This window comes from Phodopus roborovskii, unplaced genomic scaffold (genome assembly GCF_943737965.1).
Source record: "Phodopus roborovskii unplaced genomic scaffold, PHOROB, whole genome shotgun sequence".
NCBI lineage: Eukaryota > Metazoa > Chordata > Mammalia > Rodentia > Cricetidae > Phodopus > Phodopus roborovskii.
In genome coordinates, this window is record NW_026126475.1 from 297,986 (window position 1) to 370,074 (window position 72,089).

Sequence of the window (72,089 nt, forward strand, 5' to 3'; positions counted from 1 at the left end):
TTCCAGGTTCTTGCTATTACAAATAGTGCTGCTATGAACATAGTTGAACAGATGTCTTTGTTGCATTGATGTGAATCCTTTGGGTATTTGCCTAAGAGGGGGATTGCCGGGTACTGTGGTAAACTAATTCCCATTTTCCTGAGGAACCGCCATACTGATCTCCAAAATGTCTGTATGAGTTTGCACTCCCACCAGCAGTGGAGGAGTGTTCCACTTTCTCCACATCCTCTCCAACATAAGTCATCACTGGTGTTTCTAATTTTAGCCATTCTGGCAGGGGTAAGATGGTATCTCAAAGTTGTTTTGATTTGCATTTCCCTGATAGCTAAGGATGTGGAGCATTTTCTTAAGTGTCTTTCAGCCTTTTTGATTTCCTCCATTGAGAATTCTTTCTTCAGTTCTGTACCCCATTTTTTAATAGGGTTATTTGGTGTTTTGTTGACTAGTTTCTTGAGTTCTTTGTATATTTTGGAGATCAGCCCTTTGTCGGATATAGGATTAGTGAAAATCTTTTCCCAGTCAGTGGGCTGCCGTTTGGTCATGTCAACTGTGTCCTTTGCCTTACAGAAGCTTCTAAGTTTGAAGAGGTCCCATTTATTAATTGTTTCCTTCAGTGTCTGTGCCCCTGGAGTTATGTTCAAGAAGCGGTCTCCTATACCAATTTGTTCAAGGGTACCTCGTACTTTCTCTTCTAAGAGGTTCAATGTGGCTGGATTGATGTTGAGGTCTTTGATCCATTTGGACTTGAGTTTTGTGCATGGCGACAGACAAGGGTCTATCTGCAGTCTTCTACACACCCTCATCCAATTGTGCCAGCACCATTTGTTGAAGATGCTGTCTTTGCCCCATTGTATAATTTTAGCTGTTTTGTCGAAAATCAGTTGTTCATAGGTGCGTGGATTAATATCAGGATTTTCAATACGATTCCATTGGTCTACCTGTCTATTTTTATGCCAATACCAGGCTGTTTTCAGAACTATAGCTCTGTAGTAGAGCTTGAAGTCAGGAATGGTGATGCCTCCTGAAGTTCTTTTATTGTATAGGGTTGTTTTGGCTATCCTGGGTCTTTTGTTTTTCCATATAAAGTTGATTATTATCCTTTCAAGGTCGGTGAAGAATTGTGGTGGGATTTTAATGGGGATTGCATTGAATCTGTAGATTGCTTTTGGTAAGATTGCCATTTTTACTATGTTTATCCTACCTAACCAAGAGCATGGGAGGTCTTTCCATTTTCTGGTATCTTCTTTAATTTCTTTCTTTAGAGTCACAAAGTTCTTATTATTTAGATCTTTTACTTGTTTGGTAAGTGTTACACCAAGATACTTTATGTTGCTTGTGGCTATTATAAAGGGTGATGTTTCTCTGATTTCTTTCTCTGCCTCTTTGTCATCTGAAAAAAATAGGGGTATTGATTTTTTTGAGTTTATCTTGTATCCTGCTAGTTTGCTGAAGGTGTTTATCAGCTGTAGGAGTTCCCTGGTAGAGTTTATTGGGTCACTTATGTAAACTATCATATCATCTGCAAATAGAGACAGTTTGACTTCTTCCTTTCCAATTTGGATGCCCTTGATCTCTTTTTGTTGTCTTATAGCATTAGCTAGAACTTCTAGTACGATATTGAAGAGATATGGAGAGAGAGGACAGCCTTGTCTTGTTCCTGATTTTAGAGGAATTGGCTTAAGTTTCTCTCCATTCAGTTTGATGTTGGCAGTTGGTTTGCTGTATATTGCTCTTATTATGTTTAGGTATGTTCCTGTTATCACTGTCCTCTCTAATACCTTTATCATGAAAGGGTGTTGAATTTTATCGAAGGCTTTTTCCGCATCTAGGGAGATAATCAAATGGTTTTTCTTTTTCAGTTTGTTTATATGGTGGATCACATTCATAGATTTTCGTATGTTAAACCATCCCTGCAATCCAGGTATGAAGCCTACTTGATCATGGTGGATGATTTCTCTGATGTATTTTTGAATTCGGTTTGCCATTATTTTATTGAGTATTTTTGCATCGATGTTCATCAGGGATATTGGTCTGTAGTTTTCTTTCTTAGTTGTGTCTTTGTAAGGTTTGGGTACCAAAGTTATTGTGGCCTCATAAAAAGAGTTTGGCAATAAACCTTCTGTTTCTATCTTCTGGAACAGTTTGAGGAGTAGTGCTATTAGTTCTTCCTTGAATGTCTGGTAGAATTCTGCACTGAATCCATCTGGCCCTGGACTTTTTTTCGTTGGAAGGCTTTCGATGATTGCTTCTATTTCATTTCGGGTTATAGGTCTATTTAATTGTTTGTCTGTTTTTGATTTAATTTTGGTAAGTGATAGTTATCCAGAAACTTGTCCATTTCCTTTGAATTTTCAATTTTTGTGGAATACAGATTTTCGAAGTATGACCTGAAAATTGACTGGATTTCCTCTGTGTCTGTTTTTATGTTCCCCATTTCATTTCTGATTTTGTTAATTTGCATGTTCTGTCTCTGCTTTTTCGTTAATTTGGATAAAGGTTTATCTATCTTGTTGATTTTCTCAAAAAACCAACTCTTTGTTGGATTGATTTTTTGTATTGTTTTCCTGGTTTCTATTTTGTTGATTTCAGCCCTCAAGTTGATTATTTCCTGGTGTCTGCTCCTGTGGGTGAATTCGATTCTCTCTGTTCTAAGGTTTTCAGTTGGGCTGTTAATTCTCTTATGTTACTATCCTCTGTTTTCTTCATATGGGCACTTACTGCAAAGGAACTTCCCTCGTTGCACTGCTTTCAAGGTGTCCCATAAGTTCGGGTATGTTGTATGCTCATTCTCGTTGAATATTAGAAATTCCTTAATTTCTTTCTTTATTTCTTCTTTGACCCAGGTGTGGTGCAATTGCACATTGTTCAGTTTCCATGATTTTGCAGGTTTTCTGCTATTTGTGTTGATGTTGAATTCCAATTTTAAATCATGGTGGTCCAATAATATACAGGGGACGATTCCTATTCTCTTGTATCTGTTGAGGATTGTTATGTCACCTAGTATGTGGTCGATTTTAGAGAAGGTTCCATGTGGAGCAGGGAAGAAGATATATTCTTTTGTCTTTGGATGGAATGTTCTATAGATGTCTGTTAACCCCAGTTGAGACATAACTTCTGTTAATTCTTTTGTTTCTTTGTTGAGTTTCTGATTTGTGGTCCTGTATAGTGTTGAGAGTGGTGTATTGAAGTCTCCCACTATAAGTGTGTGAGGTTTTATATGAGCTTTGAGTTTTAGTAGTGTTTCTTTTACGAATGTGGGTGACTTTGTATTAGGGGCACAGATGTTCAGAACTGAGACTTTGTGTTGATGGATTTCTCCTGAGATGAACATGAAATGACCATCTTCATCTCTTTTGACTAATTTTGGTTTGAAGTTTAACTTGTTGGATATTAGAATAGCTATGCCTGCTTGCTTCTTATTTCCATTTGATTGGAAAATCTTTTCCCAACCCTTTACCCTGAGGTAATGTCTATCTTTGGAGCTAAGATGTGTTTCTTGTATACAGCAGAAGGATGGATTCTGTCTTCGTATCCATTCTGTTAGCCTGTGTCTTTTTATAGGTGAGTTAAGACCATTAATGTTGAGGGTGAGTAAGGTCCATTGATTGTTGATGCTTGTTTGGTTTAGGTTTGTTGTTGGCAGTGGTATTGTGAATATATTTGTTCTGCTTCACCCTAGGTTCCTGGTGTAGTTGGATTATCTGTTGCCTACATTTTTGTGGGCGTAGTTACCTTCCTTGGGTTGGAATTTTCCTTCCAATACTTTCTGTAGGGCTGGATTTGTAGATACATATTGGGAAAATCTGGTTTTGTCATTGAATATCTTGTTCTCTCCATCTATATTGACTGAGAGTTTTGCTGGATATAGTAGCCTAGGCTGGCATCCGTGTTCTCTTAATACTTTTAGAACATCTATCCAGGACCTTCTGGCCTTGAAAGTTTCCATGGAGAAGTCAGGTGTAATTTTGATAGGTCTGCCTTTATATGTTACCTGTCCTTTTTCCTTCGCTGCTCTTAATATTCTTTCTTTATTCTGTATGCTAGGTGTTTTGATTATTATATGTCGAGGGGTCTTTTTTCTTTGGTCCAGCCTATTTGGGGTTCGGTATGCTTCTTGTACTTTCATGGGCATGTCCTTCTTCAGATTTGGAAAGTTTTCCTCGATGATTTTGTTGAATATGTTTTCAGCACCTTTGAGCTGGGCTTCCTCACCTTCCTCTATGCCTATTATTCTTAGGTTTGGCCTTTTCATGGTGTCCCACATTTCCTGGATGTTGTGTGTTAAGGATTTGTTTGATTTATGGTTTTCTTTTGTCGATGAATCTATTTCTTCTAGTTTAACTTCTGCGCCTGAGATTCTCTCTTCCATCTCTTGAATTCTATTGGTTATGCTTGTGCCTGTGGTTTCCGATTTTTTGCCCAGCTTTTCAATATCCAGCTTTCCTTCCATTTGTGTTGCCTTTATTTTCTCAATTTTGGTTTTCAAATATTGAACCGTTTCCTTCACCTGGTTAATTGTTTTTTCTTGGCTTTCTGTATTTTCTTTAAGGAATTTGTTCATTTCTTCCACTTTTTTGTTTGTTTTTTCCTCCATTTCTTTAAGGGATTTTCTTATATCTTCTTTGAGGGCCTCTATCATTTTTATGATGGTGATTTTTAAGTCGTACCCTTCTGCTTCCTCTGCTTTGTTGTTGTGTTCCATTCTAGTTGGTGTAGATTCCCTAGATTCTGTTGGTGAAATGTTTGTCATTCTGTTGTTAGGTGTTCTCTTGTATTGCCTTCTTCCCACAGTTTCTTCCAGTAGGTGTTGGTGGTGTCTCTTCCCTCTCTCTATGGTCCTTCCCCGATGGGCTTATGTTGATCAAAGATTCAATGTCTGTAGCTCTGTGTGGTCCAAGCTCTCTAGGAGGTTTCTCTCTGGCCAATAGCCGGCAGGAGAGGACGAGGGCTGGGCTGGAACTTGAGAAGGTTTTGCAGGGTAGTGGGATCTCACTGGAAACTGGCGCTCTCCCGCTGAGACCTTGTTCTTTGGCAGGGGCCCGGATTTGGGGGTCAAGGATCTTGCCCCCAGGAACTCCGAGTCGTAATCATAGATTTTTAACAATAGAATGATTACACGATTTAAAATAACTGTGCTGGTTCGCATCATCCGTTTCTGAGAGCTTGCTACAGAACTGACCCATGAAGGACACAGTCACCACCGATTTTAGAAATGGAATAATTGAATAATCTCCTGATCAGGGAATCTCATCTAATGAATCTCTGTCTGGCTGATAACATGACACACCATCAACAATAAATAACTCTAAATAACCATATTAGAAAGCACAGTACAGGACTTAATAGAGAACTATCAATTGAGGAATCCAAAATGACTGAAATAAACATAATACAGGGCTCCAAATCCTTAGTCATCAGCCAAATGCAAATGCAAACAACTCTGGGAAAAGATGGGATCAAGCTCCTCTAAAGGTAAGAGACTGAAGAGGAGTTTATTTTATTTTCAATAAAGAGAAAAGTATCATGTTAGATGTGATTAATTTTATTGTTTCCATCTAGAAATGAGAAAATTGAAGCATAGAAAACAGGTCTAAAATACTCATAAATGTACTTGAATGGCATAATGATGCTTTTGTTTTCATGCTTTTGTCACTATAGGCATGTGGTAGCTTGAGAGACTGGTAAATATGTAGAACTCAAAAGAAAGAGCCCTGCTTTGTTTTTGTGAGAAAATCAGTGAGGCTGTAAGGTTAGTTCATCGGTGGGTAGACTACTTTTAGCATGTCGGAGGGGCACTAGAATGTGACAAAATGTTGGTTCATAAATGTTGCCTGACAACCCTGCTTGCATTCTGTATCCTGATATCATGGGCCAAGGGCCAGAGAGCATCATCAAGAAAGTGTTATCATGGGACATTACAGTGACCCAAGATAAAGATCTCCTAAAACTATTTATGACAGCATTTGATTTGCCTAAACAAGTCATAGCCAAATCTCTGGAAGTTTGCCTACAGCTTTTACTGGTTACCAAATTCAAGATTACCTAATTATCAGAGAACATAGTCTGTGGATAAACAGTTCTAAGGCTTCTGTTTATGGATGATCGCTCTCCTAAGAAGTAAAACTATGGAACAAAAGATAATAAGACTCACAATTATACATCAAAAGGTGAGTTTTCCATTGTTTACTTCCTTCAGAAAGGTGATAATCCATTTGTTAGATTAGATTTAGTGATTATTGGATTTCAGTCGATCTCTTTTGAGGCAGCCGTGCAACATTAAATATGTGCTATCTTCTAAAAACCCTGCATACAAAATGACATTTCAGCATTTAAACATTTTATTACTCAACTCTGAGATTAAATAAGGGATGAACCTGGGAGTTTCTCATAATCATATGGGATTCAAGTGAGAGCCAATTTTGTCGAGTATGGCAGACCATTTCATCCTCTAATTATGTTGTTATTTGATTATTAAAATAGGACTTTAGATAATCCATGATCAGTGCATTGTGATTCCACGATATGGCAGGCAATTATTATAGACCATCGAAATATGAATTACGTAGCTAAAATATTTAAATTAATCACAACAGCATCGTTCTCGAGTCTGGTTTGGAGCCACCTTAGGGAACTGGATGATGCTACATGAACTCATTATTTGATTATTTAAATATATAAAACAATGTTTACATCATCCATGACACCTGGAATTTGGAGCCAGAGATCATCTAATTACAAAATTAAAGTATATAAATTGACAATTCATGTTAATACCCCAGATAATGTAAATATCCCTATAGTTATGTAAACAAAAAATCCTCCATTAACTTCACAAAAGCTCCCTCTTGTGGAGTTAATGTGCAATATCATCACATTTTAGGATTCATTGTTACACTTGATGATGTTGGCATTCTTCATGACTACAGCCTGGCCATGCTTCCCTTCCAGTTAAGTGCTACATCACCACTTTATTAAGACAGTTAGCTATTACTGACACCACCCACTTGTTTAATGTTTATTCATTTAATTATGAACATCTGTCATTATGTATTCAGTGATCCCTGGAGTTTGGGCCTCCTTACACTTCCTTAGCTGTTAAACTAGGAAATTGAATGATAATTCATCATTTAATTAACGAATTTAAAATACAGGTGATGTTATGGACCATAAGTCCCTTTTGGAGTGAGATTTTGGGAGTTGATGTAACATCATCTCATTACTTCATCATTTAGCTATATGAATAGATCTTTACATCAGCGATAGGTTTAGGACTTTGGTGCCACTTTGTCAGCGTTAATATAAAATGCCCACTAAGTAACTATCAATTTAATTTTTTAAACACATCTTTATTCCAGGAAGAGATCAATCTGACTACTCCATGTGGGATTTACGTATGCCCCACCATGTCATTATTCAATCATTTTTCATTGTTACATTAATTATTTAAATCGATGAAGAAGTTGTTATTCTTGACTGGGGTCTGGCCATTCTTCCACGGAGTTAATCGTGTAGCATTATTTAATTATCTAAGTACTACTTCCTTGACAATCACTGGAGTTTGTTTCCATCTTATGAACATTAAGTAAGCAGGGCTATCAATTTATTAACGAATTTGTTTGTGTAAGTAATGATGGTGTCATCCGTCATTTGGCTGCTGTGGGACTGACACAGCAGGAGATCGGCACCAGAAGCAGTGCCCAGAGAATGGGGGACACTTCCTTATACAGTGACAACTGATTATGCAATAGTAGATTTTTAACAATCGAATGATTACACGATTTTTAAAAAAACTGTACTGTTTCGCATCATCAGTTTCTGAAAGGTTGCAACAGAACTGACCCATGAAGGACACAATGACCACCGATTTTAAAAATGCAATAACAGAATAATCTCCTGATCAGGGAATCTCATCTAATGAACTCTGTCGGGCTTACATGACATACCACCAACAATAAATAACTCTAAATAACCATAATAAAAAGCAGTGTACAGGACTTAATAGAGAACTGTCAATTGAGGAATCAAAATGACTGAAAGAAACAGAAGACACTGCTTAAAATCCTTAGTTATCATCCCAATGGAAATCTAAACAACGCTGAAAAACCATAGCATCAAGTTCCTCTAAAGGTCAGAGAATGAAGAGGAGCTTATTTTATTTACAATAAAGAGAATAGGTTTATGGTAGAAGCGAATAGATGTATTGTTTCCATTCTAGAAATTAGAAAATTGAAGCATAGAAAACAGGTTTAAAATACTCATCATTGTACTTGAATGTCATAAGATGCTTTCGTTGTCATGCTTATGTCACAATAGGCATGTTGTAGCTTGAGAGACCGGTAAACATGTGTAAGTCAAAAGAAAGAGCCCTGCTTTGTTTTTGTGAGAAACTGGCTGTGTCCCGTTAATGCTTTCCTGGCCCTTGGCCTCCAGTCAGGACCTCTGCAGCCACTTTTTCTAAGGCTTCTCTTTTCCCTCCTGTGTTTGGTTGTGAACTTATTTTGATTGAGGATTTACTTGTCACCCCATGTTGACATGTCACGTTATTGCATTAAGGAAAACCTAGGAGAAAGCAAACAAGCAAGTGTATTCCGATAGGTCACAGATGTCCTACTCAGATTTCAAAGAAAAGCAGGGGAGCAGACTTAGTGTGGAGAATGGGGAACAGATATGTTCATGGGGGAGGGAGGGGGTTTCTTGGCATTTGGGCCTCAGTGAGATGCTAGATGTGGGTATTTCGCTCAGGTAAGGGTAGTTCCTGAGACTTGTGGGGAGATTCTTGTCCCACTGCTGTCTCCAGGAAATCCTGTGGACTTTTGCTAACACTCTGATTCTCTGATTATAAGTGACTGTAACAACAAAGAGAATAACTCTGCTCTGAGAACTGTTGCCACAGTGTCTCTAGGGGACAGGTTTGCTTTGGTCTGTAAATTCCCCAAAGGCAAGCTGAGACTATGTAAATTAAAGAAGTTGAGCCAGTGACAAGCAACTCTGTAGTTTTATTTGACTTTCCAAAACACATGTCCATCAACATGTCCCGGGCAGCACATGATTAAAGTGAAGCAACAGTCACTGTGTGCTATGTTTTAATTGCTGTAGCGTGTGCTGGGGTGAGGAATTGGAGCTACTGGCTGTACTTTTTTTTTTTTTTAACCTTCAGCTATTTTCTTTGATTCATCAGAGTTTTATTTTAAGCCAGAATCACACAGTGTAGCAAAGTCTAGCCTCAAACTCACTATCCTCCTGTCTCAGCCTTCTAGAATGACAGGCTTGTACTATCATACACAGCTTTGCCGGAATTTCTAAGAACACAAAATAGGAGCCAATAGGCATTCTGAGCTGAGCTGAGCTTTCCCCCTTGGAAAAGTCATTTTCTTTGGCTCCCACTTTACTCAGCTATAAAATGAGGAACTTAAGCTAGGAAGTCTTCCACTTCTGAGTTTGACCATTCCAAGGGCTTGGGGTTTTTGTTTGTTTGTTTGATTGGTTGGTTTTTGGTTTTGGGGTTTTTTGTTTGTTTGGTTGGTTGTTTGGTTGGTTTTGTTTTTCCTGTCTTAGAATCAGTTTTGAAGATTTTTATATTTTATTTTCATTTTATGTGTATAGGTGTTTTGCCTGTGTACATATTTGTGTACCACATGCATGTCTGGTGCCTGAGGAGGCCAGGAGAAGGTGTCAGATCCCTGAGGAACTGGAATAGCTGCCATTTGGGTGCTGGGAATTTGGGTGCTTTGGAAGAGCAGTCAAGGCTCTTAACTGATGGGCCATCCCTCCAGTCCCTTGAATGCATTTTTTTTATCAAATTTTGAGCAAAGATATATTCCACGTGCTCCTCTGGTTATCATTTTGCACATGGTGTTAGGTTGTCTTGATGCTATGCTACCATGTAGAATTCTAGAATGACTTCAGCTGGTCAGAGTACTCAATATCCAGTCAGCTTTTGTTGTTAGTTTTCTTAAGTAGTGATACTGTTAGGAGAATGTAAATGCTCTTCTAAAATTTATTTCATCAAATAGATATTAACAGATATTGATGAAGAAAGAATAATTGCAACTTTTATGCACTGCTGCTAAAAATGTAAAATGTTCAACTAATACAGGAGATAAGAAGGCTACAACAAAGCACGTGACCTAGCAACACTACCACTCTTTGTTCCTAGGAAAGGTTCTCTCCATGTAGAACTTTTATGCAAGTGTTCAGAGCAGCATTGTTGGTAATGTCTAAAACATGGAAGCACTCTACACATCAACCCATGAATAATCTGTGGCAAATATATCCAGTTTAGCAGGTAAAGTAACAAAGTCCCCAAGCACACAACCTGACAGATGGATTCTGATACCAGTGGACTGCAGAAGGCACCAGGCACAAGCTGCCATCATCTCGTGTCTATAATGTGTCTAGAAATGAAGTATATGGTGGTTTCTGGTGCTAGGCTGAACAAAACTGGACACTTAAAACCACTGACGTGTATATGATCTTAAAATGAGAATCATATGGCATAGGAATTTACATTGCATTAGAGCTGTTAAAACTAAAACCTATGAACCCATTTAAGACCCTGTGCTATACCTAGAAGAGTCACCCTGTAGATCATCCCTTCTTCAGATCCCACACTGGGCTCTGTCCCTCCCTGAGTGTGTGTGTGTGTGTGTGTGTGTGTGTGTGTGTGTGTGTGTGTGTTGTTGTTGTTTTTTACTGTACAGTCTAGGTTGACATACTCATTAGCCTCCTGCCTCGGCCTCCTCAGTGTTGACGTTACATAACTTTCATGTTTTAATGTTGGAAAGTCACCTCCTTAGGTGACTGTTCTCAGTGAAGGGACATGCCCATCCCCTGCACAGCCAGATCATTCTGCCCATTTCAACTCAACACACTCAACTCTATCTGAAAGGCCTTTTACCTCACTTACTTATCCTGTGTCTCCCAACTGAGGTAACTGTCTTATCAATTCTTACATGCCCTGGGCCCTCCTCAGTTCTGGGTATGTGAGCATCCTTTTCCTATGCATTGGGAGGATGAGTGAGCTATGTTTATTAGCTTGGGATGGATGTCTACTTCTGTTCCAAGAGTTCCAGTATTGGGAATGGCTAACAGCTTTTGCCTGAGAGCATTCATTTCCTGTCTCTCATGTTTCTAGTGATACAGAAGAAACTGAAATGTGTTGACCTTAATCCTAAAGGAGGCCCAGATGAATGAGGGGAAAGTAACTTTGAAAATGTAATCTAATTATAAATTTGCAAAATATGCTACACTTTGATTTACTCATATCTGTTATGTCTCTGACATAATTTTTTAATTTATAGTTTTAAAGTTACATACTCTAGTTTTGTTGTCTTTGATTTTTCCTTTGTTCTGTAGCATCATTGGCAGCCCTGTGTGTGAATTTGTTCTCATAAGCATACAACAGACACACACCTGTCAGTTCTCAATTCAAGTCCCATAGCCTCTAAGGTGTCAAATTGGGTTTCAGAAGCCCCTTCCTGGAAGTTTGATGCTTCTATGCCAGCCTCAATAGAGAAAACCCTTCTTCTTACAACTCTCAGGAATTCTGGGAAGCATACTAGATGCCAGCTTCCTAGCACCCTCCCTCCCACCTGAGAAGTGGGGAGCCCTAAGAACAAGCAGCGCAGGCTCTACTGACCTCCCCACCTTAGCAGGGTGTCTCTTTTGACTCTGGTGTGCAAAGGCACCGGCACTGTAGTCCCACACGAAACCATGGGGGGAAGGAGGGAAACTCTGGAACAGAGCTTTTCCTTTTGCTGGGATCCATACCTCTGCTTTTCAGGAGGGATTGCTTTTTGGATTTGAGGGAAAAACAAAACCAACAGCAAAAGATGTTACCCTTTCGTGGGCTCAGAACCAGCTGCTCTGAGGTGCTACAACTTAGCACACATTGGTACCAGAGATGAAACAACAGTGAAAAAGAAGGTGTTTCTGTGATCCCTGGGTCAGCTCATGAATTCCTAGGTGGGGATTCTGGGAAGGAGAGAGATTTTAACTGACATCAGTTACTGTGCTGAAGCAATTTATGTTACTTGTCATCCAATGTCACTCAAATTATGGGCAACAATCTTGCTGTTAAAAAAAAATAATCTTGTCATATAATACTCTTTTCCTCTTTTAAAACATAGGGAGATGTGGCCTTCAGGGTGCCACGTTTAATGTTTGTACATTAAGGAGGCTACACTGGAGTAGAAATGATAGTTGCTGGCTGTTCTCATTCATGATGGGATAAAATATGATCATATATAACTCATACATTTGTATACATCACATTTTTTTCCAGAAATTTTCCCTACAAAGTTTTTGCTAAAACATACCAACACTGATTTTACTTTTAGTTTTGAATAATACACTGCTGTTCATTATAGCTTTTTAAAATAAGCTTGCAAAAATATTTGCTTATCTTTACTTAGAATGCTATAATGTTAGGGGGAAACATTACTAAAAGATGAAAAGTAGGCTGGGCACAGTGACAAATGGCTGTGATCCCAGAACATAGGAGGTAAAAACAGGAGGGTCATGTGTTAAAGGCCAGCCAGGCCTATGTAGTAAGACCCTGTCTTACAAAGTCCAGGGCTGATGATGTAGCTCATTGGTGGAGTGCCTACCTCACATGTGCAAAGCCCTTGTGCCCAGCCTTCCCCCTCCAAATGTAGCATGCAATGCACCAGACTGGTCCATGCTGGGTTATTCTATGAACCTAACTATCTTGCACATCAGGCTTGGTATTTGTTCATCCTAACCCTGAGCTAAGCTGTCATGGAAGTGGAACATGACCATGGAGTGAGTATGATCAACATCAGGCAACACACACCACTTAATATGTTGATAGCCATTCAAGGAGAGGACTAATTTCAAAGTGGGACACTTCACAGATGCACATGACAGCCATTTTTGTTGTGCTACTGGCCATCAACTCCAGTGTGATAGAGCATTCCTAGACTATATACACACTGTATATAACTTCATATTATTAACTGTATTAACATAATAATATCCATGAAATATATCTATGTCCCAAATACCATGCTAATACACACATGATCCTATGGTTTGCTTTAACCCTCATGAGGAGATGTTATTGCTGCATTTACCGATGAGGAAACATAAAGAGAATAGAAGTGAAACCCTGTTCCAGGCTTACCCAGCCAGCTCTCTTGCATGCAGTAGTGATATGTAGTGTTTGTTAATCAACTGAATACTGGCATTAAAGATACAGAAAGGATCAAATACAACATTTCAGATGTGAAGGCACCCAGACTGGGGAGGTGTGGCAATTGTTTGCTTAGGACTATAGGCAAACATTAATATATATATATAAATGAACAAGAATGTACTTATGAGAGTTGTCCCAGAGAAGAACTTTTAAAGGATGAGTCTAGCATTCTCTGCGAGTACTCATTAATTATTAGGGTCTTTGATGACATAGACACCATCATTTCTCAGAAATTTCTTCTCAGGGAAGTTTATAAACATCAAATAATTTTCCTAATGGATCATCCTCAAATGTGTTTGTATGAGCTTCTCTGGGACACATAATGAAGAAATAGCTGAAAGGGATTTCAAAGGGATTTTTTAGGACAGAATTTCAATTACAGAGAAGTAATTTCCATTTCTAGCTCACTAAGCTTTATTTCAGACTAATGCAGTTCCAAGATCCATATCCTTTCTCCCCTTATTTCAACAGATATTTTGAATATGAAAATCTTATGTCAAAACTTAGCTGAAGCCTTCATTGGGCTTTTTAAAGGCTAAGTAAGAATTCTGTTTCTAGGAATAAAAAGATTTGGATCAGAAAGAGGCTTTGCTGGGGAGAGTCCCTTCTCAGGATGGTAGTGCAGCCAGTCTTTAATCATATTTTTATTGATTATTTATTAGTTTCCCCATAAAATCAAAGACTCAGTAACGTAAAATGTGTTTTCCCTAAGATATTTTACAAATCAGAATTCACAACAAGGAAATAATGGAAATAATATAAATTTGGTGTGGACTAATTGGGAAATCAAATGTCTTTCTCTAGTCAGTGGCCTACAGGGAAATGGCTAAGTGACCCAACTGGCCCCATTGTACCAGCCACACTCTGTCTAGACAGAAATCAAATGCCACTAGCAGATAAAGCGAGTGCTTTGTCAGTAAATCCAGACTAATTGAAGTGAAAGGGTGGGCTCCTTGCAAGCTGTTCTATGAACCCACCCTGAACCACAGTGGGGACTGATGAAACCCAATCCGTGTGTATTCCAGTCACCAGCCTTGAGCTTGTGTAATGCAAGCCATCACGGTTGCCACTGTGAGTAATGTTAAGGCAGCTTGCTGTCCTCAGCTGCGGGTCTCCCTGGCCAAGGAAGCTTTGGTCAATATTGGGTTTGCTGTCAGGAAGCAAGACTTCAGCTCACTTCCTAGTGACCAGGAGGCTTGCCAAATGTATTGACTTACAGAGATGCTCCCAACCAAATAAATGAAAAAGGTACTGAGGAATCTGCTTGGTAACATACAGAGGAAAGAGGATCAGTCACATTCCTTGAGGCCACTGTGGTCTTAAGTGACTGGAGCCTTGCACATAACTCCCATTGTCTTGGATATGGCCTTAGCAAAGACCATGGTTGGGAAGAGTTCTGATGTGAGTTAGCTATTGCTTCTCTACTCAAGTTGCAAGGTACTTGAAGTTTGGCCCTGAATAGAACTCTAACAAATATGAGACCTCAGCTCATTTTGTAATCTTAGTCTAGACTTGCTGCAGGGAGTGTTTGAGAGCTCCATTCGTTTCGTGAGACATGCGCGGTGTGATGCTGTTAAGAAGTAGTGCAGACATGTCCTATTCAGCTGTCCTTCACTCTAAGGAGTCTGCTTTTTCTATCACTGATATCTTGACTCTTTATCACTGTACAGGGCTCATAGACTTGAGCTCTGATGTTTTCCAGTTGTTTTCCTGTTATTTCTTGGACTTCTGTGGTTTGTTTCTTTGATAGTATGACTTTCCTTTATCATTTGAAAAGATGTTCAGTTGTCCTATGAGCTAGTCCAGTGTCATTTGGAAATTCACACAACCCTCCAGCAAAGTTTGTCAGAGGCCATAAGGAAACACTGGAGTGTAGAAAACTACAGTTCATGAGCACTATCTAAAAACGGTTTCCCAAAAAATTTTGACCAAAGAAAACCCTCATCTTTCACCATCACTTAATATGCTCTGATGCCCAAAGTTACCAGTACCACTTGACCTGTTTGAAGAAAGTGCTACATTGCCAGCTTTTTGTTCCTGCTAGGAGTTGTCATTTCTTTCTCATCCCACTATGCAGTTATTTCCAAAGGCTTGGATTTTATTTTTCAAATATCTATCATCCAGAGTGTGATAACGACAAAACCACTGGAGCTTGCCAACCAGTTTGGAGGCCCTGTGAGAAAAAGGCTACCATCCTAGACCCTGCACAGCACTGAGCCCTGGGCCCTTATACTATGGGTAGGAGTCTGTGCCTGGCTTCTTCTATTACTGTTGTGATTATGGTGGTTTAACCAAGTGGAGATGGACCCCAGCAAAAACATTCTGCAGGACATGTCAACGGGAGATGAATTTGACTGGAAGCAGTATAAATGTTTGGGAAAATTTCCGACTTTTCTGTACTTAAAATGATTTTGAAAAAAAAAAAGCTTTTTTTTTTTGTTTTCAGTTCATCAAATTGTACTCTTAGGTTGTATAAATATATCTCAATTAAATAAGTATGTATAAATTATAACTATGTATTATATATTTGCAATATATTTAATAAGTAAGCTAAGAGATAGGTTAAAAGGATTTGAGTGTAGTAGGAAAGGCAACATATGAACAACAAGATGAACAGATTGAGGCTTGCAAAAGGTAGATGCACTATTTCTAAGATGATGTATCCTAAGAGTCTAGTTCCCAGCCTGAGTTTACCCAGGTCTCTCCCTGAACTTGTGACAACAGGATCTGCCAGCACAAGATGCTGGCTCCTCATCACAATCCTTTCTCAGCTGCCTTCAAAATATGCTTCTGGCATTATGCTCTGCCTTGGCCTCATCATCTCCTCAGCTTTCATGTTGCTTTTGTCTTAACACAGCCCACTGTCTTAGGAAAAAAACTGAGCTAGGGTCATAGTTGAAGGTTTAGCTATAAAAGGATGTTTCCCACATGCCAGTGGGGACATAAGCCTGATTTTTACTGTCCTGGTAAACACTGCCCCCTTCCCCAAGTTAGAGATCCTTGAATTCCTATAACCAACCCATTTAGCCTCTACTGTCTTTTTAGTTGGGGCAGAGTGCTGATTCTTTGGCATTAATACAGGTCCTTGCCCTTCACCCTATATGTTTGTAAATCATCAGTGAAACACACTGGGAAGCAACACAGCAAGCTCCAACTCAGTTGCAGTAGTAAGAAGACAAACCTGGCTTTTGAGGTCAGTCTGTTGACAACAGCATTTTTACAGCCAATTCCTCTTCACTATTCTCTGCCTCCTGATTTTTATGAAGGCAAGTGACTCAAGACAATGCAAATCACAGAATTTTAAATAGCTGAATTCCTAGGTGATTTTGGAATGGAAACAAAGATAACCTTGTTCGACAGTGAATTTGTGCCCCTGGGTGAGTGTCCAGGTGTTCTTTCAACTGGACTGTGAGACTAATTTCTTCCTGACCCCTGGAAGGCAGCTGAAGCAGTGGGCAGCTGGTACATCTTCAATCTTGCATACCGACATCTTTCTCTGATTCACAGATTTCCTTTATCCCCAGCACTTCCTCTGGTATGTGCATCTCCGACAGTAAGTGATATGTCTTCTTGGATTTGGGCATGTTGAAACTGCAGGTCCTGGGCAAGGAGGGGAAGGGAACAGGAGATGGCTGCTTACCGGACTGTTTCCAAAGAGACCCCCCCACGCACTTCCATCTCACCCGCCTCTGCTTCCTGAGCATCCACTAAGGGAGTGACATTGGAGTAATTGAGGGTGGCATTATGAGCATAAATTCTTTGAATATTTAAATGATGCACAATGAATCCAAGAGAAAACAAAATTAATTTATGTCCAGTTGTAATTTCCATGACTGGACACATAAAGTAAAATGCTGTGGAAACTCTTAATGAGAGGAGAAATTTCTCTGGGAAAGTTCCTGATGACTGTCACTTGCAAAGCGGCACTATTTCTTACGAAAAGGGTGGTATGGGGCTTTGGGGGGCCACCAAGTACACCTGGATATGAGCCATCAGAAGCCTATCCCTGACAGCCTGGTGATCTCAGTGCCAGGTCATGCCCATAATTTATTTTCCTAAATTGCAGCACCAGGAAAGATTTCATATGTGCCAAAAGGGTATTTGAAGGTTATATGTACGTGTGAGAGAACCTGTGGTGACTTAGAATCTATCCACTTTGGTCACCTTGTGCCTGTTGGTTCTTCTGGTGTGACCAGCAATCTCTCTAGCACTTCAGTATTTCATGGAAAAGACATTTGTCTTTGCTGGTCACATATGTGCTCTGGCTTACAAAAATCCCTGAGGCCTTCCATGAAGTGTACTGTCCTAGAGGCAAAGAACTATACTCTAAGGCAAACTGGGGACCCTCCCCCCTTTAGCCTTGTGCATGTGGAAATTTCATTTGAACAGGTTTCTGTATGGAACAGAAGCCTGGCTTTGGCTGGCAGCTACATCTCTTGAGCAGTTCCTAGGTTATTGCTATTGCATCTGAATTTATGCTTTTGTGTAATTCTCAAAACAACCCTGGAGGTAGGAGGCAGTTATAGTTCCCACTTCCTGTATGTGGAAACAGGCTTGGATGTAATGATGTTAGTAGAGTTACTCACGCAGTCTAGGGAGTTGTAAAAATTGAATGTTCTACATGAAAATAGACTTCTGGCTTAGTAAGCACAAAGAGCAGGTGAGGTTGCCTTCTACCCAGCCACAATTGCTTGGCAAGAAGGGTGGCTTCCCATTTTAAAGGATGTCTCTTGCTCCATGGCCTCTACCCTCACACAGACTTGCCTTACCCTCTGGTTGACTGACTTTGGGGCATTGTGCTCCGCAGTGACTGTCCAGAGACACTCTCTAGTTCTGCCCCTGTGGCAAGCTGTGTGCCTTCACGCTTTTTGCTAGCACAATGCTTCAGTGTCTCCAAACAGGCTTACTCGGAGCCACAGCACCAGACTTTACCCTCCTACCTGTCTCTCTCTTCCTAAACAAGGACATTCTGAAGAATGTCCCAACCAAGAGGGACATCTAAGATGTGTAGACCTTTATCTCTCCTCCCAGCTGATGGCACTCAGAGTGCTAGGTTGACAGCAACTAGGATCATGACTGCATCTTCAGGCTTTGGCACAGCTTTACTTGGCCATCGTTGACAGACTCTCAGCCTCTGTGCATGGCAGAATGAAATACAACTCTCATATCCCAGAATGGAAAGGAGGCTACAGGCAGGCACATGTCTCCTTCCTAAACTGAAGATCTGTAGATGGTAATGGGCTGGCTTTTCTAGGAACTCCATCTTGAGTATTTGTTCTATGTTGGACCAAAGCCTTGCATTATGGGGAAGATAATGAATGTCGTTCACCAGGGGTACTCCTGTCAGGGGTGTGCCCATGCAGTAACTCATGAATGCAAAGCTTGAGTACTTTATGCCATTAAAGTCTCAAGATAGAATTAGACATGTAATCACACTTGCCCATGTTTTGTCATTTATGATAATTATGGTGGTAATAATCTGTGTATTGTTGGGATGGAGCAGTCAGAAGCATCCATCAATTTTTTTTATCAACACCAAATCAAGTTGATACTTCATCTTTGCTGCAAAAATATAGATTGCACCAATTAGTCTAAAGAAATTGGGCAGTCATTAGCAATGGAGCAATCAGTTAGTCTGTATAACATTTTGGGTCCCGCTGATGCCAACTATCCCTCTTAATTATATGGGATACAGGTGCTTCTTTAGGGCTCAACAGTGACGTCATTGGCTTAGATTACACACTACCTTTGCCCCAGACTTCATTTTAAAGACCACATTAATTCCTCCCAACCCTCACCCCACACCCTCCACTGCTCCCAGGCAAATTTATTTATTCCAAAGCATAACATTTGAATCAAGGCATTTGACATTTTCTTTCTTGATTAGGAATAGGGATCTTCCCCATGGAGTTCTTTCAGGGATGGGATGTTACTTTGCCATGCTGTGTGTCCTAACTGCTTTTGATTTGCACCTTCCCCAAACCATGCAATAAAATCACTGGGCACACAGGGCAGGGGTGGGCTGGAGAAAGGTGCAAATACATACCAAAATCATCATCATCATCAAAATGCCAGGCTTTAAAAGAAGAATCCAACTCATTGTGAAGAAAGCCTAATGCTAATGAGTTTTCTACATCTACCTCAAGTCTTTTCCTCAGACTAGCCCAGTCCTGCTGTCCACACATTTCCAATCATCCTTGCCCACAAGTTGTTCCAAGTTGGTGAATAATGCAACAAGGCATGTTTCATATGTAAGGGGGTTTTCTATTTATGAAATTGGAAGGAAAATAAAACAGTAGGATGTCCTCTAGTCTCCTAACATCAGCACCACTCTAAAAACTTTATAAGTTATCTCTTCACACTCTTAAATATACATCCTGTCTATTGCTGTTGTTACTACAGAATTCCATTTTTCACTTCTGTAACAGTTTTAATCAATGCATAGTGTTCTATCAGGTATATATTGTTGGGCTTAATAATATTAATTTTAATAAAATTAAAAAGTTGCCACACAGCAGAGGGAACAACTAGCCAAGTAAGAAGACAGCCTGCAAAGTATTCTGCTAACTGTACATCTGACAGAGAAGTCACATAGAGAATATATAAAGATCTAAATATATATATATATATATATATATATATATATATATATATATAATTGTCAGTAAAACAAACCATCCAGTCAGAAAATGAGCAAATACTTCTCAGAGATGAAATACATGTGGCCAGTATACATGAGAATAAGTTTAATATCCTTAGCCATCAGGGAAATGCAAATTAGAACAATATTGAGATTCCATCTGTCATTAGGAAGTGGCGGTGTCTAGGGATGTAGTTCGGTAGGTAGAATGTTTGCTTAGCCCACACAAAACTGTGAGTGCAGTTCCCAGCACCACATAAAACAACCACAGTGGTACACACCTATAACCCCAACACTCAAGAGATGAAGGCAGAGTATTGGAAGTTCAGGGTCATCTTTGACTACATAGGGCGTTCTGGCCAGTCTCAGATATGTAAGACCTACCTCAAAAAATACAGCCCAAAGGGAAAGAAAATAACATATGCTGACAAAGATGTTGGTGTTGGCCTCATACACTACTAGTAGTGGCAGTTAAATTGGTATGGACTTCAATGTAGGGGTTACTTAAGAAAACTAACTGGGGCTAGGCAGTGGTGGTACACACTGTTAGTGCCAGCACTCAGGAAGCAGAGGCAGGCAGATTTCTAAGTTCCAGGACAATTAGGGCTACATAGAGAAACCTTATCTCAAAAGGGAAGGAGAAGGAGGAGAGAAGGAAGAAGAGGAGGGGAGTGAGAAGGAAGGAAGGAAGAAAGGAAGGGAGGGAGGGAGGAAGAAAGGAAGGGATGAAGGAAGAGAAAGGAAGAATGCTAACTAGGATCAAGCTTTACCCATCCAGGACTATACACAAAGGATCTAAGTCAGCATACCCTATAGAGGGATACCTACAGAGCCATAGTTAGAACTGCAGCACTGTTCACAACAGACATGTTACAGAATCATCCTAGGTGCCCACCAACAGATTAATGGATTAACAAACACTCCACTGTGATAGGTATACACAGTGGAGTCCTACTCTGCCATAAAGAAGAACAAGTTTGCAGTAAAATGGATGGAAATGGAGGCAACTGCATAAATGGAATACCAGACTCAGAATGGCATTACCATGTTTTCTTTCATATGTAGATCCTAGATTTCAGTGTGTGTGTGTGTGTGTGTGTGTGTGTGTGTGTGTGTGTGTGTGATGAAAGTACAAACGAAAGTGGGACATGAAAGGGGACTGGGGGAGGGAAAGAAAAAGTAGGGCATGGGTTGAATATGAATAAAAAAAAGTATATAAACCCATCACCTTGTGTAGTGAATATCTGTCTATAGAGCTATCTATACCTATGTATTTACAATGGCTTGGATGATTCCTTGGGATTGAATGTCTAACCTGAAATAGCTGGTCAAAATTCATATCTTTTTTTGTAACTCTTAATACTTATTGACAAACTGCTTATCAAAAGGATTATACCCATTTAAAGCCTTCATTCACCATTCCAATTCAGACTCTAACTTTATTTTAGTGAATGAGATTTAAATTCAGTTGTGTTGACATTCTCATAATTGCTGACCACTACTCCTCCACTGAGTACAAATAGGCATGGTACCAAACTGTGCCCTGACTCAACTAGGCATAAACATGGGCAGTCATTATCTTGCATTACAGAAAATTCACAAGTGGGACAGCAGTTGGCCCAGTGATGTCACAGCAGACCTGTGCTCTTCAAGTTTGGCCATTATGGACTTAACCCTGGTGGTGACTTCCTTTGTGTTTCCAAAGGCTGTCCTAGCTTCAGGCATCATATCAAAAGCAGACACCACAAGATTAGGAGACCACCCCCTCCTAGTGTGTCTCCTCAGAAGTGAAGAAGTTATTCCTCAAAGTTACAGTTGGCACTTCCTCTGCTCTCACCATGAAGTCTGAGTCTTATGTCAGCTCTTACACTAAACACTGTCACAGGAAATGGTAGTGCCATTAACCAAGAAGTTTATCTGGATTATTATTAACCAAGAAGTTCATCTGGATTCAACAATGAAGTCAACATACTCTTGAGTATTCAGAGAGAGTGGGGGGGGTACCTGTGACAGGTACCATGAGTATTTCCTTCCATTTTTGCCACAACTTTAAAATCCCTAAGTAACCATTATGAATTCAAGGAGTCTTTGCAAAAGCAGCTGGCTCTCAGCAGAATTGGGCCTTGCCCTGCATAGAAGGTTCTTGTGGCCGGGCACATGCTTTAATTTAAAGACATTGCTTTAATGTCTTCCCAAAACCTCCCTTGGTGTTTCAGCACACAGATCTCATATGAGAAATAGATTGGATCTCTACCTTTCCCTTTGGAGGATTCTAACTGCTGGTACCATAAAGCTGTCCAGCTTCCACTGGATAGTAGTTTGCAGCCTCATGAACAGGTCTTACTCTGCAGTTTGGATCACACAGGCTCCAGGCATCTTACTCCATTTGCACAGCCTAAGCTTTGGTCCTGGTATCACTCATTATCACCTCCAGTGAAAGGCCAGGAAAGCAGGAAAAGGAGCGGTTGAAGAACTCAGAACAGTAAGTCCTTGCTTCATCTAATTGAAGAAATGGCTGAAATTGCCATCTCAAAGATATTAGGAAACTATCGGATATAACTTCATACACATTTGCCACCAATGTGTACAAGTTAGTATTACATTTTAGAGTAAATTGCATAGACAACAACAAAGGGAGGAGGAGGAAGGGCCTATTCCTGGCCTGGATAAAACTATCAGAGATGTTGTATGTCTTAGTTTGCATTCTGCATTCATGACTTGTAGAGAAACTGTGTCTTCCTGACTTACAATATGATTTGGCACTAGAATTCCTAAGGAGTTTTAGACCAGAGTGATCCACTCCTTTACCTTGTAAAACTCAGCCCCAAATGTTCCCATTTCCTCTCACACTAAAGAAAGTCATTGCTTTTTGTAGGTAGAGATTGGGGGGGGGTGGGAGGCAGGGAGGCTACCTACTGTACAGACAAACCTTCTGTTTTACAGTTCCACAAAAACTTTTACAACATGATTGCATGTTCTAATTATGAGATTACATATATTTCCACCACTTAGATAATCAGGTGCAATTAGACAACCAGAATAGACAGTGGTAAATGTTACTTGAAGCAAAAATTACACTATGAAGCATTATTTCAGAAAGGCTTTTGGAATCAATGCACCACAGACCCCCACAAGGAGGTGATTATAATATTGTTCAAGTAGCTAGCCATAACCTGCCAGCTTGCCAAAGCAAGGATGCCTTTTTTATTGTGCAAGATCCGTTTTTGAAAGCTACTATCTAATTCCAGGCACATGCTTCCTGGTACATGCATATCACAGATCCTTGTGCAGATACTCCTTGAGACCTAACCTTCCCACTGTCTGTCTGTCTTTCCCATCTTACCTTTTTTTTTCATTTCAGAAAGTAGGTAATGGGAAGAAAAAGAGTTGATGCATTGCCCACTGAAGGATCTGTGGATCCAAATGTCAGGGGCTGCTGGTTTAAGAGTCCATGCACTCCTTAAAATTGCCCGACTCCTCAGAGAGTGGCCTAGAACATTGTCAAGGTCCAATAGGTCTTTGGGCCTTTAATAAAAACTATAAGGTGTTAAAATAGATATGTTAGAGAAAAAAGAGGGTGTAAATAAACACAGAACATGGTGTATGAAAAAGGAGGAGCCTTTCAAATGGGGAATGCATTTATAGACAGTCCTCAAAAACAACATGGTAGTTTATTGCAGCTGGGTTCCCATCCCCAGAATCAAAATAATCCTGAAAAGTCAGCCTCCCCTTGGATGCTTTAAGCGGACTCTAGTTATTTCCTTGTGCTATCCATAGGAGCTCACCAGATCCTTCCCGTTGCTTCATCTTCTGTGTTATCATTATTTAAAAAAGGAGAGAGAGAGAGAGAAGACACCATAAGAACCCATTGGCTTCCTGATCACCTGTCCCAGAGTGTGTGGGGGGGTTAGTTGGCCTTCCCCTGAGTCCGGCGACTCTTTAGAGCTACTTATAGTCCATATGGAGCAAATTAAGAGAAAGCAAGAAGGACAGCCACTGGTTCTGATTGGGTACAGTAGTATTAAAAAAAAAAAGTCAACGACATCCTTGCCCTGCCTTTGAGAAGATGGATAAAATACTCTTTGAACATACTAGTCTGTTTTTTTTTTTTTTTTTTTTTTTTTTTTTTTTTTTTAATGTCAGTACAGAAGGGTTGTGTTTCTATTTGGCTTTCCAAACCCGTCTCTTGACCTTCTAATTACTTTATTTGAAACAGCACTGAGGGTATAATAAACCTGGAGGGTGCCTCTCCTTTGCTTTATCATAAATTAAAGCTGCTGCTTGTTGAGGTGAAAGTGGAGGCAGAGTGTTCATTACTGCTCAAGTGACGGCTTGTCAATAGTGGTGCTTTTTAGTTTGTTCTAGTCAGCACTTGCTGTGCATTTTGTTGGGCCACTGGGAAATAAATACAACAAGATTATACATTTGGAGTACCACAAGAGTTCAGGGGAAAAAAAAAACCACAAATGATAAATCATGCGCTTGGTAGAAAGTGACATGCTATCTTGTGCTATTAACAACCAAAGATAATTGCAAGGAATTGTAATTGCAGTTTGCAACTCGCAGTACAGCGTATCCAACATCAATCTTAATAGTGAACAAAGCAGTTTATATTAAAACTTAATTCACCTGGTAACTTTCTGCTGTATACACAGGAGCTAACAGATGTAGCTTTTCAGAAAGTTCAAAGGCATTTGAAATGCGGCAAGCAATGCTAATACCGGAAGCCTTAGAGAAATGCTGCATTAGGACTTGTGATGAAAACAAATGCATGTCATTATCTCCGAGTTTGTGTTTATTTAATAAAATATGCAGTTTGCACATTGGTGAATTCCGTGTTTCTGAATGGGTATGGAATGATGGTTTATTTGGAATCAAAGGCCAAACAGGCTGGCAATTATGCATCTTCAATGAGCCATCTGCATCCTGAGTATATACATTGGAACAGTGTGTACCCCAGTGCTTCAGGGGGTTTGCATGAGGCGGAACAGCAAGCCGGGGTAACTTTATTCATGACTTTCCTTAGATTGGATGTCTTTGAAGCAAGAAGGGGAGAGCTCCTGGAATTACTTAGAAGAACAAGTGTATTTGTTTTGTGAGTTTGACTGATAGCCAGCAGAGTGATTAGGGCTTTCGTTCATATAATCTTCTACCTTTTTCATTAATTTATTCCATAATGCTATTTTGCTGTTCTTCTACCAGGGATAATAATCTCACACTCTCTGACCTTCGTGAGTGGATGACCTGGAGCCCATAACTAATCTTATTTACTCTCCTGACTGGCCGAACTTCATTTTACCTTGTCTGGATAAAAAACCAGGAGTTCCAAGCCACCCCTTCTTCCAGCCCTCAGCTCATCTGTACTGAAGGGCAAGCAGCAGGTTCTCCCAGCCATCGTCCAGAGCATCCTCAGCAGTGTCCATTTCTCTTCTTAAGAGCATATTCTCCACCCTTTGAAATTTTGAAAATAATGGACAAATGGGAGGCACAGGACTCATTCACATCCCACATCCCACATAGCTATTTTTGTTTTGAAAGTTACTTTCCAGCCTCTGCTATGTGAATATATATGACTTAACCTAGAGATGACCATTGAATGCATATGATTTTGTGTTCAGCTTTTATATATAATGACAACATGTTTCACATTGTATTTGATGGTGCATTAATTATGCATTGTAGTTACTGAATAATTTACTAAGTAAATATACCCATTTTATCTTATTCCTCATTATTGAAAAGTTAGGTAGTTCTGTTTAATTTTGATAATATGAAGAATGCTGCAGTCAAAATCTGAGCTTTACCCATTTAGAGTCTTTCTGTGGAATTGCCATATCACTAAAATATATTCCTAGATACCTGTAGCCAGTTGCATGGCCACAAGCAATGTGGAAGTATAAATGTTTGTCCCTAGTCATTTTAGAGTTGGTCCCGATTCCTCCATTTACAAACTAGATTGTATTGTGCAAACTACCTAGCTTCTCTGCCTCAGTTTCCCCATCCAAATGAGGGATTGGTGATGGCATTTAACCTCCTAAGCTATTGTATTACATCAGTTTATATATTCAAAGTTGGGGCAAAAATGCCTGCCACATAGGAATCACTGAAGATGAGTGCTTATTATTACTGAAATTCATTTTCTCTTCATTTCATATACCCCCTCGATTAAGTTACAGCTTTTGGAGGAAACCTTGTGTAGAACACTGAAGCTAAGGAGCCAATACATTTATACATTTTCAGTGAGTCATCATCTAAGGACCTGGACAGTGAAGGCTGTTGCACCTATAAGGGACAGGCTTTGCGATGACCCACTTTGGCATTAGCAACATACAATAGCTACAACTCCAGAACCACCCAAATGGCCTTGAAGCCTGAATTGAAGGCTGGTGGGCCTAATCCTAGAACTTGTGTCTGTTCTGAGCTGTGAGGGCAGCTCCACTCAGACTCTCCTGGGGGAAGAATTCCTCCAAAGAAACTTAGAGTCCTATTGGCACTGAGGTGACTCCCATGCTAGTGCTTGCAGAAACAACTGAGTGCTGCTCATAGACAACTTGGCGAATTTGGGTGGCCCAGGAATCTCATTAGTTGGTATAGTGATGAGGACCATACAACAGGGACTTTATTTTTCTTTTTGTAAGAAAGGAATACACAAAAAGTGAGGCAGTCTTTCTGCTCTCTCGGGCTGGGCTCTGTACTGGTGTGGACATGTTTTTTTTTTTTTTTTTTTTTTTTTTAGCTTCAGCACCTCCTGACCATAGAACTGCTGTTTCCCTGGCCAGAGTCTCATCTGCCTTGTAGGGAGAAAGATAAGGAAGGAAATGGGAAATGCTTATGACACTAGTCAGTCACCATCTATATACTTCAAGGCACTTCCCCCAGAAGTCCCTGCCCACCAAATCACTGCATTTGCTACCACTCACCCTGGCTCTAGCTGCTAACTCCAGGAAGAGTCTGCAGCTGGGTACAGAGCTGCTGTCCCACAAAGGCTGGATTCTAGGAGGGAGGAAGAAGAGCATGGTAGCTATTAGGGAAGGCACTCTGCAGCTGCTGGCAGAGCCTCCCTGTCTGAAGCCTCCTTTCTTCTACTCTGTGAACTCTCCTGGAGCTTCTGCTGCAGACCAGTGTTGGAGACTAAAGGCCTGAGGTGAGTAATGAGTGCTTTGCAGAGGAGAGAAAGAAAAAAGAGGATTGAATGATGAGAACTTCAGGTCATTAAATGAAGTTCCACCATTTTTTTCCTGCCCAAACATTAGCAACAAACTCTGTGGAGTAGGAATCGAAAGGAAATGTGCCCTGCCATTTTTCTTCAGCCTTTTTGCAATGCAACAGGACAATCAATACAGATCTTTGCAGTAATCATATATTGATTTTCCTAGAATATAACTCCATTTAAAGCACATTTATCCCCAAGAGTAGAAACGTTGGAGGCTATCAAAGGAGGAAGTAAGTTTCCTTGACCCCATCTGCAGAGCGCAATAGATTAGCACAGTATAGTTATGAGTGTCCAAGAGACGGAGGAGAGAAGTCACTGCAAGGTTAATATCAGCTAAAGAGAAACACGATTATAGGACATTAGGCTTTGTGTAAAATCATAAGGTCAGGGTAAGATGGCCATACCATCCAAAGTGCCATAGGAGTGTGAGTGCCTGGCATCCTTAGACTATGCCACTTTAACCCCCTGTAGCAGCTGAATTCAGGGGACTGAAAGAGACCTAAGTGTATATAGGCAAGGGGGGTGATAAAGGAATAAGTAATACTATTTTAATTTTTCAGAGTGTGTATGAACTCAGAATATAAGCTTGTATCACATTGAATGCTTATTTCATATAGACAAAGAAGTTTTTAAAAAGATTTATGTGTTTTTAGTTTATGTATGTAAATGTTTGCCTACACATATATCTGCACCATGGTGCATGCATGCATGGTGCTCTTGAAGGCCAGAAGAAAGTGTCACATCCCTTGAAACTGAGTTATAGACGTTTGTGAGCCACCAAGCGGGTGTTAGGAACTAGACACAGGTTCTCTGGAAGAACAGCCCAGTGGTGTTCTTAACCCCTGTGGACATTTTCAGTGGAGGCTGGGGATATGCTTAGCCTGTTTAGTCTATAGCTCTTAAAAGAAAACATCAGAAACTAGTTTTAGTGCCTGACTGAACAACCTCACTCCCTCCCCCATGCTTTTTCTCTCTGTAGACTTTGCACAGATACCATCATCCCACAGGCCAGGGTACTGGGCAGCACCAATAAGAAAGTCCTGCCTTTGTAGCTGTCAACAAAGCCAGGCAGAGCACCCCCTGCAACAATCTCAAGTTCCCATTTGTGACTGAAAAGGTGGGAGAGCCCTAGTGGGCTCCTAGTTACAGCATATTGTTTACCATATATTTCTCTAAGTCTCTTCCTCACTTTTTATAGGAAAGCTGGCTTCTCACATGCAAACTCTTTAATAAACTAAGAAATTTATGTAGCGTCCTCCTCCTCCTCACTGTGCTGTGTTGGGTACTGTTATTTTGCTAGTTCATATTTTGTAGTTTTTTTGTTTTATTTGTTCCTTTTTGTTTGTTTGGGGGTATTTTTGGCTTTGGGCATAGCAACTAGTACACATTGTCAGATAAAGTATCTTATCTGTCAGCTGCACCCTTGTGAACTAATCATAATTCAATAGGCTTACTAATCAAGATTTGAGATTAATATTTTGATAGAGCAATCTGATTCTTCTAATCTATCATTAGTTGACAGTTGCTGTGGGCAGAGTGCAGACTTCGCAATCGTCTGCCTGCTTCTAATCGCTTTGGTTGGCCCCGAAGTTGGGTAGCAGAATTGACTGCAGCAGTGGGCCTGGGCCTTGCACTGAATAAGGTCTACTCCTCTCTTCCACTCTCCCTCTCCCTCCAGAGTTGGTCAAGTAGAATTATCAGTTCTTGTGAAACCATGTGATCCACATATTGGGAAGCATGTGTCCTTTTGTCTCTTTCACCTGATAACAAAGGTGTACCCAGCTAAGTGACAGATAGACCTCAGGGGGATCTGTTGTGACACTGCCAAACAGTGTACAGAGACAGAAGAGAGATGGAAGTTATGGTTAAATGTTACTGGTTACAACTCCTTTCATGTGTTACTGAAACCCATGTTACTGAGTCTAGCATTCTTGTTCTTTATAGCATCATTTGTTACATTTGTTCTGTTTGCCTGGATAAATGAAAGCTTTAGCTATACTCTAGCTAATACACATATATTCATATAAATCACATATATTGTATATATTATGTTTCTGATATAAAATCCTAAAATAAGATATTATGGATTGGGGATGTAGTTCAGTGATTAAAACCCTTGCCTGGGATGTACAAGGCCCTGGGTTCAGTCCCCAGCACCTATGACAATGATGATGATGACAATGAGGATGACATTGATGACATATTATATCACATAGCTATCACACAATTTCCTGAGGAGTTAATTACCAACTTTCATTCTTGCTCTTGTCTTGTTACTAGTGTAGGATACTTTCTCATTTTAGAAAGCTTGAAAAATTCTAGAAGAGTTAAGCAAAGCATTTTTTTAATCTTATGTTTCTTTTATTTATTTATGCGGGGGTTGGAGACATATGTATCATGTGGCGGTCAGAGGACAACTTGCAGGAGTGTGGTCTCTCCTTCCATCCTATGATTCTTGGGAATCAAACTCACCATGGCAGACTTGGCAGCAAGGGTCCCTTCTTGCTGAGTCATCTCTTAGCTCAAGAAAACAAGTTTAGTTGCCCCCAAATCTGATCAACTCGGTTACTAAGGTTAACATCATATAGCCTTATTAAAATCAGAAACCCAAATAAATGAGTAATTGCTTGAAAGGGTTGCCAGTGAAGACCTTCTCCACCTGGCATGTGGCTTTGGACTCTGGAACACAAGGAAACAATCCAGAGGAGCCCAGGAAGAGCCACTCCCTCCCACGGTTTCCCTTTCTGCATGCAAATCACGTGGAGGAACCCTATTGAGGTTGGTGGTGGTTCTCCTGTGTTAGAAGTCACACATGTCACTGCCCTAATACAGGTGCTAGCCACACTTTGAGAGATGTGTAGCGTGGCTGATTTAGACCAGGGGTAGTGGAGACTGACCTAATTAGACTCCAGGTGTAATTACATAGGCAGTGTAGGCAGCAGTATTAATTAACGTCTGTGCTGAATGTGCCGTAGCACCTGAACAAAGAACAGTTCATGGAGGAAGCCTCTACCCTGCTCTGTCTTTAGAATATCTTTAGTCAAAGTTGTCTTCCTTGTTCCCTTCTTTATGTAGTTGAGACATGAGCAGTAAAGCCAGCTGTTTTCCAGAAACATTCACGCTTTCTCCTCTGTGGACTGCTCTTTTATACAGTTACATGTGTCCTTCCTCGTGCCTATAAGGCCCATGTGCCTCTCGTCCTAATTCCTCTCCACTAAGCACTGCAGTAGTTTCTGTGAAGAGGGACTGACCCTCAGATGCAGCTTATAGCCCATCAACTCATGTATGCTATAGACTTCCTTCAGTGACCCGGAACAGGAAAGGCAAGAGTATTTCAGGTAGTCGGTGAAATGCTGTATGGAAAGTGTGTGTATGTTACCCTCACAATGCGTCCCTGGTTCCCAAGAGAGAAAAACCCCATTTTTAGGTTCCACTCTCCTAACACTGTGTCCTTGGTAGCTTCCTCCAGCTTCATTTTTCTCCTAATGTGGCAAATTGGGATCACCTTGCTCACATGGTAAAATGAATGCTGTCATTCTCGCATTCTCTCTGTAAGAACATGCTCAGCTGCTGTAAGGACTCTTCAGATAAGAAGTACTTGCCAGAAGCCTTGGGAACTGGTGAACTGACAGATCACACCATTTACATCCAGACCTCTCTTCAGCTAAGGGGAAGAAAAGCGCTGGGCTGTCTGTCTACTGAAACCCAGTCTCTATTTGCTTATTTAAGCCCCATAAATATCCGGTGTGCTTGTATCATCTTTCACAGCAGTGGCTCTCAACCTTCCGATGCTGCGACCACTCAATACAGTTCTTCACCTTTGACCCAGCCAAAAAATTATCTTTGCTGCTACTTCATAACTCTCAATTTGCTACTGTTTTGAATCTTTATGTAAATATCTGCTGTGCGGGGTATCTGACATATGACCCCTATAAAACGGTCATTTGACTCTCAGAGGGTCATAGCCTATGGGTTGTTAGCACCACAGCAGTTGGTGTTGACCAAGCACCTTCTGACCTTCTGTACATCTCTTTGGAGCATTGAGAATCCAGAGGAACTAAGACATACCCCTTGTCCCCACAGTTTGCCGTCAGCCTAGGGGAATGAGACATAAAGCACAAGCAAGTAAAACACTAGCAGAGGGTTTAAGAACAGCCTCAGAGACCTCAGGAGAGAGATAGCACATGATATTGCATGGTTATCAAAGGCACTCTTGGTGTCATTGAATAGAAAAGGATGATTTTGGATCAGTCTAATAGTAGGAAATCATAAGTACCATCATAGTTTCCAACGTATTAAGAAACTGAAATATTCCATAAGCAAAGGCTTTTGGGTCACTGAGGAGCTACTCAAAAGAAAGTACTGTGTCCTGTGTCAAAAGTCTTTTAAGCTAGAGTCCACATTAAAAAAAAAAAAAACCAAGTGGTGGTGGCACACACCTTTAATCTAGCAATGAGGAGGCAGAAGTAGGTGAATCTCTGAGTTCAAAGACAGCCTGGTCTACAAATAGAGTTCTAGGGCAGCCAGGGCTACACAAAGAAACCATTTCTTGGGGTGAAAAAATGGGCATAATGCCTTAGAATCCTAACTCTAGAAAAGCAGAGGCTGGCAGACCCTTAGGACTCAATGACCAGGAAGCCTAGCATAACTACAAACTTTCCAGGATAATGAAATACTCTGTCTTGGAAAACAAGACAGTAAACTCTCCTGAGGAACTGTAGCCAAGGCTGACCTCTGGCCTATATATGAAAGTGCGTATATATGTACCTACAAATACACAAAAAGTGCCTTGAAAAAAAAAAAAGCCAATACCCAAGGAGCCTGTATAACTGATACAGATACATTATTCTGGATCATCGCTGCAATGAAAATCCAGACATTTTAAATTCTCTTAATACTATTGGTTTTCACAGAGCCAGGTTCAATAACCATATCATTCTGAAGTTCCATGGATTCAAGTCCCCTAAGTACACTTGAGGTAAATTTGGACTTGGAGTTGTGTAAGACTTAGGCAGGCAGGCCCAATAGGTCTTTGGTATAAGGTGGCATGTGTTATGATAGTGGGCTCAGTGTGTCATGAAATCTAGACAATTTTGAGGAGGGACTAAAAAGTGGCTGAGTTCCAGAAACCTCCCAATGTGTCTGATGTGACATAATTCTAACAACACAGGAAAGCTAGGGTTGCTATTGCTCTAGGCAAATGAAGTACATGTAGAGAAAACCATTGCGCTTGAAATAGAGGGATGTGAGAACACATTAGATGGGTACAGGGTAGCAGAGGTATAAAGTTCCTGAGACTTCCAAGGTGAGAAAGATTTGTAATAAACAGGTTATGTCAATAAAGAGGAGGGTGGAGTCAAGGGTGAGTCTGTGATTTCAAATGTAGACATAAGGTACATTTGGGGAAGTAGCTGCGTGCCCCAGTATAGTTTGATCCTGGGAAGGAGTTTTTAAAACAACAGCCATGCAAACTGGCTACTGAGAAAACCTAAAATGCAAGGAACAGTGGCATTCTCTGGGTCTTCAAGAAATGATTCCCTAACTCTATGTCCACGCAGTTATTTATGCCCAGGGTACAAATAGGTAATGAAAGAAAATGATCAAGTTGTAATTTTGATACATATTCCCTTACCTAACATCTGCTCAACTTAGCATTTTCAGTGTTAGAGTGATGATGCAAAGGGGAATCTGTGTTCATAGGACCTGCACTTTGATGTGTAGAGTTTGACCCTTTTCTGGACCATTAGTAATTGTGGCAGGATACCAATGCACTGCTGAGCATTGGCGATGAACTGCAGCTACTGTTTCATCTCTGGATTACCTAGGGAGCCTGCATGCTCTGCAGTGCACTGTGTGGCAGCCTGCATGCTCTGCAGGGGACTGTGTGGGGAACAAGCGTTCAGCAGGCCAGTTGATGTCCAAGCATTTTCAGCATAGACAACAGGTTCAAAATACTCATCATTGTACTTGAATGGCACAATGATGCTTTCATTTTCTTACTTATATCACTATAGGCATGTTGTAGCTTGAGACACTGGTAAATATGTAGAACTCAAAAGAAAGAGCCCTGCTTTGTTTTTGTGAGAAGCTCAGTGAGGCTGTAAGTTTAGTTCATCGGTGGGTAGACTACTTTTAGCATGGGGGAGGGGTACTAGAATGTGACAGAATGTTGGTTCATAAATGTTGCCTGGCAAATCTGCTTGCATTCTGTATCCTAGTATCATGGGCCAAGGACCAGAGAGAAGCTTCGAGAATGGGTTAACATGGGACATTACAGTCTCCCAAGATAACTATCTCCTGAAAATGTAATGGCAGCATTTGATTCGCCTAAAAAGGTCATAGCCTCACCTCTGGAATTGTGCCTACAGCTTGTACTGGTTACCAAATTCAAGATTATCTAATCATCAGAGAACGTAGTCTATGGAGAAACTGTTCAAAGTCTTCTGTTTATAAATACTCTCTCTCCTAAGAAGAAAAACTATGGAACAAAAGATAATAAGACTCACAATTATTCATCAAACGTGAGTTTGCCATTGTTAACTTCCTTCAGGATGGTGATAATCCATTTGTTACAGTAGACTTAGTGATTATTGGATTGCAGTCCATCTCTTTAGAGGCAGCTGTCCAACAAAAAAATGTGTGGTATCTTCTAAAACCCTGTATACACAATGACATTTCAGCTTTAAACAATTTACTACTCTGTTCTGCGATTAAATAAGGGATGAACCGGGAGTTTCCGACAATCATGTGGGAGTCAGTGAGAGCAAATTGTGTCGAGTAAGGCAGACCATTTCATCCTTTGATTATGTTGTTATTTGATTATTAAAATAGGACATTAGATAAACCATGATCAGTGGATTCCAAGATGTGGGAAGCAATTCTTATGAACCATCTAAATATCAATTTTGTAGTCAAAATATTTAAATTAATCATGACAGCATCGTTCATGAGCCTGGTTTGGATCCACCTTAGGGAAGTGGATGATGTTACATGAACTCATTATTTGATTATTTAATTAAATAAAACAATGATTATATCATCCATGACACCTGGAATCTGGTGCCACAGATCATCTAATTACATAATTAATGAATTTAAATTGAAAATCTGTGTTAATCCCCAAAATAATGTAAATATTTGTATAGTTATGTAAACAACAATCCTCCATTTCATGAAGAGACCTGTAAGGCTCCCTCTTGTGGAGATAATTTGCAATATCTTCACATTTTATGATTCATTGACTCAATTGATGATGATGACATCGTTCATGACTGGAGTCTGGCCATGCTCCCCTGCCAGTAAAATGCTACATCCCCTATTTATTGTGACAGTTAGCTATTACTGACTTATTTAATTCTTTAAATTACATAAACGACAGACAGTGCCATCACCGATTACAGTTAAGGTGCAAAAATCTGTGAGGGACAAGGTTAGGAAAGTTGTATACACAGGCAGAGCATTTTCTTCCAGAGTACGAGGGATGCTGGGTGATTGAGTCCTGGAGGTTGCACAGTTCCATCCGAGAAGTACAAGGACTTTACCAAGGCTGGCACAGTGGTCTGGCTGTTGACTACCTGCTCTTCCTCCACATCATCACATCGGTTGTGATCTACCATGAGAAGAAGGAGTGGCACTAGGAGGTCGGCACCATCACCGAGACCTGGCAAATGATGACGACTCAGAACACGGAAGAACATCTCTCTCTCAGCTATGTTATTGATGCCCCTGCTACAGCCATTTTTTCAGCTGTTATCAACATTGTGGCTACTCCTGCTACGCCAGGATTGGGCCCACTATCTCACGTCCTGCCGCACCACAACAGAGATTCAGGAGCTTGTGAAGAGGTCAGGCCAACAGAATTCATCAGGCAAGACAGTATGATTATCTGATGATTAACTGATGGCAATTTAAAAATGCGTGATGACAGCATACAGTTTCATACCTAGCAAGTCTGCCCAGGAATTGATGATACTAAAAAATGTCAACGGCTTACATATTTAAAGATGTAATTATTAAATTCTTTCATTATATAATCAGTGATCCCTGAAGTTTGGCGCCACCGTGTGTGACTCAAGTGTGACAGACCATCTAACTATCTGATTATTTCATTTTCAAATTTGTCTTTTTCTACTCCAGGGAGAGTGGAGTCTGTATCCACCTTGTTGGTGTTAAATTGTATCTTCTGAATTCTTTCTTTCTTTATTACATTCTTTCTTTCTTCCTTTCTTTATTTAAATCAATGTTGATATCATTTTTTTTTATCTCTCTAGGGGTGAATTATGAGAAACTATCTCTTTATTCATTCATTTTATGTTCAAATCTCTGATTAAGAACTCAATGTCTCTTCAGTATTGAGCAATCATTTAGGCTTCATGCATAAAACACCATCCACTTTTTTAATTTATTCAGTGATCAATGGTGTTTTGAGCCTCCTTTGGGGAGATCGTTGTACCAGACCATCACGTCATCTAATACTACAATTACTTCTTTAACTGTTAAACTAGGAAATTAAGTAATAATTCATCATTTAATTTATGTATTTCAAATACAGGTAACGTTATGGAACATAAGTCCCTTTTGGAGTCAGATTTTGGGAGTTGATGATGTAATATCATCTCATTACTTCATCATTTAGCTATGTAAATAGATCTTTACATCAGCGATAGGTTTAGGACTTTGGTGCCATCTCATCAGTGTTAATGTAAAAGGCCCACTAATTAATTTTCAATTTAATTTTTTAAAAACATCACTATTCCAGGAAAAGAACAGTCTGACTACTCCATGTTGGATTTAAGTATGCACCACAATGTCATTTTTCAATGATTTTTCATTATATATTAATTATTAAAATCGATGAAGATGTTGTTCTTCTTGACTGGAGTCGGGCCAAACCTCCATGGGAGTTAATCACGTGGCATTATTTAATTATGTAAGTACTACTTCCTTGACAATCACTGGAGTTTGGTTCCATCTTTTGAAAGTTAAATATGGAGGACTATCCAATTATTAACTTATTTGATTGCATAAGAAATGACGGTGTCATCCGTCATTTGGCTGCTGTGGCATTGACACAGCAGAAGATCGGTACCAGAAGCAATGTCCAGATCATGGGAGACACTGCCTTATACAGTGATTACTGATTACACAATAGTGGATTTTTAGCAAACGAATGATTACACAATTTAAAAAAAAAAAAAAAAAAAACTGTACTGTTTCCCATCATCGGTTTCTGAGAGGTTGCAACAGAACTAACCCATGAAGGACACAATGACCACCGATTTTAAAAATGGAATAACTGAATAATCTGCCGATCAGGGAATCTCATCAAATGAACTCTGTCCGGCTGTTAACATGACACACCACCATCAATAAATAAGTCTACATAACCATATTAGAAAGCAGGGTACAGGACTTAATAGAGAACAGTCAATTGAGGAATCCAAAATGACTGAAAGAAACATAAGACACTGCTCAAAATCCTTAAACATCAGCCTAATGGAAATCTAAACAACTCTGAGAAACCCTAGATGAAGCTCCTCTAAATGTAAGAGAATGCAGAGGTGTTAATTTTATTTTCAATGAAGGGGAAGGTATTATGGTAGAGGCGATTAATTGTATTGTTTCCGTTCGAGAAATTAGAAAATTGAAGCATAGAAAATAGTTTTAAAATACTCATCATTGTACTGGAATGGCACAATGATGCTTCCGTTTTCATGCTTATGTCACTATAGGCAAGTTGTAGCTTGAGAGACTGGTTAATATGTAGAACTCAAAAGAAAGGGCCCTGCTTTGTTTTTGTGAGAAACTCAGTGAGGCTGTAAGGTTAGTTCATTGGTGGGTATACTCCTTTTAGCATGCGGGAGGGGCACTAGAATGTGACAGAATGTTGGTTCATAAATGTTGCCTGGCAACCCTGTTGCATTCCTTATCCTGGTATCAAGGGCCAAGGACCAGAGAGCAGCTTCGTGAAAGTGTTATCATTGGACATTACAGTCTCCCAAGGTAACTATCTCCTAAAACTTTTAATGACAACGTTTGATTCGCCTAAACAAGTCATAGCTACACCTCTGGAAGTGTGCCTACAGCTTGTACTGGTTACCAAATTCAAGATTACCTAATCATGAGAGAATGTAGTCTGTGGAGAAACAGTTCAAAGTCTTCTGTTTATGAATACTCTCTCTCCTAAGAAGTCACACTGTGGAACAAAAGACAAATAAGACTCACAATTATTCATCAAAAGGTGAGTTTGCCATTGATGACTTCCTTCAGGAAGGTGATAATCCATTTGTTAGAGTGTACTTTGTGATTATTGGATTTCATTCCATCTCTTTTGAGGCAGCCGCCCAACATTAAATATGTGACATCTTCTAAAAACCCTGCATACACAATGACAGTTCAGCATTTAAACATGTTACTACTCTGCTCTGCGATTAAATAACTGATGAACATGGGAGTTTCCCCCAATCATGTGGGAGTCAACAGAGAGTCAATTGTGTGGAGTATGGCAGACCATTTCATCCTCTGATTATGTTGTTATTTGATTATCAAAATAGGACATTAGACAATCCATGATCAGTGGATTGTGGTGACGCGATGTGGGAGGCAAGTATCATAGACCATCTTAATATCAATTGTGTAGTTAAAATATTTAAATTTATCACGACAGCATCATTCATGAGCCTGGTTTGGAGCCGCCTTAGAGAAGTGGACATGAACTCATTATTTGATTAATTAATTATTTAAAAAATGATCATATCGTCCATGACACCTGGAATCTGGTGCCACAGATCATCTAATAACATAATATTCCTTCCTTGGCAATCACTGGAGTTGGGTTCCATCTTATGAAAGCGGGGTACAGGACTTAATAGAGAACAGTCAATTGTGGAATCCAAAATGACTGAAAGAAACAGAAGACACTGCTCAAAATCATTAATCATCAGCCTAATGCAAATCTAAACAATGCCTAGAAACCATGGGATCAAGCTCCTCTAAAGGTAAGAGAATGAAAAGGAATTTATTTTATTTTCAATAAAGAGAAAAGGATTATGGTAGAGGCGATTAATTCTATTGTTTCCATTCTAGAAATTAGAAAATTGAAGCTTAGAAAACAGGTTAAAAATACTAATCATTGTACTTGAATGGCACAATGATGCTTTTGTTTTCGTGCTTATGTCACTATAGGCATGTTGTAGCTTGAGAGACTGGTTAATATGTAGAACTCAAAAGAAAGTGCACTGCTTTGTTTTTGTGAGAAACTTGGTGAGGCTGTAAGGTTAGTTCATTGGTGGGTATACTCCATTTAGCATGCGGGAGGGGCACTAGAATGTGACAGAATGTTGGTTCATAAATGTTGCCTGGTACCCCTGCTTGCATTCTGTATCCTGGTAACATGGGCCAAGGACCAGAAAGCAGCTTCGAGAAAGTGTTATCATGGGACATGACCGTCTCCCAAGATAACTATCTCCTAAAACGTTTCATGACAGCATTTGATTCGCCTAAACAAGTCATAGCCACACCTCTGGATGTGTGCCTACAGCTTTTAATGGTTACCAAATTTAAGATACCTAATCATCAGAGAACGTAGTCTGTGGAGAAACAGTACTAAGTCTTCCGTTTATGAATACTCTCTCTCCTAAGAAGTGAAACTATGGAATGAAAGGTAATAAGACTCGCAATTATTCATCAAAATTTGAGTTTGTGATTATTGACTTCCTTCAGGAAGGTGATAATCCATTTGTTAGAGTAGACTTAGGGATTGTTGGATTTCAGTCCATCGCTTTTGAGGAAGCCGTCCAACATTAAATATGTGATATCTTCTAAAAAGGGTGTATACACAATGACAGTTCAGCATTTAAACGTGTTAATACCCAACTCTGCGTTTAAGAAGGGATGAACCTGGGAGTTTCCCACAATCATGTGGGAGTCAACTGAGACTTAATTGTGTGGAGTATGGCAGAGAATTTCATCCTCTGATTATATTATATGATTATTAAAATAGCACATTAGATAATCCATGATCAGTGGACTGTGGTGATGTGATGTGTGAGGCAATTATTATAGACCATCTTAATGTCAATTATGTAGTTAAAATATTTAAATTAATCATGACAGCATCGTTCATGAGCCTGGTTTAGAGGCACCTCAGGGAAGTGGATGATGTTACATGAACTCATTATTTGATTATTTAATTATATAAAACAATGATTATATCGTCCATGACAACTGGAATCTGGTGCCACACATCATCTAATTACATAATTAATGTATTTAAATTGACAATCTGTGTTAATCTCCAAGATAATGTAATAATTTGTATAGTAATGTAAACAACAATCAACCATTCCATGAAGAGACCTGTAAAGCTCCCTCTTTTGAAGTTAATGGGCAATATCATCACATCTTAAGATTCATTTTTTCAATTGATGATGATGACATCCTTCTTGCCTGGATTCTGACCATGCTTCCCTGCCAGTAAAATGCTACATCACCTATTTATTGTGACAGTTAGGTATTACTGACTTATTAAATTCATTAAGTTATGTAAACGACCGACAATGACATCACCCTTTACGGTTAGGGTGCAAATATCTGTCAGGGACAAGGTTAGGAAAGATGTAGACATGGGCAGAGCATTTTCTGAATGATCTATGCATCTCCTAGAGTACGAGGGATGCTGGATGATTGCGTCCTGAAGGTTGCACGGTGCCAACCGAGAAGTACAAGGACTTCACCAAGGCCGGCACAGTGGTCTGGGTGATGACTACCTGATCTTCCTACACATCTTCACATCGGTTGTGATCTACCATGAGAAGAAGGAGTGGCCCTAGAAGATTGGCACCATCACCGAGACCTGGCAAAAGGATGACGACTCAGAACAAGGAAGAACATCTCTCTCTCAGCTATGCTGGTGATGCCCCTGCTGCAGCCATATTTTCAGCTGTTATCAACATTGTGGCTACTACTGCTATGCCAGGATTGAGCCCATTATCTCACGTCCTGCCGCACCACAACAGAGATTCAGGTGCTTGTGATGATGTCAGGCCAACAGAATTCATCAGGAAAGACAGTGTGATTATCTGACGATTAACTGATGGCATTTTAAAAATGCGTGACAACAGCATACAGTTTCATACCTGGCAAGTCTGCCCAGGAATTGATGAGACAAAAAAAGGTCAATGGCTTTCTTATTTAAAGATGCTATTATTAAATTCTTTCATTTTATAATCTGTGATCCTCGAAGTTTGGCGCTCTTGTGTCACACGTAAGTGTGACAGAAGATCTAACTATATGATTATTTCATTATTCAAATCTGTCTTTTTCTACTCGGAGAAGAGTGAGTATGGGATCCACTTCATTGGTGTTGAATTGTATCTTGTGAATTCTTTCTTTCTTTCCTTATTTCATTCTTTCTTTCTCCCTTCCTTTATTTAAATCTATGTTGATATCATTTTGTTATCTCTCTAGGGGTGAATTATGAGAAACTATCTCTATATTCATTCATTTTTTTGTTCAAATCTATGATTAAGAACTCAATGTCTCTTCAGTATTGAGCAGTCATTTAGGCTTCACGCATAAAACACCATCCACTTGTTTAATGTTTATTCATTTAATTATGAAAATATGTCATTATGTATCCAGTGATCACTGGAGTTTTGAGCCTCCTTAGGGGAGACCGTTGTACCAGACAGTCACGTCATCTAATACTACCCTTAGTTCTTTAACTGTTAAACTAGGAAATTAATTAATAATTCATCATTTAAATTACAGGAAATCTTATGGACCATAAGTCCCTTTTGGAGTCAGATTTTGGTAGTTGATGATGTAATATCATCTCATTACTTCACCATTTAGCTATGTAAATAGATCTTTACATCAGCGATAGGTTTAGGACTTTGGTGCCATCTTATCAGTGTTAATATAAAAGGCCCACTAATTAATTATCAATTTAATTTTCTAAATTCCTCATTATACCAGGAAGAGATCAGTCTGACTACTCCATGTGAAATTTAAGTGTGCACCACCATGACATCATTCAATCATTTCTGTGATTGTGATCTACCATGAGAAGAAGGGGTGGCACTAGGAGGTCGGCACCATCACTGAGACCTTGCAAATGGATGACGACTCAGAACAAGGATCATTGAAGATATTACTTAAATTTTCTACAATTTGCAAGATTACATCATATATTTTCTGTTATTTCAGGCTACATTTGGGATAATCATAATATGGAGGATCATTGTCAAACTTCTAGAAGACACAGAAGGTAAATTTTCATGTGCAGATTCATGAAAAATTGGCTTTGAAGATATTTTAATGAATCCTGGAAATTTTATTGAAGAGTCACACTTAAAAATTTAAAAAAGATTAAGAAGAGCAACAGTGAAAATAAGTGTAGCTAAAGTGATGATTGTCATTTTCTCATAAAACCCTCTAACTCGGTGAAAGATAGCTCTTCTGTGTTTGCAAGGCATTTGTGAAAAATGAGAGGGAATCTATGTCTTAACAGATATCACCCTTTGCATTATAGCACCCGGATAACTATTCTGTAGATATGCCAGTCTGTTTAGTTTCATTCTATTCAGATATTTTAAACAGTATACATGTTGCATAGGTTATAATTATATGTCCAAGACCTCCTAAGAAAAAAGTCTATAGTTAAGCAGGCATTTCTTATCTATTTGTGACTTTGCTGTGGATATTGAAAGGGTCAGTTTATGAATGTCAAGAAGGTGTTACAGAGAACACTTAAAGTTGATTTAAAGAAAGTCAAAGTGTGAATGCTATGTGGAAACCGTTTATTTGTTATCTTAGTTTCATAAGCATATCATATGTAGAGCCGTGTAGTTTAATTGCAACATTCATGATCAAGAGCAAGGGGGATCCCTTAAGTTTGGGATCACCCCACTCTACAAAGTGAGATTCAGGATAGCTAGGTTTACACAGAGTCATTCTATATTAGAAAATATAGGGGAAAAAAGTATTTAGTTTACTCTAAATACAAGTCATGTGAATTTAGAATGTGGAAAGAAGCAACATACCTCTCTTAGGACAGTGAGAAGAAATGAAAGATATTTAGTAGTCCCCACTTTGAGGATATTTGTTGAGTGTGAAACAACTTTCAAATTTATCAGTATTCCTAAGTCATCTGCAAGATACCATCAATTTACACTGTAGTAAATCCATATGACCGTTTGAATGTGTGAATGCTTCCATTTGTACTGGTATATTTAGCCATTGTAGTATGATTTCTATGATGGAAAAACTGATAAATGGTATAAATATGGCAAAGCTCTGAGTCATTAATTTTTTTCAATTATGTGGGAGATTTTATGTAAATAGATGCCATAATTGAGGGCCATGAAATAAAGCTCTTACTCTGAATCCACAGGTATCTTCAATGAAAACAAAACAATACCACATTAGAGAAGCATTATGAATGTAAAACTCAAGATCTGAATCTTGTTTACAATCAGGCCAAATTACAACTTTATTTTATACATGTAGGAAGTTTCTTTAGTTTCATGCATGTGGTAAAGTTTTACATATGCTAATTATCTTTGCAGGAATCAAAGAAGCCTTAAGGGAGCGAATCCTGTGAATATACATATTGAATGTGTGAAAAACTTTGTGGGTTACAGGCATCTTCAATGGCTTGAAAAAATTCATACTGGAGAGAAACCGTATAGAAGTCTAGAGTGTGGTGAAGTCTTTGCATGTCACAATTTCCTTCTTCTCAGTGACAGAGCACACATGGTAAAAAAAAACCTATGAATGAAGTCAATGTGGTAAAACATTTGCAAGACATACTATGCTTAAAAGACATATTAAAAAATATACTGGAGGGAAAACACAAGACTATAATCAATGTGGTAAATGTTTTTCACAATACAGTCATATAGTATGTCATAAAAGAAAACATATTGGAGAGAAACCCTATGTATTTAACCAATGTGGTAGGGCATTTTCACAAGTTAGTACGCAACAATCTCATCATAGAACACATACTGGAGAGGAACCCTATATATGTAATCAATGTGGTAGAGCATTTTCATGTGCCAGTAATCTCCAGTCTCATCATAGAACACATACTGGAGAGAAACCTTATGGATGTAATCAATGTGGTAAAGCTTTTTCATGATACAACAACCTGGTACATCATAAACAAACACATACTGGAGAGATACCCTATGAATGTAGTCAATGTAGTAAAGCTTTCACAACATATGATGTGTTTAAGTCATATAAGAACACATACTGGAGAGATACCTTATGGATGCCATGATTGTGTTAAAGACTTTGCTTACCTCAGCACTCTCGTAAGTCATAAAAGAATGTATACTTGAAAGATACTGAATGTATCCCATGTGGTAAAGCCTCTCTATGTATCATCAGTCTTTATAATAAAAAAAATCATAGTGCATAAAAACACTATACATGTATTCATTGTTGTAATGCTGTGCACTTTGCTTATCCCAATAATCTTTGTGAGCCTAAGAAAACCCTTATGAGAAGGAGTTGTCCTCGAAAGGATGTGGTATGATCTTTATTCAATACACATTGTCCTCCATAGTTTTCTGGAGAGAAAAATATCTGACACGTGTGAACAATCAGTTCAAGCACTACAATGTCTCTGTTTTGTTCTCACTTGCAAATTCATGGGGAAAAAAAGTCCTGATTATTCACTGGTAAGGTTACCATGTTTCATGGTAACACTTGACTTGATTTACATAAAAACCTCATTCAGATGGATTGCTATCTCTAAGCCCAATCCTTCATGCTTACTTTCTTTTACATGAAATAATTTATGTTACAGGAAAACTTTGAAGACTTTAAGACCCTCAACACAATAGTTACAGGATTGAGTACTCATTAGAGAAAAATATTCAAATATGGAAATCTGTTTAGAGATTTGATTTAATTTTAATTATGTGATGCCAGTGTGTTAGTTTGTGATTGTTCATGGTTTCTCACAAGAATGTTACACCCTTGAGTATTCCTGTAGGAGGAACTAAAGTGTGTTCTCAGAAAACTGACATAGGTCATGGCAATGAACTTGCCATAATTTTGTTCATCCACATTTCTAAACTTGTACGTATTTAAAATCCTGTTTTATCATCTTGATATCAGGTAATAGGGAAGAAATCATGGAAGATGAAACCTACATCATGTAAATAATTCTGTGATCATATTAGATATCATACTTGACTTTAGTCTTTTTTTCTTTTTTTCTTAGTTATGAATGCCCATCCTTAGCTTGGTTTGTTTCTTTCACATTTTTTTTTTATTTTATATAACTAAGTCCATTTAAATGAAAACAAACATTTATAGACAATATTTAGGAATTTGGGTGTTGTTATTTCCAAACTACTTCCTGCTGGTAAGGGGCGCTGTCATGGGGAATTCGAAGGAGATTCAGAAATCCTGGCTGTAGTCTGTCAGGCTGCTTTGTACAGCTGTTTTGAATGTAGGATCGCCTGGTAATGTGTTTCAGGTGGTCTGGCTTGATCAAACCACATTAGTCTGGAAAGAATCCACATCTTTTCATTTTCTGTGGAAACAAAAAATAGAAATCCTTTTCGCCAGTAACTTGTCCTCCAACTTAAATATTGGAGTCAAAGCATTTTTTTAATTTAATTTATTATTTTACATGTCGATCCCAGTTCCCACTCCCTCCCTCCCTTCCAACCTCACTCAGTCCATCCCTCCTTCTCTACCTTTTACCTTCTCTGCCATCTCACATGCACTCTAACCACCCTCCCCTCCACAATTCCATATGTAGGGGAATGTCATCCAGAAGGGGTCATGTAGGTCTGACAGGTCATGTGAAGTAGAGAATAGGGCTTCTCTCCTGTCTTTAGAATATGGCAGTTATCCCTCCATGGGGGATGTGTTTGCAAAGTCTTTTTGTGGTCCAGGAATACTTCCTGGCTCCACTGTCTGAGGTCCTTTAGACTGCTCAGTCCTTCTGGCTGAGACCCATATTCAGGGGGGCCTAAGACAGTCCCATGCTGGCTTCCCAGCTATCAGTCTTGTGGCCCGTTAGCTCCTCCTTGTTCAGGTAAGCTGTCTCTATGTGTTTGTGCCACCTGATCTTGTCCTCTCCCTCTGTATCTGAGTTCTACTTTGGCTCAGTGTTTATGTATGGGTGTTTGCTTCTTTTTCCAACAGGCATTAGTTGAGGGCTCCATGGGGAAGTTAGTTGTTGATCTCACTCTCTGGGAAGGGCATTTATGATAGCTTTTCCACAGAAGCTCAAATTGTTAGTTAGCAGCAGTCTTGTAGTTTTCTAGACCTTTCTTTGTGTTCAATTTTATCTTCAAACCAATATTGGCTCCCTCTTTTATATTCTCTCTCTCTGTCTCTTTCTCTGTCTCTCTCTCTATCTATCTTTCCTGTCTTCTATTCCTAACCAGGCTCAATCTTCCTGGTTGCACATGTTTTCCTTTCCTCCCCCCTCATTTTCTCCTACTTCTCTCTCCATTCGCTGCCCACTCCCACTTCCCCTGAGCTTGGGGGACTTGTCTCTTCCCTGTTCTGTGAGGGACTTTACATGAATCTCTTAGAATACACCTTGTATCCTAGTTTGTCTTGTGGAGTGAATTATAGGCTGGTGATCCTTTGATCTAGGTCTAAAATCCATATATGAGTGAGTACATACTGTGTTCCTCTTTTTGTGACTAGTTACCTCATTCAGATGGTTTCTTCAAGTGTCATCCACTTGCCTGAGTATTTCAAGATACCATTATTTTTTTTGTCTGCAGAGTAGTATTCCATTGGGTAGATGTGCCACATCTTCATTTGAGGGGCATCTAGGTTGCTTCCAGGTTCTTGCTATTACAAATAGTGCTGCTATGAACATAGTTGAACAGATGTCTTTGTTGCATGGATGTGAATCCTTTGGGTATATGCCTAAGAGGGGGATTGCCGTGTTCTGTGGTAAACTATGTTTATCCTACCTATGCAAAAGCATGAGAGATGTTTTCATTTTCTGGTATCTTCTTTAATTACTTTCTTTAGAGCCACAAAGTTCTTATTATTAAGTCTTTTACTTGTTTGGTATGCGTTATACCAAGATAGTTTATATTGCTTGTGGTCTTGTGGCTATTGTAAAGAGTGATGTTTCTCTGATTTCTTTCTCTGTAGGGCTGCTGAGTTTTTTGAGTTTATCTTGTATTCTGCTAGTTTGCTGAAGGTGTTTATCAGCTGTAGGAGCTCTCTGGTAGAGTTTATTGGGTCACTTATGTAAACTATCATATCATCTGCAAATAGAGACAGTTTGACTTCTTCCTTTCCAATTTTGATCCCCTTGATTTCCCTTTGTTGTCTTATAGCATTAGCTAGAACTTCTAGTATGATATTGAAGAGATATGGAGAGAGAGGGCAGCCTTGTCTTGTTCCTGATTTTAGAGGAATTGGCTTAAGTTTTTCTCCATTCAGTTTGATGTTGGCAGTAGGTTTACTGTATGTTGCTCTTATTAGGTTTAGGTATGCTCATGTTATACCTGACCTCTCCAAGTCCTTTACCAAAAAATATCCAGGGCCAGCTCGATTCAGTGCAGAATTCTACCAGACATTCAAGGAAGAACTATTACCACTACTCCTCAAAGTGTTTCACAGGATAGAAACAGACGGTTGTTTCATTGCCAAACTCTTTTTATGAGGCCACAATAGCCTTGGTACCCAAGCCTCACAAAGCACAACTAAAAAAGAAAACTACAGACCAATATCCCTGATGAACATCGATGCAAAAATACTCAATAAAATACTGGCAAACCGAATTCAAGAATACATCAGAGAAATCATCCACCAGAGAAATCATCCACCATGACCAAGTAGGATTCATCCCTGGAATGCATGGATGGTTTACCATATGAAAATCTATCAACGTGATCCACCATTTAAACAAACAGAAAAAGAAAAACCATATGATTATCTCCCTAGATGCAGAAAATCCTTCGACAAAATTCAACACCCTTTCATGATAAATGTCTTGGAGAGGTCAGGGATAACAGGAACATACCTAAACATAATAAGAGCAATTGACTTTAGTCTTAATAATTAAAATTGATTCATGTGGACATCATCTGTTAGTAAGTTCACTAGACCCAAGACAAATGATATATGAGATAGTATTGGGGAACAACTTACATGGATGATAATAAAGAACTGTGGAGATGTTCCAGCTTAGAAGGATGCAGTCCCTGCTCTTCTGAATTGATCTGCAACATAGTAGAGAGAAGTGAGAGACAGAAATGTGGAAAGGGAATGAGAAATAAATGGTGGGAGAGTGAGAGAGTTACAGACAGATTGCGAACGAGAGAAGTGTACCCCAGGGTTCTCCTCCTTCTGTTCATATACACAGAATCAAAGGCACTACATAAGAAATAACTTCATGAGATGATCTGAGCAGAAAACCTGGATTTACAAGAACACTCTCCCCTCTAAATGGTGGGTCCACTAGAGGTTCTAAGTGGTTCTTACAGCCTAAGTGACAGGACCAGGCAAGCAGAAGATACACAGCTGCTTGAGAGTGGGATTTGTAACATGGTAACCAAATAATCCCACCATTTGTATACACATAGAAGCCCACAGGGCTTTCACCTAAATTACCCTGAGACCCTGAGTGTGGGGGCATTGGTCTGAGTCTGGCTTCTTTTTGCTGGCAAGGGACAATGTGGGGTGGAGTTTTCAGGTGTTGGTAGACTCAGCAGGAGATGTGTGTTGAGAAGTTTTCTCTTAGCTGCAAGTCTGGAGACCTTAGGCATCTGTACCTTGAGTAGGTGGATAACGAGGGTTGAGTGAAGCTTCAGCCATAATAGTGAGTTGCAGGTAGCACCATTCCTTTCCCCAACCTCAGTGTACCTAATGCAAACCCTCATGTGAATTCACCTCAGTTCAGACTCTGCCCTTAAAAAGCTGCCATTAGAGTCTCGACCAGGATGTGGAGCAGATGCAAAGGCATCCACTTTTAGATCAATCACCTGATTCCTTGTTTCCTATTCTCCAGGGAAACCCAGGACAGTTATGCTCTGATTAAGTATGGATTCATTATTGCAGTATTATTGAAGCATTGCATCAGAAACTCTGGGTTACAATTTTCCTTGCCACTAAACAGGACTTTTAAGAGCACAGGGAGGCTTTGCTCTTGTGCTCCTGCCCACACAGCAGAACTAATACAGTATTCTTGTTCGTCCCTGGATTCTTTGATCTCAGATTTCACCCCAATCAAATAGCCCAGCCCTCCAGATATGAGAGAGTGTTTCCATTGTTTCAATTGATTTTCTCACTGCTTTCAATTAGTCACTCAATCTCTCCTGCTCTAAAAAGCTTACACTTTGGAGGTGCCTACCTGCCTCCAATTCCTTTCCACCACTACTCTCTGGAATATACTCCCAGACACATCTCTGAAGCTCTTTGTCTCTGTCCTCCATAATGTAGGAATGAGCTGCTGAGTCAGATGATTGGTTTCAGCCTGCATCTCTCTCACTGTTAGCACCAGGAGACACAGAAGATGGAATGAGCTCCTGACAAAGCAGTTGCTGCTGGCAGTTTAGGAATTAAGCTCATACCTACTTTGCAGCCACTCTGGTGTTTGACTTGGTGTCATTACTTCTTGGAAAAATCAATGGCCATGTTTGTTTACTAGCTGCAACAGCTTGTTAGCCTCTAATCAACCTGAAAGACTCAGGCATTATGGTAGCATGACTCTGTTACATGGGAGAGTGCACTGTAGAATTTTCTCTGCTCAGCCTAGAGTTCCATGAATACTAGTGTGACCACAGCAACCAAGACCACTATAAAGACAGATTTTGCCCACTTACACTCCCTCCCTCTTCTCTCTTTCAGGCTCTTTGTTCTCTTGCTACTATTTCTGCTCTCTCCCCTCTCATCTCTTTGTGCTCCTGTCTCCCCATTCTCTCCTGTCACCTGTCTATGTGTCTGTTTCTCTTTATCTCTTTTTTTGTTTGATTCCATCTCTTTCCCCATTGTCATGAGATATCCACCCTACTGGTACCCAAAGATAACTGAGTAGACATCACTGAATTTACATAGTGGTGGTTTAGCTGTAATGTGGGGCAACATATTTCTCCATTATATCTGTCTTTGTTAAAAGTCAATTGTTAGTTGGAGGATTCAACACTTTGCCTGACTGATATCAAAAATGCTGACCTGAATTTTAATTTTTCATTTACTTCTTTTGTTGATGCCATGGCCGATCTGGAACTCCTGGGTATCAAGTGGCCTACTTAACTGTTTCAATCTCTGTTGTACCTGGGATTGCTGGATCATTATTAGAGGTACCCCACTACCCAGTTGTAAGGTGAACATGTTGAACAGGATGACACTAATCATATGCATGTCATGGTTGGGTTTCATTTTTTTTCTTCAATGTTTTAGAGGATTTTCCTCTACGGGAGTGTGTATGTATCTTATATATGCCTTTGTGTTTAAAGATGCCCTTGCAGCTTTACTTTTTCAGTCAGAAAATACTCACCAATTTGAAATATTTTTATTTTTTCAAAGTATGTAGGTTACTGTTTGCTAAATTCTAGTGACTAACTATAGGTATCAAAGATGATACGGTTATGATTTGTTTGTTTGTTTGTTTTTGCAATGTTTGTGTCTTTCTGTGGATGTTTTCCTTCCATACACAAGATTTCTTATAGTGAACACTCATTTGCACTCTCTATTAGCAAAAGAGGACCTTGCAGGCCTGATAATTCTGCCTTTACCTATTAAGTTCTGGGGGGGGGCAAGTATGTTTTACTTAGCCTCTTACCCTCATTATGTTTTTTAATTTGTATTCGAAAGAGACTTTCGATTTTGCTTAGCCCGAATTCAAAATCTGGCTGTCTCACCATATTACCCATCTGAGTCCTGGATTCACAGTCAGTTTGAGCCTGTGAAAATTATGCTGTTTGACCAAGGTTATGTACAAGGAAGAGAATTGGGTAAATTCCTCCAAAGTGAAACTCAGTCTGTTTTATGTAAAAATTTAATTATCAAAAGAGTTGGAAAAGTCTGTAGGCTGGAAAATTTACCCTAGGGTCTATAGCTGTGCAGCCTGTTCCCATTCTTAGTATCTGGAAATCTGATTACTCAGTATGGATTGTCCCCTATGTGCAGAGTTCTTACCTGTTCCACACCTTGGAGTTAAACCCCGTGGTATCATGCCTAATATTATCTGGCAGATGGATGTTACTCATGTTCCTTCCTTTGGCCAACTACAATTTGTACATGTATCTGTGGATATCCATTCTCATCTCATATTTGCCTCTACTCATACTGGAGATAGGCTTAAGGATGTTAAGAGCCATTGTTTACAAGCCTTTGCTTATATGAAAATGCCCAGACAATTAAAAACTGATAATGGTCCTGCTTATACTAGTGAGGGTTTTAATTCTTTTTTGCAAAAAAAAAAAAATTAATCTCACATAAGACAGGCATCCCTTATAAGCCTCAGGGTCAGGCCATGGTAGAGCGTGCACATCGCACAATTAAAGCCTATCTCCATAGAACAAAAAAAGGGGGAGTTTACATGGTCTCCTCATAATCACATTTGTCTGGTCCTCTATATTTTAAATTTTTTAACTATGCATGGTGCTGCTCGATCTGCAGCTGACTGGCATTGGGCACCCTCAGTCATCTGACTATAGCTCAGTTATGTGGAAGAATGTCACTACTGGAAAATGGTGTGGCCCCAACCCAGTTCTAGTATGGGCCCAAGGGTCAGTTTGTGTCTTTCCACAACACACAGATAACTCTGTTTGGATGCCTGAGCAGCTGATTCGCCATATGAGGAAGGATGGTGATTGTAACAGCAAGAAAGTAGGTCCGATGGGTCTTCAAGAATCTACCCACCCTGATGCCTGTGGGTCTGAGTAGCTATATGTGGCCTTTTATCCTAACCACTAATTATAGTTTGAATCCAGAGGCTATAAAATTACACTTTTATCCAAAGGACAAGAATTTCACCTTCATCTCAGGCACTGTATTCTGGTTCCATTCTTATTGTTGTAAACAATGCTAATAATTTTGGAGGAAGTTTCAATTGTTCTCAGCAGGTCTGCCGACTGTAACAGCTGTCTTGGGGATGTACCCATGTGTGCAGCAGAGAGGAAAGGAGATTCTGGGATCATGGCTACCAGTGCTGCCTTCACCCCTGAAGCTACAGTTTCTACCATAGCCCTCTCCCAATCGGTAAATACTGCAAGCACAGTGGATCAACTATCAGGTGATTTGGCTTAAGCCTTATCTACCCAAAGCACACTTTATTATCTAGTACAAATTGGCATTTTTAAACTAAATTTACAAACTAATCTCCTATAGGAACTCTTGAATTTTTGTGAGAAACTCATATGGCTTCTTCTTCTGTCTTTCACACATATCTGTGTTAATTCATCATTTTTCTCCAGCAATCCTGGAGTGATGAGTTTTTCAGTTATACACATGCTTTAGCCATGCAGATCATTAACATCTATGAACCATGAATTTCACTTGCCAATGCAGAAGGCCTTTTACAAGGACTTCACCTTGTGAGCAGATCATTCTGGGTTTGTAGCTCTTGCATTTGGTCTACTTTGCCACAGCACGAAACAGGCCCAGGCCAACTTTCTAACAAGACAGATACTGTCTTTGGCTCGAGGTAAAATGCCTCTGCCCACATGAGGCTAACAAACTATTCATCAGGGACAGTAAGGCAGAGGGGGGCAAATATCCCACCTAAGACAGGAAGGTTACGGGCCTGGGTGACCTCTCCAATAATGGGTAAGTAATTATGCTGACATCTTCCTCCAAATGAGGCAGGTGTTAGTTTATATTAAAAGAAAGGGAGAACTGTAAGACCCAAAGCAACTTGAGCAAGCCTGAAGCTGTTGGAGGGAATTCATTGCACCATGGCTGTTGTTGGTACTCTTCCCGTTTTGATAACAAACCTCGAGACGACACACTCCTTGACAAAAGACAACTTGTGACAACACATACCTCATGACAATACATACCTCATGAAAACACACACCTCATAGTGAGGAGCTAAGCCTAAATTTACTCTAATTTTCCACTGTGCAGTAAGTCAGTAATTAAGCCCATTCTTGCCCCTCAATAAATGGCATTCAGTATTTGGCATTCTGACATTGCATTGAACGAATGACCCACTGTCTTGTCTTTATTTCAAACTCTAGCCCTTCGACCGATTCGTGGAAGAGATGGTAGCAAGGGAGCTACAATATATATATATATATATATATATATATATATATATATATATTCTTTTCATTCTCTTACCTTTAGGACAGCTTAATCACATGGTTTCTCATGGTTGTTTTGATTTGAATTTGGCTGATGACTAAGGATTTTGCGCAATGTCTTATGTTTCTTTCAGTCATTTCTGATTCCTCAATTGAAAATTCTCTATTAAGTCCTGTACCCCACTTTCTCATATGGTTATTTAGAATTATTTAGAGTTGGTGGTGTGTCATGTTATCAGCCCAACAGAGTTCATTAGATAAGATTCTCTGCTAATGAGATTATAAAATTATTCCATTTGTAAAATCGGTGTTGCCTGTGTCCCTCATGGGTCACTTCTGTTGCAAGATCTCAGAAACTCATGGTACGAACAATGCAGTTTTTTAAATCGGTTAAACATTCGATCCTTCAAAATCTATTATTACGAAATCAGAAATCAGTCCCTCATTCGCTGGGCACTGGATCTGGTATCAAACTCCTGCTGTGTCAATCACACAGCAGCCAAAACCACAATGGATGACACCATCATTACATACGTAATCAAAAAAGTAACTGATTGGATAATCCTTCATACTTAATTTCCATAAGATGGAACCAGAGTCCAGTGATTGTCAAGGAAGTAATACTTAGATAATTAAATGAATAAAAATGAAACTATTGAATGGTGTTTTATACATGACTCCTACAAGATAGCACAAAACTGAAGAGAAAATTGAGTTTTTGATCATAGATTTGAACAAAAATTGAATGAATAATGAGATAATTACTCATAATTCACCCCTAGAGAGCGAACAAAATGCTATCACCATTCACTAAAATAAATACATAACTAAATAATGAAATCACCACAAGGGACAATTAACACCAAAGAGGTGAATCCAGACTCCACTCTTCCTGGAGTAGAAAAAGGCAGATTTGAATAATGTAAAAATCAGATAGTTAGATCGTCTGTCACACCTGAGTCACACAAGGTGGCACCAAACTTCAGGGTTCACAGATTATATGAGGAAACGATTTAATAATTACATATTTAAAGGTGTAAGTCATTGAACTTTTTTGTCTCATCAATTCCTGGCAGGCGTGCCGGACATGATAAAGTATGCTGTCTCCACTGATTTTTAAAATTCCATAAGTTAACAAAGAGATAATCGTAGTGTCTTCCCTGATGAACTCTGTTGGCCTGACATCATCACCAGCTCCTGAATCTCTGTTGTGGTGCGGGAGGACCTGAGATGATGGGCCCACACCTGGCACAGCAGTATCCCTAGTACTCTGGGTCATTCATAGGTCATCCAGAAACTGCTGTGTCCATGTCTACAACCTTCCTATCCTTGTCCCTGATAGCAATTTAACCCTAAACAGAATCAATGATGTCATTGTCCATCGATTAAATGATTTAAATAATTAAATAAGTCAGTAATAGATAACTGTCACCATAAAGAGGTGATGTAGCCTTTAACTGGAAGGAAAGACTGGCCAGACTCCAGTCATGAGAGATGTCATCTTCATCAATTCAAACAATCAGTCATAAAATATGATGATATTGCATTATAACTCCCGAAGAGGGAGCTTTACAGGACTCTTCATGAAATAGAGGATTATTGGTTTACATAAATATACAAATCTTTACATTATCTTGGGTATTAACAGGATTTGTCAATTTAAATACATTAATTTTGTAATTAGATGATCTGCCACACTTGACCCCGCTAGGTGGCAACAATCTCCAGGTGTCATGGATGATATAATCATTGTTTTATATAACTAAACCATCAAACAATGAGTTGATGTAACAACATTAACGTCCCTAAAGTAGCTCCAAACCAGACTCGGGAACAACCCTGCCTCAAAAGAGATGGACTGCAATCCAATCATCCCTAAGTCTACTCTAACAAATGGATTATCACCTTCCTAAAGGAAGTTGACAATGCAAAACTCACATTTTGATGAATAACTGTGAGTCTTATTATCATTTAAACCATTATATTACTTCTTAGGAGAGAGAGACCATTCATAAACAGAAGTTTTTGAACTGTTTCTCCACGGACTATGTTCTCTTATATTAGGTAATCTTGAATTGGGTAACCAGTAAAAGCTGTCAGCAAACTTCCAGTGATATGGCTATGACTTACTGAGGCAAATCACATGCTGTCATTAAAATTTTAGGGGATAGTGTTGTTGGGAGATTTTAGTGTGCCATGATAACACTTTATTGAAGCTGCTCTCTGGTCCTTGGCCGATGATACCAGGATATAGAATGCAAGCAGGGTTTCCAGGCAATATTTATGATCCAACATTCTGTCACATTCTAGAGCACCTTCTACATGCTAAAATTACCATACCCACCCATCGACTAACCTTAGCCTCACTGATTTTCTCACAAAAACAAAAACAAAGCAGGGCCCTGTTTTTTTTTTTTTTTTTTTTTTTTGAATTACACAATATTTACGAGTCTTTTAAGCTGCAACATGCCTGTAGTAATATAAGCATGAAAATGAAACAATCATTATGCGATTCATGTACATTGATGAGGATTTCCACCTATTTTTTATACTTCAATTTTCTCAATTCCAGAATGGAAAAAATACAACAGGTTGCAAGGAAGTATGGCCAGGACTCCAGTCATGAAGAATGTCATCATCATCAATTGAGTCTATGAATCATAAAATGTGATGATATTGCACATTAATGCCACAAGAGGGAGCTTTACAGGACTCTTCATGGAATGGAGAATTTTTGGTTTACATACGTACACACATATTTACATGATCTTGGGTATTATCACTAATTGTCAATTTAAATACGTTAATCATGTAATTAGATGATCTGTGGCACCAGATTCCAGGGGTCATGGATGATATAATCATTGTTTTATATTATTAAATAATCAAATAATGAGTTCAAGTAACATCATCCACTTCCCTCAGGTGTCTCCAAACCAGATTTGTGAACAATGCTGTCATGATTATTTAAATATTTTGACTACATAATTGCTATTTAGTTGGTCTATAATAATTGCCTCCCACATCACGTCACCACAATCCACTGATCATGGATTATCTAATGTCCCATTTTAATAATCAAATAACAACATAATCAGAGGATGAAATGGTCTGCCATACTCGACACAATTGACTCTCAGTTGACTCCAACATGATTGTGTGAAACTCCCAGGTTCATCGCTTATTTAATCGCAGAGTTGATTAGTAAAATGTTTAAATGCTGAAATGTCATTGTGTATGCAAGGTTTTTACAAGATATCACATATTTAATGTTGGACGGCTGCCTCAAAAGAGATGGAATGCGATCCAATAATCCCTAAGTCTACTCTAACAAATGGATTATCACCTTCCTGAAGGAAGTTAACAATGGAATAATCACCTTTTGATAAATAATTGTGAGTCTTATTATCTTGTGTTCCATAGTTTTCCTTCTTAGGAGAGAGAGTGTCCATAAACAGAAGCCTTTGAACTGTTTCTCCACAAACTATGTTCTCCGATAATTATGTAATCTTGAATTTGGTAACCAGTAAGACCTCTAGGCAAACTTCCAGATATTTGGCTGTGATTTGGTTCGGCGAATCAAATGCTGTCCATGAAAAGTTTTCGGAGATAGTTATCTTGGGAGACTGTAATGTCCCATGATAACACTTTCTCGAAGCTGCTGTCTGGTCCTTGGCCCATGACACCACGATACTGAATGCAGGCAGGGTTTCCAGGCCACATTCATGAGCCAACATTCTGTCACATCCTAGTGCTGCTCCCTCATGCTAAAAGTAGCATACCCACTGATCAACTAACATTACAGCCTCACTGATTTTCTCACAAAAACAAACCAGGGCTCTTTCATTTGAGTTCTACATATTTACCAGTTTCTCAAGCTACGACATGCCTATGGTGACATAATTATGAAAACAAAAGCATCATTATGCCATTCAAGTACATTTTAAAACTGTTTTCTTTGCTTCAGTTTCCTAATTTCTAAAATGGAAACAATAAAACAAATTGTCTCTACCATAACCCTCTTCTCTTTATTGAAAATAAAATAAACTCCACTTCATTTTCTTACCTTTAGCGGAGCTTGATCTCTTGGTTTCTCAGAGTTGTTTAGATTTGCCTTTGGCTGATGACTAAGGATTTTGAGCACTGTCTAATGTGCCTTTTGGTCATTTCTGATTCCTCAATTGGTATTTCTCTATTAAGTCCTGTACCCTGCTTTCTAATATGGTTATTTAGAGTGATATATTGTTGGTGGTGTGTCATGTTATCAGCCCAACAGTGTTCATTAGATGAGATTCCCTGATCAGGCGATTATTCAGTTATTCCATTGTTTAAATTCGGTGGTGACTGTGTCCTTCATTTGTCAGTTCGGTTGCAGGCTCTCAGAAACTGATGATACGAAGCAATATAGATTTTTTTTACTTCGTGTAATCATTCGAATATAAAAAAAAAAATTCTACGATTACGTAATCAGTAATCACAGGATAACGCAGTGTCCCTCCTTCTCCGGGCACTTCTTCTGGTACTGATCTCCTGCTGTGTCAATCTGACAGAAACCAAATTTGGGATGACACCATTATTACTTACACAAACAAATGAGTTAATAATTGGATATTCCTGCATACTTAACTTTCATAAGATGGAACCAAACTCCAGTGATTGTCAAGGAAGTATAACTTATATAATTAAATAATGCGACACGATTAACTCCCAGGGAGGAATGGGCAGACTCCAGTCATGAATAACAACATCTTCATCGATTTAAATAATTAATATATAATGAAAAATGATTGAATAATGACATGGTGGTGCATACTTAAATCCCACATGGAGTAGTCAGACTGATCTCTTCCTGGAATAATGATGTTTTTAAAAAATTAAGTTGATAATTAATTAGCTGACGTTTTAAATTAACACTGACGAGGTGGCACCAAAGTCTTAAAACTATCCCTGATGTAATGATCTATTTACAGAGCTAAATGATGAAGTAATGAGATGATGTTACATCATCAACTCACAAAATCTGACTCCAAAAATGACTTAGGGTCCATAACATTACCTGTAATTTAAATACATTAATTAAATGATGAATTATTATTTAATTTCCTAGTTTAACAGGTAAATAAGTAAGTGTACTATTAGATGATGTGATGTTCTGGCACGAAGGACTCCCCTAAGGAAGCTCAAAACTGCAGTGAACACTGAATACATAATGACGGATTTTCATAATTCAATGAATAAACATTAAACAAGTGGATGGTGTTTTATACGTGAAGCCTACAAGATTGCTAAATCCTGAAGTGTCATTGAGTTCTTAATCAGAGATTTGTACAAAAAAATGATAGAATAAAGAGATAATTTCTCATAATTCACCTCTAGAGAGATAGCAAAACGATATCATCATTGATTTAAATAAATAAATAAATAATGAAATCACAAGAGACAATTAACACCATCAAGTTAGATCCAGACTCCACTGTTCCTGGAGTAGAAAAAGACAGATTTTATAAATGAAATAATCTGTTAGATCGTCTGTCACACTTGAGTCACACCAGGTGGCACCAATCTTCAAGGTTCACAGATTATATGATGAAACAATTTAATAATTACATCTTTAAATACATAAGTTGTTGAACTTTTTTGTATCATCAAATCCTGGGCTGACTTTCCAGATATGAAAATTTATGCTACCATCACGGTTTTTTAAAATTCCATTAGTTAATCATCAGATAATCAAACTGTCTTGCCTGAAGAATACTGTTGGCATGATATCTTCACCAGTGCCTGAATCTCTGTTTTAGTGGGGCAAGACCTGAGATAATGGGCCCATTCCTGCCAAAGCAGTAGTAGCCAAAATATTGATATCAGCTGAAAAGTTGGCTGCAGCAGTGGCATCACCAGCATTGCAGAGAGAGAGATGGTCTTCCGTGTTGTAGGTTGTCATCTTTTTGCCAGTCTCGGGAATGGTGCTGACCTCCTTGTGCCACTACTTTTCATCGTAGATCACAAACGATGTGAAGATGTGGAGTAAGAGCAGCTAGTCAAAACCCAGACCATCATACTGGCCGTGGTAAGGTCCTTGTACTTCTCGGAGGGCACCATGCAATATTCTGGACTAAATCATCTAGCATCCCTAGTACTCCGGGAGATGCATAGATCATTCAGAAAATGTTCTGCTCATGTCTACAACATTCCTATCCTTGTCCGTGACAGATATTTGCACCCTAATCGTAGTCGGTGATGGCATTGTCTGTCGCTTAAATAATATAAATAATAAAATAAGTCAGTAATACCTAACTGTCACAATAAAGAGGAGATGTAGGATTTAGCTGTCAGGGAAGCATGGATAGATTCCAGTCGTGAAGAATGTCATCCTCATCAATTGATGCAATGTATCTTATAATGAGGACATCCTTGTGCCACTACTTCTTCTGTTCGTAGATAACAACCGATGTGAATATGAGGAGGAAGAGCAGGGAGTCAACACCCAGACCACCAAGCTGGGCTTGATGAAGATTTTGTACTTTTCGTGGGGCACCGTGCAATCTTCTGGACCCAATCATCCAGCATCCCTAGTACACTGGGAAAAGCATAGATCATTCAGAAAATGCTCTGCCTATGTCTAAAACTTTCCTAACCTGTCCCTGACAGATATTTGCACCCTAATCGTAGTCAGTGAAGGCATTGTCTGTCGTTCAATTAATTTAAAGAATTACATAAGTCAGTAATAGCTAACTGTCACAATAAAGAGGTGATGTAGCATTTAACTGGCAGAGAATCTTGGCCACACTCCAGTCGTGAGGGATTTCATCATCATCAATTGAAAAAATGAATCATAAAATGTGATTATATTGCAAATTAACGCCACAAGAGGGAGCTTTACAGGTCTATTCATAGAATGGAGGATTTTCGGTTTACATAACTTTACAAATATTTACATTAACTTGGGTTTTAACACGAATTGTCAATTTAAATACTTTAATTATGTAATTAGATGATCTGTGGCACCAAATTCCAGGTGTCATGGATGATATAATCATTGTTTTATATAATTAAATAATCAAATAATGAGTTCATGTAACATCATCCACTTCCCTAATGTGGCTCCAAACCAGACTCATGAACGATGCTATCATGATTAATTTAAATATTTTAACTACATAATTGATATTTAGATGGTCTATAATAATTGCCTCCCACATCTTGGAACCATAATCCACTGATCATGGATTATCTAATGTCCTATTTTAATAATCAAATAACAACATAATCAGACAATCAAATGGTCTGCCATACTCGACACAGTTGACTCTCACTTCACTCCAACATGATTGTAGGAAACTCACATGTTCATCCCTTATTTAATCACAGAGTTGAGTAGAAAATGTTTAAATGCTGAACTGTCATTGTGTATGCATGGTTTTTAGCAGATATCACATATTTAATGTTGGACGGCTGTCTCAAGAGAGATGGACTGCAATCAAATATTCCCTAAATCTACTCTAGCAAATGGATTATCACCTTCCTGAAGGAAGTTAACAATGGAAAACTCATCTTTTGATGAATGATTGTGAGTCTTGTTATCCTATGTTCCGTAGTTTTTCTTGTTAGGAGAGAGAGCATCCATAAACAGAAGCCTTTGAACTGTTTCTCCACATATTATGTTCTCCGATCATTAGGTAATCTCAAATTTGGTAACCAGTAAAAGCTGTAGGTAAACTTCCAGAGATTTGGCTATGCCTTGATTAGGTGAATCAAATGCTGTCATGTACATTGATGAGTATTTTAAAACTGTTTTCTATGCTTCAATTTTCTAATTTCTAGAATGGAAAAAATACAACGAATGGCTCTACCATAATCTTTTCCTCTGGAATACTACTCTGTTGGGGGGACAAAATGGAATATTGAAATTCTCAGGCAAGTGGATGGAACTTGAAGAAACCATCCAGAAAGAAGTAACACAGGCACAAAAAGAAGGACATGCTATGTACTTGCTCCCATATGGATTTTAGACATAGAGCAAAGGATCACCAGCTTATAATTAACAACACCAGAGAAACTGATACACAAGGAAGATCTAAGAGATTCATATAAGGTCCCTCAATGAAGATGAAAACAAAAATTCTCCAGAGCACAATGGGATTGGGGAGCCCTTAGTGGGGTGGGAACTAGGAGAAATAAAGGGGAGGAGGGGAAACCATGTGGGATTAGGTAGACTGAGTCAGCAGAGGAATAGAAGAGAGAAAAGAAAGAGAAAGATAGAGATAATAAAAGGGGGAGCCATTATAGGATTGAAGAGAAAACTGAACCTAAAGAAATGTCCAAATACCTACGAGAATGACCCCAGTTAAAAATTTGAGCAACAGTGCAAAGGTTACCATAAATAACCTTCCCTGATAATGAGATCAACAAATAATTTATCCAACACCATGGAGCCCTCATCTAGTACCTGATGGAAGCATAAGCAAACACCCACAACTAAACACTGAGCCGACTCGAATCAAGATGCAGGCAGGGAGGACAAGGCCAGGCTGCAGAAACACATAGGGACCGTTTACCGCAACTGTCTATGTGGGAATCTATGGAGATTCCCACATGGGCGTCATCAGTCTACTTGCTATTATCTTTTTCATACTTTGATGGGTTAAACCCTGTGGGGATATCGACCTCTAGACTGGATTCCTGTTTAATACTATAAATTCATTTGTGTTTTTCCATACTTTAACTTTACTTATCTTTAAGAAAATGTCTTTTGAAGGGCATGTGTGTGGTATGTGTGTATGTATATGGAGGTAACAGCAAGCGCTTCCAGAAACCAGAAATGAATGTCAGATATCCGGAAAGAGGTCCACGTGTTTCTGCCCGCTAAGATCAAACACTGGTCCCCAGAGAAGTTATGAAGCACCCTCATTCGCTGAGTCATCCATCATTCCAAGAGTTTATCTCGGACTTTATGATGAGATTACATGAAGCTGAGGTATAAAAATCCCAAGAGTGTGGCATGTTAGGTTAGCATCTGCCTGAAAGTTCTAAGACGCAGAAGGTGTAGAGACAAAGAGACACAAGAGTATGCAAACACAGTGAGCACAGTGCACAAGTCTGGGATTGTCAAGGGAAAACCTTAGTAAATTAAAAGTGTGCAACACACTCTCTCATGCAAAAGCATTTTTTATTGAGCTTATTGGAAACTGTAACGTTAAGGATGGTGGGCGAGGCAAGTAATATCCAGCTTAAATGCCTCTCATAAACACAGAAAGACAGATCTCAGTTGAAAAGGGAGAGGACCGTGCTCTCAACAACAGTTCATTCTACAGTCAATGTTACTCTTCAAAAGGAAATATATGTGCACATATTACAAATCTTTATGTAAGTCAGGCAAAGAAAAGGTGGAGGCAGAGACATGGAACACATTTCATCCAGTCCATGGTGCTCTTTGTACTATGCTCTGTCTTTATCCCCTCCCCTGTGTATCTGAACTCTCACACACTGACTGTGGTGGGGTCAGTACACAGTGTTCTCAAATCCCTTTTCCTATCTGAGGTTGGGTCTTCACCGTTGGCCCTGAGCAGATGAGCAGGCCCTGATTGTCCATGTCAAAGCTCTCTCTCTCTCTCTCTCCTCTGATTCCTTGGTATGACATTGTCTCCAAGTATATCCAAAACACCTTGAATAGACAAGCTCTGTGTCTCTCTAAAGAGTCACTGGAGTCCTTGATTTCCTTTCTCAGGCCAGCAGTAATCTCTCATCCTTTATTCCCAACATGAACATAGGGAGGCCTCTTGGTGATAGACACAGAATCGCCTGCAATCTAGACACTTCTTACTCACAAAGTAGACCTCCTTTGGCTGTCTTATTGCTCTAAGAGTGTCCAAGAGCTCAGAACAACATTGGACAAATCTGTCTGGCAGGACATCACCAAAGTCATCATACACTTCACCAGGGGCAGGATACATCTCCAAGGTGAGCTGTGTCAGGTGGGCAGTGTGCTGAAGCAGCTTCTTAAGGCTGGTCAAAGACAGGAAGTTCTTCATCAAATTCACCTCCACCAGCTGGGAACACTGGCTCAGGGCAGGGAGGATGACATCCATTTGGAAGTCCATGAGCATACAACCCTTCAATTTTAATGTCTGCAGGGTAGCTGTCAATCTCTCTAGCAGTCTTCCCAGAAGTGGATGACTTAAATTTAAAAAGGTGACACCACTCAGGTCCAGATGTGTGAGCCGATGGACGCTTGGGCACTGGGACAGGTAACTCATGTCTGATTCTGATAGTGAGCAGCGAGTGATTGCTAGGGTCTCTAAGGGACTCTCCAAGTTCCTACAGAAAGACAAGGCAGATTATCTCAGTAAGTTTAATAGTGGTAGACAAAGGGCACCAACTTCAAGTGAGCAGTGGTTAGTGTGTCCTAATGTCGTTCTGAGATCTTGGTGGAGGTCAATTCCAGAATGCTCTCAGATGGAGAAGTAATAGCACAGGCAAAATCATGTGACTGCTTAGGTCCCCAACCCTGGTTCCCCTGCGCTGTCAAACTCAAAGCCTCATCAGATGACAAATGGGGCCAGCAGGAAGCCAAGAAAGAAGACCTGGTGGCAACTCAGAGCCTTCTCTGTGTGTGCTAACATTGGTCCTCATGAGTCCCACCTCCTAGCACAGCCTCTGTACTACTGAGAGGTCTTCCCTTTGACCCACCCTAATCACTTCACTCTCAGTAATTTTCCATTGACTTAGACACTACCTGTGCTCAGAGAGCCCCTGTCCCTTGGAAAATCAGAGAGCGATGTAAACTGTGCATACAGTTCTGAGGACAGTGCTGACATGGGGCAACATGTGACTTAAAACACCCTCCCCTCTGTAGGTCAGGTTTCAAAGACCGTTTCTCGGTGATGGTGGCAAGAATAGCAGAAAGACTACTAGAGCAATCATTCAGAGGTCTTATCCGTGTGTAGTCACCAGTGGCTGGCAAGCCCCAGGTGTACACTGATGTTTCATGTAACACGGAAAGGCTCTTCTCTGGCCTGTGAAACAAGCTCTCTATCCTTCCTTACCTGAGCACTTGGTCCAGTCTTGCATTCAGGAGGAAGACACGATTCAAACAGAGATGCTGGAGCTTGTTGAGTTGGGAGAACTGAGAAACGATCTGTCGAAAACACCGTCGTTTCATCTCTTGGTTCCACAACCAACGCAAGGGTGTGAAGACTTCATGAAGAAGGAGTTTCTGAAGGTTTTTCATCTGGCCCAGGCCAGGGGCAAACTTTGCAAGGGTCCTCAGGTCCCAGCGAGCATTCACTTCCAGTTCCCGTATACTGCATGGCGCAAATACCTCCAGCAGCTCTAGGGGGTTATAGACAGGGCGGGCCCCAAACTCCAGCTTTTCACAGATCACCTGCAGCACATCTTTTCTCTGCTGGGCCCAGCAGTGGAAACATTCCAGGTATTCACAGAGATGTCTGGAATGGAGGGAAAGGTTCATCATCACAGTCACAACCTCTTTTCCCTGTCTTTCGGGATGGTGCACCACTGGTTGGGTCTCTACGACGACATCTGGAGAGCAGACACCATCCTCTGTTCCAGCCCACACGTTCCAGAAGTTATGATGGGCATCCCGAAAATCAAGCACCTCTAATTTGCAATTCCTGTTGGTCAAACAAGAAGGGGATTCAAATGGCAGGACTGCCAATGTATAATCGGCTTTCACCTCACACATCCACTTCCCTTGAATGCATCCTGGAAACCAAGACTCAAAAGTTTCCTTTCTAGGGCCTGGCTACAGAGGCCGAGGTAGACTCATTGTGTGTTGACTACATCTCTTAGCAGTGCGCTCCATGCACCACTGTCTCTTTTCATTTATTCACTTCTCTAAGACAGCTCTGATTCAACTCGACCCACATTCTGAACTCTGTAGTCACTTCTCTCCATCCACACTCTTCCCCTCCATGTCACACTTTCTGACTCACCTAGGTCGATCCTTCTGCTGAATCAGCAAATCAAGGCCAGCCAGCACAGCCTTCAAGATCTCCAGGTCAGGAAACTTCATCAGGGCTCCCAAGGGAAGGCATCTGAAAGGCCAGGCTGCCACCATAGCACTTAGGATCTTGGTTTGTTTCCCCTTAAAGGCATCTTTGAATAGCGGTGGGAAGAGCTCCATGGGTAGTTTATTCAGAGCAGAGATAGCCAAGGCTTCATTTTTGAGCAGACTACTTCTTGCCAGCATCTGGAGTGTCAATGGCGAACTCATCTTGACCTTCACACAGACAGGTGCTATGGGAATATTCAGAGGAATTAATCCTTTCAGACAAGTCACTTTCAGCAGGACTCTCTGCCCCTTCATGGCGTAAACCCTGCCGGGCTTTGGTCACTAGTCTAGAAAAGTTGGAAAACCCATATTTCCTATTACACACTGTCTGACTTCTCATAGGCATAGGTCCCTCAAAGGCCTCATGCTCATGGACATGAGCCACCATGGCAACAAATCTCCCCGTTATTCTGCTAATCAAAAACACTGCTCCCCAGAATACTACAACCCTGGGCAATGAGAGAGTGGAAAAGTAAACAAGAGCTAGACTCTTTTGTGGGAAATCATCTTCAAATGTCTTTCTTGATCCACAAGATCAAAGTTAAAAATCCCACTGCCAAGTTTACTTTGCATTCAATCAGTGGGGGTTGTTGGGAGAATATGTGAAATGGAGACAGTCACTGTCATTTCTAATATTTTAGACCTGCAGCCAAGATGAGCCCCAGACCACTCTTTAGGAGTTTGAGTACTGACAATTTGTCAACTTGATGCTTCGCTGAGATTCATGGCCATCTGTGGGCTTCTACAGAATTTTCTTCATCTTCAGTTAACAAGTCCATAATCACATTGAATTAAATCCTTTTAAGCCAGATTGGAGTTGTTGGTCGGTACTTGCTCAGTGTGTCTTAACCCCTGAATATCGCAACCTCATCATTCTCTTAAAGGGCACAGCAGGTTAGCACCTGTGCTCCATGCACCACTGTCTCTTTTCATTTATTCACTTCTCCAAGACAGCTCTGATTCAACTCGACCCACATTCTGAACTCTGTAGTCACTTCTCTCCATCCACACTCTTCCCCTCCATGTCACACTTTCTGACTCACCTAGGTCGACCCTTCTGCTGAATCAGCAAATCTCATAATACTCTCATAACACTAAGCTGCATGTGGGGTTCTAGGCTAACCAGGGCTAAATGAGATTTTCAGCTTCAAATAGCAAAACCAAACATAATAACAAATCCAAGGTTACTAAGATGGCCCGAGGGACTGGAGATCCTTGGTAAGGTTGTATGTCCTGAAGGGCTTGAATGGCTAACCTGATCAGCACACACATAAGAGGTGTTCCAATCCCAGCAGTTGTGTTAGTGACTTGAGGATCCAAACAACTCTGTTTAACCTGGCCAGGATAACCCTTATATGCCCATATCCTCTTACACCTTCCATTCAAATCGCCACCATCAGCCATATTCTGCCATCTGATTGGATAATTGAGCATATCCCCACCCAATCATACTTGAGCTTTCACAGCTGTGGCTAGAGAGAATCAGATGTGGGAAAGGTGTGTGTGGGGGGAGACCAGATTGTACCAAAGACTCAGGTTAACTCTAACACTAGTCCATGCACAGGCATTGGTTTCTCACACATTTAGTCCCGGCACTTGGGGCACAGAGGCAGGCAGATCTCTGTGAGTTCAAGAGAAGCCTGTTCTACAGATTGAATTCCAGTACAGACTGCAATGCAATACACAGAAACCGTGTCTTGAAAAAAAAACAAAAAATTAACAAAACAAAACAAACAAGCAAACAAAACTTCTCCCCCAATTTTCAATTCTGGGGTTTACTCTCATGATGACATGTAGACAGTTGTAAGATTTCCATATTCATTGGATCAATGAAGCTCAGCCCTATCTAAACTCTTTTTTCATTCTGAGCTGACATGGAAATCTCATTAATCCTCCTACCTGAGCTTAGTGCTATAGCTTGTATGTGACCAGTTTGATTGGATCTCCCATCAGGAAACAGATTGAACTGAGTCTATGGTAACAGTAAAAACCCATTCTCCAAGTCATCTCAAACTCTAAGCATCTGTCTCTGTATTGTTAAATAATTAGTTTTATAGTCTTTAATCAGATTTCCATTTTATGTAACCATTGCCATGACCACTGGAATCTAACCAGGGCTTCAGTAACCTTCCAATCTTAGTGGAAGAATAACGAAACAAGACATGTTCGTGTTAATTACGTCTACTTTCAGGACAGAGATTGAACTGAGTTTGATCGTGTTGAAAATTACAAAATCAATTGTATTTTTTTGAGACAGTGTTTGTCAGTGGTCACACCCTACATTCCTGGTACTAGCTCTAAGACCTTGCTATGCTACCCGACAACTCACAGAGATCTGACTTCCTCTAACTCCCATGTGCTGCCAATAATGTTGAGTGCAGCAAGATACATAGCAGATCCAGAGAAAGCCAAGCCACTACCTCTTACCTTTATGTCAGGAAGAAAGCGCTATTCCTGTCTCCACAAACTCTCACCAAGTTTCAGACACCTTCCTCTCCTTGGAGGGGCTGGAGAATTCTGAGACTGACTCCTCAATCCCCTGCTTCTACCTTTTATACCTCTCTAGGGCTGGGATTAAATGTGTGAACTCTGTGAGCTCCAGACAATATTCAGGTCATACCTTGAAAACCTGTACTCCACAAAACTTGAGAATGCAAAGGAAATGAACAAATTTCTTGAAAATTATCACCAAAATAAAATCAATAACAGACAAAACAACTTAAATAGACCTATAAACCCCTAACGAAGTAGAAGCAGTCATCAAAAGCCTTCCACCACACACACACACACACACACACACACACACACACACACACAGAGAGAGAGAGAGAGAGAGAGAGAGAGAGAGAGAGAGACAGACAGACAGACAGACAGACAGACAGACACACAAAAAAGACCAGGGCCAGATGGCTTCAGTCCAGAATTCTACTGGAAAATCAAGGAAGATCTAAATTTCGTACTCCCCAAATTGTTCCACATAATAGAAACAGAAAGTTCATTGCCAAACACTTTTTTTTTGGAGGCCACAATCACCTTGGTATTCAGGCCACACAAAGACACAACTAGGAATAAAAACTACAGACCAATATCCCTAATGAATATTGATGCAAAAATACAAAATAAAATACTGGCAAACCGAATCCAAGCATACATCACAGAAATCACCCACCATGACCAAGTAGGCTTCATCACTGGTATGCAGGGGTTGTTTAACATTCTAAAATCTATCAAGGTGATCCACCTTACAAAAAAACTGAAAAAGATATCCACCCGATAATCTCCTTAGATTCTGAAAAAGCCTTCAGCAAAAATCAACACCCTTTCACGAAAAAGGCCTTGGAGCGATCAGGGGTAACAGGAACATATCTAAACATAAAAAGAGCACTATTCATAGACCAACAGACAATATCAAATTGAATGGAGGGAAGTTTAAGGGGATTTCTCTAAAATCAAGAACAAGACAAGGCTGTCATCTCATTCCATATCTCCAATATTGTACTTGAAGTACTAGCTAAAGCAATAAGAAAACAAAGGTAGATCATGGAGACACAAAATGGAAATGAAGAAATCAAACTTTCTCTATTTGCAGATGATATGATAGTTTACAAAATTGAACCCCCACCCAAAAAAAAAAAAAAAAAAAAAAAAACAAAAAAAAAAAAAAAAAAAAAAAAAAAAAAAACAAAAAACAAAAAAAAAAAAACCATCTTCTACCAGGGAACACCTGAGGCTTACAAACACCTCCAGCAAACTAGCAGGATACAAGATATTCTCAAAAAAGATGAGTAATCCTACTTTATTCAGACAACAAAGGGGCTGAGAAAGAGATCTGAGAAACATCATCATTTACAATAGCCACATACAACATAGAATACCTTGGGGTAATGCTTACCAAATAAGCAAATGACCTAATAATAAGAACTTTGTGGCTTTAAAGAAAGAAATTCAAGAAGATAGCAGAAAATGGAAAGATCTCCCATGCTCTTGGTAGGATGAACATTGTAAAAATGGCAATCTTGTCGAAATCAATCCATAGATACTGTGCCATGCCCATTAAAATCCCAGCACAATTCTTCACGAACCTTGAAAGGATAATAATAATGGACTTTATATTGGAAAACAAGAGAACCAGGATAGGCAAAATATCCTGTACAATAAAGGAAGTTCAGAGGTCATCACCATTCCCAACTTTAAGCTCTACTAAAGAGCAATCCTCCTGAAAAGGGCCTGGTATTGCCAGGAAATAGAGCAGTAGACCAATGGAATTGAATAGAAAACATGATAATAACGCACACACCTTCGAACACCTGATTTTTGACAAAACGGTTAAAACTATACAATGGTAGGAGTAAATCATCTTCAACAAATGATGCTGGCACAACTGGATGATGGTGTGTAGAACTGCAGATAGAACCATGTCTATCGCCATGCACAAACCTCAAGTCAAACGGATCAAACACATCGTGATAAATCCTGCCACACTGAACCTCTTAGAAGAGAAAGTGGGGAGGTACCCTTGAACAAATTGGTATAGAAGACCCCTTCGAAACTTAATTCCAGACACTGAGATTGACAATTAGTAAATGGGACCTCCTCAAACTCAGAAGCTTCTATAAAGCAAAGGACACAGTTGACAAGACCAAATGGCAGCCCACAGACTGGGAAGTTTTTCACCACTCCTACATCTGACACAGGGCTGATCTCCAAAATATACCAAAAAAAAAAAAAAAAAAAAAAAAAGCAAGAAACTAGCCATCAAAACACCAAATAACCCTATTAAAAAACGGGGGTACAGAAATGAAAAGTATTCTCAATGGAGGAATTCAAAATGGCCGAAAGACACGAAATGAAGTGATCAACATCCTTAACTATCAGGGAAATGCAAATCAAAAGAACTTTGAGATACCATCTTATTCCTGCCAGAATGGCTAAAATTCGGAACACCAATGACGTCTTATGCAGGAGAGGATGTGGAGAAAGGAGAACACTCCTTCTCTGCTGCTGAGAGTGCAAACTTACACAGCCAATTTGGAGGTCAGTGTGGCGGTTCCTCAGGAAATTGGGAATCAGTCTACCACAGGACCCGCTGATCCCTCTCTTAGTCATATACCCAAAGGATGCACATCCATGCAACAAAGACATGTGCTCAACTGTGTTCGTGGTGCATTATTTGTAACAGCAAGAACGTGGATGCAACCTAGATGCCCCTCAACTGAAGAATGGATAAAGAAGATATGATGGCACTTCTACACAATGGAATACTACTCTGTGGGGGGAAAGAAAAAAACAATGGAATCTTGAAATTCTCAGGCAAGAGGATGGAACTTGAAGAAACCATCCTGAATGAAGTAACACAGTAACACAATCAAAAAGAAGGACATGCTATGTACTTGCTCACATATGTATTTTAGACATAGAGCAAAGGATCACCAGCATATAATTGACAACACCAGAGAAACTGATAGACAAGGAAGATCTAAGATATTCATATAAGGTCCCTCAATGAAGGTGGAAACAAAAAATTCTCCAGAGCACAAGGGGATTGGGGAGCCGTTAGTGTGGTGGGGACTAGGAGAAATAGAAGGGGAGGAGGGGAAACCACGTGGGATTAGGAAGACTGAGCCAACAGAGGAATAGAAGAGAGAAAAGAGAGAGAAAGAGAAAGAGAGAGACCATAAAAAGGGGAGCCATTATAGGATTGAAGAGAAAACTGAACCTAAAGAAATGTCCAAATACCTACGAGAATGACCCCAGTTAAAAATTTAGAAGTAGCAAAGGCTACCATAAATGCCCTTCCCTGATAATGAGATCAACAACTAATTTATCAAACACCATGGAGCCCTCATCTAGTACCTGATGGAAGCATAAGCAAACACCCACAACTAAACACTGAGCCGACTCGAATCAAGATGCAGGCAGGGAGGACAAGGCCAGGCTGCAGAAACACATAGGGACCGTTTACCGCAACTGTCTATGTGGGAATCTATGGAGATTCCCACATGGGCGTCATCAGTCTACTTGCTATTATCTTTTTCATACTTTGATGGGTTAAACCCTGTGGGGATATCGACCTCTAGACTGGATTCCTGTTTAATACTATAAATTCATTTGTGTTTTTCCATACTTTAACTTTACTTATCTTTAAGAAAATGTCTTTTGAAGGGCATGTGTGTGGTATGTGTGTATGTATATGGAGGTAACAGCAAGCGCTTCCAGAAACCAGAAATGAATGTCAGATATCCGGAAAGAGGTCCACGTGTTTCTGCCCGCTAAGATCAAACACTGGTCCCCAGAGAAGTTATGAAGCACCCTCATTCGCTGAGTCATCCATCATTCCAAGAGTTTATCTCGGACTTTATGATGAGATTACATGAAGCTGAGGTATAAAAATCCCAAGAGTGTGGCATGTTAGGTTAGCATCTGCCTGAAAGTTCTAAGACGCAGAAGGTGTAGAGACAAAGAGACACAAGAGTATGCAAACACAGTGAGCACAGTGCACAAGTCTGGGATTGTCAAGGGAAAACCTTAGTAAATTAAAAGTGTGCAACACACTCTCTCATGCAAAAGCATTTTTTATTGAGCTTATTGGAAACTGTAACGTTAAGGATGGTGGGCGAGGCAAGTAATATCCAGCTTAAATGCCTCTCATAAACACAGAAAGACAGATCTCAGTTGAAAAGGGAGAGGACCGTGCTCTCAACAACAGTTCATTCTACAGTCAATGTTACTCTTCAAAAAGGAAATATATGTGCACATATTACAAATCTTTATGTAAGTCAGGCAAAGAAAAGGTGGAGGCAGAGACATGGAACACATTTCATCCAGTCCATGGTGCTCTTTGTACTATGCTCTGTCTTTATCCCCTCCCCTGTGTATCTGAACTCTCACACACTGACTGTGGTGGGGTCAGTACACAGTGTTCTCAAATCCCTTTTCCTATCTGAGGTTGGGTCTTCACCGTTGGCCCTGAGCAGATGAGCAGGCCCTGATTGTCCATGTCAAAGCTTCTCTCTCTCTCTCTCCTCTGATTCCTTGGTATGACATTGTCTCCAAGTATATCCAAAACACCTTGAATAGACAAGCTCTGTGTCTCTCTAAAGAGTCACTGGAGTCCTTGATTTCCCTTCTCAGGCCAGCAGTAATCTCTCATCCTTTATTCCCAACATGAACATAGGGAGGCCTCTTGGTGATAGACACAGAATCGCCTGCAATCTAGACACTTCTTACTCACAAAGTAGACCTCCTTTGGCTGTCTTATTGCTCTAAGAGTGTCCAAGAGCTCAGAACAACATTGGACAAATCTGTCTGGCAGGACATCACCAAAGTCATCATACACTTCACCAGGGGCAGGATACATCTCCAAGGTGAGCTGTGTCAGGTGGGCAGTGTGCTGAAGCAGCTTCTTAAGGCTGGTCAAAGACAGGAAGTTCTTCATCAAATTCACCTCCACCAGCTGGGAACACTGGCTCAGGGCAGGGAGGATGACATCCATTTGGAAGTCCATGAGCATACAACCCTTCAATTTTAATGTCTGCAGGGTAGCTGTCAATCTCTCTAGCAGTCTTCCCAGAAGTGGATGACTTAAATTTAAAAAGGTGACACCACTCAGGTCCAGATGTGTGAGCCGATGGACGCTTGGGCACTGGGACAGGTAACTCATGTCTGATTCTGATAGTGAGCAGCGAGTGATTGCTAGG